At 42.6% G+C, this 51,740-nt stretch overlaps 1 protein-coding gene across 1 annotated transcript; it reads right to left on the reverse strand.

The window, feature by feature from the left end:
* Positions 1–3,531: 3,531 nt before the first annotated feature.
* myo3b (myosin IIIB) lies at positions 3,532–50,507 on the reverse strand (the record flags this gene model as incomplete). Its single annotated transcript, XM_079276888.1, has 34 exons — positions 50,325–50,507; positions 49,084–49,104; positions 48,258–48,392; positions 47,628–47,732; positions 47,266–47,365; positions 46,551–46,627; positions 45,760–45,905; positions 40,463–40,528; positions 37,856–38,011; positions 35,200–35,284; positions 34,995–35,111; positions 34,518–34,622; positions 34,183–34,266; positions 33,862–34,064; positions 33,687–33,785; positions 33,467–33,581; positions 33,248–33,374; positions 32,800–33,010; positions 31,860–32,007; positions 30,530–30,683; positions 30,235–30,323; positions 29,929–30,058; positions 23,582–23,661; positions 21,654–21,731; positions 20,564–20,769; positions 18,179–18,290; positions 17,847–18,009; positions 17,332–17,412; positions 15,826–15,922; positions 14,397–14,442; positions 13,313–13,436; positions 4,410–4,510; positions 3,988–4,034; positions 3,532–3,643 (listed from the first exon to the last, which is right to left on the reverse strand). Exons 1-34 carry the CDS (start codon positions 50,469–50,471, stop codon positions 3,532–3,534), a joined length of 3,867 nt encoding a protein of 1,288 aa, XP_079133014.1. The 5' UTR covers positions 50,472–50,507.
* Between the last annotated feature and the right edge of the window lie 1,233 nt (positions 50,508–51,740).

Below are 51,740 nucleotides of genomic sequence, written 5' to 3' on the forward strand. Positions count from 1 at the left end.
GAAAATAAAAGCTTTTCATCATTTGTTAAGGCTGCGGCTCGAGCGATTTTCATAAAGGTGGTTTAAAACTTTGGATAACAGTGTTTGGGGCTACCATGGACGTTGCTTTAATGAAAGTTGCGGCGCATGAGGCAAATAGCTAAAATGGCAAGAATAACACCAGCAGTAACGTTAGCCACATTAAAGGAGTCCTCTCTCTCGCACACCAGATGTTGTCAGATTTAATGAGGAAAAACAAGAGGGAGCTGGATTTACGCAGACATATTAAAGAAAACACAGGTGTCAGACCTCCAACATGACAGTGCGTCTGTCGCTCAGCATCCTGCCTGCAGACCAACAAGACGACCAGGAGTCCAAGCAAACACAGGAGCTTCAGTTCATTAGGTCAGAACAGCTTTCATGACGACAGTATTTCATAACATTTGCGACACATAATCAGCTAACCAAGGTAATCACGTACACACCTCCGCTCACCTCCTCTCATATGCTAAAGCAGGCAATCAGCCAGGGAGTTAATTTGGCAGAGAAACACAGGGGAAGAAACATCCACTCTGGAACCATTTGTCACCACAGTCCAACCTTGTTATTCAAACTAGTGAGCCTATTTGAAATTCCTCTCCGTGGCAAAACAGGGCCAAAATAATCAAGGGAGCACGATCACACTTAATTGATTCAGTGTACTTTTAAGATGCACTACAGGGTGCTGGGGTGACCTATTTCAGACTGCTCTTCAGAGGAACCAACTATCCCAGCAAGGGAGTAATGCACAACGAGGATTTTAATTATTGCAGGATCCGTGGCTACAACCGGAGGTGAAATGCTTCTGAAAGAGCCGTGACACCACATTATATCACTGCCAGTGGTCTGAGGTATTACTCTTACATTCTTTTTTTGAGTTATATATGACAATGATTCGAAAAGACTATGACTTTTTTGATTGATGCAGCTTAATTATGTGATTGTGAAAACAGCTGATTTCGTCTTTGTCTTTTTTGAGAGGCAGTTGTCCACAGATCTCACAACACGATTTTTAGATGATGCAATGATGGATTGTAACTAAGCATATTTACTCAAGTACTGTACTTAAGTACAATTTTTGGAAACTACTTGAGTATTTTCATTTTATACCACTTAATACTTCAGCTTTACTACAATTCAGAGGGAAATACTGTTCCTTTATACTCAACTGCATGTATTAAACTGCTGTAGTTACTGGTTTGTTTGCAGATGAATGTACAAAACCTATATGAGCTTATAAAATAAAATGCATTGCTGCAGATTAAACTACCCAACAGCATAAATGGTAAAATTAGCTTGATTAACTGCTACATACAAGTGCTGCTTACACATGAATTCATCAACAGTAAAACCCCAATAATGTATGAACATACATGTATTAATGTAACAATGACAGGAGACATTTTCTGCATAAAAATTGAATGGCTACTTAAATAAAGTATCCACCACCGTGTAGAGGTTGTGTAACATTTAAAACATACATTTTGGATGAACCATACTTCCAGTACAAGCAGAGACAGTCCTCAGTGTCTCAATCCGAGTCTGACCCTGACAGTACTGAGCAGTGGGAATTGATGAACACTTTGGGTCTCTTTAAACCCACCAGGATTCGCGTGAACCTGGACCTAAGTGAAGCCGCTTATCTGTGTCTCGCTATCTAGGCAGAGCTCTAATGTTTTCCCCGCTGAGTGTAAGGAGGATGAGATCCTCAGTCATACCACCCTACTCTTCCTATTAAGATCAAAATCTCCTCTCAGGCCCTCGGGTGTCAACAAAGGGAGATGCAGTAAATGATATGCAAATTGAAAGAGAAAAAAAAAGCTCTACAAATCAACTCGCCAGCCCTGTATTTCCGACACTTCACATCTTTAAAGAAAATTCCCGTATTTAGGGTGAAATTCAAAGTGAGGTCTAGCTCTGCCTCAGCGAGGCTATATGTGGTGATTCCAGCACTCAGACAGCACAAAGCCCCTCTGACTAACGCGGCTCGCTGTGGGGAGAACTCGTAGGGAGTTCGGAGTTTCAGAAGGATTTGTCTCTGGATCTGTTTTAGACAATAGACATAATGCTCAGAAATAGGTAGATTTTACCAAGACAGGTTTAACACCAGTGAATTTGAAAGAGAAGCACGTTGCCTCCAAGACGAGGTGCTCCTCAGAGTAAATGTGGAGCAATGCTGAAACGATAATAGATGGTGAACTGAAATAATTGACGATTCTTGTTATTGTTGTAATTTATTGAGATAAAACACACACATTGACAAACTATTTATCTTGAGAACTCTCAATATACTTCAGACTTGGCAAGTGTATTGATGGGGACTTAAGGACATGTAGTGTCGAAGTCGGCGCACTTCTTCACTTCCAACGAGCAACTGAAAGCTGCACTTCCGAACATGCACGTGCTCCATCAACGCTGCAAGCAGCGATTGCGGAAGCATTATTTTGTTTTCCTAGGATAGCGAAGGCATGACTCGAGCTACTCTGCCTCCGATTGGCTTACCCTGATATTCTTCTTCATGCCTAAACCTAACCAACCCAACCAACGAAGTCAACGAGTCTTAGCCAATCAGAGGCAGAGTACGGCAAGTCACGACTTCGCCATTCCTTGGGAAATTATTTTACATAACGGCAGCCAAGCAACCGGCCCGTTCCAAACAGCCACGCCCCAAACGGGCACTTTAATAGCATTATAGATTTTTGATTGATGGTCAAAAGAAACAATTTGAAGACATTTCTTTTGTCTCAGGTACTTGACATTATTTTCAACATTTAATAGAAAAGAATCAATCAATAAATAGTTGGCAGATACATGGATAATAAGAGTCGGCTAATTGTTTCTTGCAGCCCTGGCATAGAGCTTAAACATTTAACATTGAAGCTGCAAGTGGAAGCGCAGCATTTAAGTGTTTCATTGTGACTTTGCAAACTGCTTTTCATTACAAACCTCCCCGCCCCGCCACATGATGATGTATTCTTTGTGTTACGTGGATTGTCATTCCTTCATTTATTGATGCAACATCTGTACCATTTCACAGCAGTTTGTTAGCTGAATGATCATTTCTTATGAAGGGTATGTTTTTTTTAAGACACTGAAAAAAAGCCTCTGACAAACCATGATATTATTACACGTTTTTACCACATTGAGAGGCACAACAATCAAGCACGGGACTGGAAAAAAGTTTGGTGTCTTCTTCCCTTCTTTTTGCAAATTTTAACTTCTCTAATTAAATTCAGACACAAACAGGCTTAAACAGAAAATAGCACAATGCTGTTTCAATGATTTCACTTCACGAGTAAGTCGTTCCTGTAAATACTTTCTGACCATCTTGGATTAACAGCTGAGGGCATCGCCTGTACAGGTCGCTTACTCTGCCCTGCTGCTACTTGCTCCACATACCACAGCACATCTAACACTACGGATGTTCTTTGGAGTGTCTGTCTACATGTCTGGTGCGTCTGTCTTACCGGTTGACATGGTTGTAAGCCTCAGCTCTGACTGACGAGAGGCCCACTAGAAAGGGTGGGAGGGGGGGCGGTCGGTCGCGTACTCTTCCTCGGGGATTGACTCCACAGTTGACAGTAATTTGTAGTACTCATCTTCTCCATCCAGCAGTTTGACTTGACTGTGATGGGAAAGAAGACGAGAAAGTGGTGAGAAGTGACTGCCATACGAAACAGTATTTGCAGATAAAGCGTCGAGGCGCATGCGTCAACTTAAGTACACTGAGCTGAACCAGGATGTAATTTATAGTACAAGTCAGACCTTCAACAATTAAAATTAGCATGCTGACAAAGCCTTAATATGTAACCCCCCCCTCTAATGTCGTGGAGCAACCGCTCATAAAAAGCCTGTTATTTTTGGCTCTCCATTTACATTATAAGAAAACAACTCCATTTCTGGATTCTCCTATTCCACAAAGGGCCTGCTCTGTTTAGAGTTGCTGTAAGTAGGAAAGCAGTTATTTACCCAAGTTTTCTCGGCTTCCTCTTGCTCCCCTGGTAATCCAGAGTTCTCTGAGGAAAGGGCCAAGAGCACACAGTAAAAAGATGAGCAGAGTCATTAATTTTTAATTCAAAGTGATTTTGTGTTGAATGCGAGCAGATGCTGATAATATCAGAAGTCACAGCATAATTTTTTCTGATCAAAGGGCTCAAGTGAGTCTGATGAAGCATGCATCTTGCTCAGCTTTGATAAACCACATCAATTATTCACCGTGAAGGCAGACATCCTGACATGAAAGCAACAGATAAAGAGCATAAGCACATGTTCAAGACAAGAGGCAGAGAAGCGTGGGGGTGGGGCTCCAGGGTCTGGCACAGGTAGGTTTAATTGTATTATCATGTGGAACCAAAGTCAGACAAAGGCCTTTATCGGCACTTTGAACTCACATTTAGCTGGTTGTAGTACAGGCTGTCTTCAGGGCTGTTGAGCAGCTTGGGCTGCTGGCCCCGCCGGCGAGGAGTTCTCTGCTGCAGCTTCATCACTGGACCTGCAACAGAGGAAAAATGAGGGCAGTGATCCAACCAAGCAAAACAACAACAAGCACCGACACGATACTGATGGTGATGACAGCAGCAGTAAGCAGTTTCTGCCCTCCACTTTTTAAATCTGAACCCGCGTGTGACAAAGCAGCAGAAACATATTTTTTGATTTACGTTGGTTTAGGTTTATGATTATGCAATTTCATCGATAGGCTGACTCAATAAGAGCTTAACGTTACATAAATCCACAACATCTAATTATATGTATCCTCACAGGTGCACAGCAGACGAGAGTTCAATTAGCTACAGCTACAATGGAGGAGGCAGAGGGGAGACTGGGGTGTGTGGTATTCCAGAAGTTTCCCTTTTCTGTGACTAAAACCCACAAGAAGAGGAAAAACCTCATTCTTGAACGTGTTTACACTGAGCTCAGATCAGATCTTAGCATTCCGTCACAATGTGGAAATGCCTTAAACATGCATTTGTTCGAATGGCCAATGGGCGGCTCCTCTGGTGGCAAAAAAAAAGTCTGACTGTATAGAAGTCTGTGAGAAAACCGCCCTACTCCTCTTCTTCAACACAGAATGATGTTCATTCAGGAAATCATGGTCCCATTTAGAGTATAATAGTTCATAAAGCAGGGCATGCGTCAGAGCGTGGCTACCTTGTGATTGACAGGTCGCTACCACGACGTCTGTCCGATCTGGGAGTTGTCCGTGTTTTCAGTTCATGAAGGATAATTGTAACATTTTGGTCGTCTACAAATATCTTATTCAGCGTTCGGTTGTACTTAGCTCCCACTCAACGACTACTAATGTAGTGCTAGAATATAGACATGACAGCTGTGACCATCTCGAAAGTTGCTTTAATCCTTTGTTAACAGTCCCTGAAAAATGAACACTGTGACGACAGAGTGATTGAAAAGTGCTGATAATCGTATTTATTTACTGTATTTCAGTGAAGATGTACGAGTTAAAGTAATATTGTGTCGATTTTTGTCAGAGAGAATTACGTGTTTTAATCACACTTAATAACAGGTGGGACAATTTAATACATTTCGTTGAAGTAGAGGATTTCTTTTCAATGCATCGGACATTTGTCTCAGTGAGGAGTTAAACATTGATTTATCCTGTAATTGAAGAAGGACGTAGTTAGTGCTGTATCAGCCGGGTTCAGTTGTTTAGAGTGTCTGTTCAGTCTTTTAAAAGGTGCAGTTTTTCCTGTTGAAGACAGTTTTCTACATGAGCAAAAGTAGATGTTATTTCATAACTAATGAGAGAAATAAAACACAGCACGGTCTGGTAAAACACAGACATGTAAAATAATCCAATGTGCTGGTATGTGGTTTTTATTGTTTTTGGACAGAGCCAGGCTATTTCCTCCTGTTTCCTGTATTTATGCTAAGCTAGGGGCTGTAGGTGCATACTTAGTGTACACAAATGAGAGTGGTATCAATCTTCTTTTCTAACTCTTATCAAAAAAAGAAAATGAGAATAGTTACCAATATGTCAAACCATTAAGATGAAAAAATGATGTAATTTCACACGGGCCTTGTGGTGTCTAGCAACAAAGATAGGTTTGGTTTTAACCGTTGAGGTCTAAGGAGTTTGCTGCCGCACCAAAACAATTCAAGTGTTGCGATGAAGTGACGAGTCAACCATTAGCAGGTCAAAAAATCCGACACTGACTCAGCAGATCTACAAGAATCTAGACGTAGATGTTCACCCTCCTACTTCCTCCTGAAACCAATGACACAATTGCAAGCAGTCAGAGAAAGAAGTCATTTATGATTCCCATTCAATAAATGGCGTCTTCTTTACTCTCTGCTGCTTCCATTCCAGCAGATGACCAAATCTTTGGCAGCGTCGCGTTGTTTTCCCTGATTGTTCAAAACAGCGTAGTGAATAATTCATTATTCATTGCGCCACAGAAAGGATATTGACATACTGAAGATAACGAGCTACGTGATAACCTGATTATTCAAACATAACACAATTATGAGGGCTTATTACATTCTCCTACTACAGCACTCCCAGGGTTCTCAACATTTATAGGATACAAAAGTGTGTTTTAAAGCCGAGACACCTTTACAAGGAAGCATCTATATTTAATGTCAGATGACGTTTCATCTTCTTTGCCTACGTTTCGGGTGAGACAGGACATTTCTTCATCATCTCTTGCTACCTCGGTTTCTCTGCCTTGACTAAAGCTGCATTTGCTTTTTCCATCTTAACACTACTTTGTACTCACTTTGAACAGACCTCATCACATCGCAATCCTATACATCAAAGAGCAAGCTCCCCCGTCCACCCCCCATTTCTCCTCAGCTTTCTTGATGTTATTCAAACCGGTGCAGGTTTACGAAAGTCACACTTTGTAAATGCCCAGAAAGTTCCTGTCAGTTGTGAGATATTAGCTAACTTTTACCGTGCCTCAGAGGTGCTCACCGTCCACCGTGTGAATCCTTGTCACCCCTGAGTATTAGAGGATATTAGGATAAATATCATGCACTGAAGAAAATAGCTGTGTGTATTTCTTCCAAACAAGACTTTTTATTTGTCTGGATCAAAAGCATGTTTCATTTACAAATAGTACATTGAGATAAATTGTACAACGTTGCTGCTTAGCTTTGTGAGACCTAAAACACCTACTGTATCCACATGACATGTTGGGATGAAACAAAAATAAACCAACACACATAAAATGTGTGCACCTTACATTTAATGCAAGCAATGTCTGTATGTAGGACATTGTTCTCCTAATGATGCAGTAATGGCAAATGTTTTATTCCCCTGAAATTGCATCAAAGCACTCAATCACAAATAATGAACCCTAATGTCCTTGAACGAAGTTTCAACATTCAATAGGATTGTAAAATAGTTTGCTTAGTCTGTGTTGTCAACATCTTAAAAAATGGCAACTCCACAAAATAAAAAATGGATGTACATAATGGATGACTCTGCATTCAGTGCAAGCAAGCCAGTATCTCAGTCCCTGTTTACTGAAGACCCTCCGCTGTAGCTAAAAGACAAAGTCTGGATTCAGTTCTTCTTCATATATCGAAATTGCAATCTTCAATCCACAAGTGCCATAATATAAACCCGAAATAGCATCCAAACTAACTGTGTATAAGATTTCACCGGCTTTAATTAATGACGACTGTCGCCGGTAAATTTACGAAGCTAGCATTGATGCTAACATTAATTATGTGAGCTGGCCAAACTGAATTTTCTTTCGCAAATCTCGGGTTGGGACTTATCGCTCATGTTGCTGAACATTCACAGGAAAACCGTACAAAAAATAACTAAATTACTTTTCCTAAGATATCATACAATTATATGAGGATACGCCACCATGGGACTGATAGTTGAGGTTTTGGATGGTCTCAACAACTATTGGCTGGATTGTCATGGTCCCCTTGTTTGTCATGGTCCTGGATTGTTCATGGTCCCCTTAGGACAAATAATAATATCTTTGATGATCCCTTGATATTTCATCGAGCGTCATCATCAGGTAAAACATTTCATTTTGTCAATATTTGGTGCTTTGGTTTATGACCCAACACTTGTAAAGCTAATAACATTTCCATCAGCTGCACTTTGTGTTTAGCGCTTAATTAGTAAATGCTAGCATGCTAACGAGATAAACCAAGACGGCGAACATTGTGCGATGTTTAGCAATGACATGCTCATTGTTAGCGTGAGCATGCTTAGCATTCAGCTCAACACCATTCGTCTGCATTCATTTATTTATATTATTGTAAACACAAGACTAATTTGTGATTGAGGTTGGTTCAATCACATTTTGTTGAATAAATACAAATACTGTATTATTTTAAAAATGGTTGTAATTTTGTTTACTACTGTAATATTGGTTGAGAAAATCCCGATAAGATGTTTCCCTTAAATCTCTCAGCTGCTGGACCTGCCCTTGCAGATCTGGAGCCCGAAACACGACACATGGGGGTTGAGCATCACCCATTTATCCATTCTGTCCTGCAGCGATTAGAGCGCGTAGCAGATCAGAGGATGGGTCACAACTCCCATCTCTGTGCCTCTGTTGGGGAAATCACTGCCATTTGATCCAGGCCAGCCCCAGAGGAATGCTGCTCCTGCAGATATATTACAGGCAAGAAGGCTGCCAAACTGGCCTCCAGCAGCGGAGCGTGGCTTGGACACGGCCAGGCAGAGCTGGGAAGGGGTCAGTCAGTGGTTCACACTAGGGGTTTGCTAAATGATCGCGGGTAATGTCTGCTGTTTGGGGTGGGGAGGAATAATGGTCGGCTGGGAATACAGAGGCAGTTCATACAGTATCGATTCCTCCATATCAAAAGAAAGTTGAGCAGAGTTTGCGCTTCTCGGTGTGAGAAACTTACATATTGTTTGCTTTTTGAGATGAAGGGGGCTGGAATTCTTTTTGAGATAGGTATTTCTTTCATATTCAAAGAACAGCAGATGGCTCCTTTTATATCTCTAAATACCACTTTGAAATCCCTTGAAAATCAAAATGCTCCTCAGAAACAACATAAAAGAGCTGCTAAAAGGGATTTTTAGTGGAATAAATTAGAGATGTATCGATTTTACTTCCCAAATCACGTGCTGCAATCACCTGACTTCTACTAGACCACGGAGAACCACTTGGGCTTTGTTTGTTCAGCTGGAGGGAGCAGAGGCACCAAAAGGCATGGATTATAAGGAAAAATCATCAGCAGGGGCCTTTGATGTCTAAATGAGGCATGTGCAACCCAGACCCAGACCCCCCCTTCTCCCACACACACACACACACACACACACGCACGTACACACTCTCACTAACGCAGACATAATTCCTCAGTTGCATACAAAGACTCCAAACAGATATCTGAAGTTAAAAAGGATTTCTAGAACTTTTCAGGACTCCTGAGATTTATTGCCGCTCTCGTCATTTTGGACATCGAGCAACTCATGTGCTTTAAATTATGAGACAAACTGGTCAAGCACCACAGATAGTGTTGGAAAGGAGTAGTTCCTGCATCTGTTTTCACTAATGGAACAGAGGATGTTGTTACTTATAACCAATTTTTCACACTGAAATCAATCATTTCCCCTGACAGCAGATTTGGAACTTTGACTCCGAAAGAAATGTTTGCGTGAAAGAAAAAATCTCTGAACTTTGTGGAGGTCAATCCTTTGTCACAGACATAATACATGTTATTTATAACCGTGAACTAGCAGGAAGAGTAAAAAGTAAGTAGCAAAGAGGGAGACATGAATAGCCAGGCCAAAAATAGATTAAATATGCAAACCAGTGGCATTAAGTTGATTCTCTCCTGACCCTTGCGATCCCTTGTAATCGCATTTTGTATCGATATAAAACTGTATTTTGTCTACAAAAATAAAAGAAAACTGATAGAGTTTTGTGTTTGGAAAAAGGTTGTTTTAAACTACATCAAATGAGTCAATCCTTGTGCGAAATTACAGAGAACTTGGAGTATCATTTTCCACCTCGACTTTACGTCTGAAGAGATTATTCTGTTGGAATTGTGATGATGAGTAGTTTGGAAGTACATCCTGTTAACTACTCCCACTGACATTAAGAGGATTACGTAGGTAGCGTCAGACAGAGGCAACTCCTTCCGTTAAGTTGAGTCTTTCCTATCCCTTCCAAATCTCTGCTGCCGCTATGTCGAGCCTGTAATTTGCCTAAAACTGAAGGCATCCGGTTGAGACGCTGTGATATGTGGAGACAGACAGATCAATCAAAAGACCGAGAGACAGCGAGAGGGTGGGAGCGTATTTGTCTCGAGAACACGGAGAGGGTGGATCATTTGTCTAGCAGATGCATGTTGATATGGGGAGGCTGATGCTCCTTTGAAAGTGGTGGTGGTGGTGATTTGTGGAGCAGCACCTGGTGGCTGCAAACCTTGTGGGAGGAAATGTGGGAAGACGTTTAAGGGCTGAGGGAGGGAGCGAGAAAAGAGGAAAGTGAGACGTATTGGTGAGTGTGGGTTTGACCTCAGTGTGGGTAAAACAGCGTCCACATTTCCAATGAGCTCTCCCAGCTGCAGCTATAAAGCCCAGAGAGAGCTCAGGGCTACAAAAAAAATCAATTCTTATTGACTGTACCATGTTATGCACCGAGGGGAGATAACTATAGCCAATAAGTCAACATGAACTTCAACTATTCTCCGCACCCTTTTCATTTTTCTCTTTTCTCATCCCTTCAAACGACCAGGTTAACTATCTTCCAAGGCTCAGAGGTAATTGGTCTCTGTGTTGTGGCTCCACTTTATCACTGCCTCTCTCTTGACATGTATGTTTACCACAACTATAATCTTCAAAAAGCCTGTTAACATAAGTAGCTCAGCTTTCATAAACCATAAAGTCAGCTCTGACTGATCCTCAGCACCATCCTGTTTACCACGCTGACGAGCATAAGCAGCACTCTGATCATATCTGCTGTTTGCTAGCGAAGGCTTTCTTTTTGCACACGCCTCATGTGACTCATTTCCAAACATGTTGTATTGATATTCAGGTTCGGGAGACAGGTGACAGGAGGTGACATCGTCTTGAGTGTGCAGCTTACATGACTTCACTGTGTATGTTTAACTTTTTCTCTGACAAAACACGAGAAATCAAAGGTTGGTGCTGCAGACATCCGAGTGCGCCTGGGGTACAAAGTTCTTTAATGCTCTCTTTCCCCCATAAAATGCAACGCTGCGGGGATTTTGCTTTAGAGTGAGAGTAGGCGCCTTGCCTGACGTCAGCTATATAGAGAAAAAGACACATACCTAAATCATTTCACTCCCTAATCTGCTTTGTTTCCCACATGAAAGAACTGGGCTGAGCGCAACGCTAGGCTTTGTCAAATCACTTAGAAAAGACCCAACGTCCGTCAAACACATTGAGAGGTTCCAGGTCACGCCCTGGTGTTTTGGCATTAATGGGAGCAGAGTGTGTACGGGTGTGCGTGTGTCTGGAGGGGTGGGGTAATTCGATTTCCATGGTTAATTTTCTGTTTTTCTCCACTGGTGTCCTGAAACACTCCAGGTCGGGGCTCCAGCCCGAGAGAACCGGTGCGATCACCAGAGGCGACAGCAGGAGGAGACACAGGAAGGAGCCTGGTCTCCAAACATCTGGCAGGGCAAGGCTTCCACGACTCGCTCAACCTCGGGAGGAAAAAAAAAGGCTCTCAGATCTGCAGGGATCAAAGTGTGCCCTGGGTGCCTGAGCCACCGTGGCCTCCCTCAACATATTCAAATGGGGTTTCCTGAAAGAAGTCGGAGCCACAAGCAACATAAACGAGGCAGGAAAAGGGGCGACGATGAATGCCTGAAAATCTCTGTGCTCTCCACATAAAATAAGCTCATGGCGGAAGAGGATTTTCTTTTTCTCAGGGCATTTAAATAGAATATAACCCAACTGTCTGATATGAAATGTTATTCATGTGCTCAAGGCTAATTTACTCAGTACAGAGAGCCTTCAATTAACCTAATAACAAAAAAGGTCTGTGAGTGTTTGACTTCCTGCAAGAAATGATGCCAATGAGACTACAAAGTTTTTGGTTGCAGGTGGTTCCTGTGCGTCTAAAATTCTTCAAATTAAACAATCTGAGCAGCTCAAAAGTCATTCCCACACTGAGGCAACAGCCCAAAAAGAGAGGTTGCAAGTACACACTGCTTCATCTTAAAACGTTGGAGATCAGAGTGCTACATTTCATGGTTCAAAAGCTCCACCTTTAATATCATAAAGCAAAGAAATCATCTAAACACTGCACAGTTGAGCTGCTTTTAAGATGAGAGGGATCCTAGGTGCAAAGGAATGTGACTCTGCACATCAAATGAATCATCCTCTTCTTCGGTAGCTGGGTGTCAAACTACAAAGACGTCATAAAAACAAGAAAGTAATTTGTCTGTTAGTTCAAAACTCCCGTTTTAGAAAATGACTGGAAGCTCCGGTGACACAGGACAACACATACTTTTGAGCAAAGTTGCCTCACACTGGCATTTCACTGCAACATTTCCCTCCATAATTACTCTGACATTATAAATTCATCAAACGCTGCCTCCCTTCAGCAGCAGTGATGCCTGGGAGCGGGGGTCACCTGTATGCGGCATTACCGAATTAGCCGCTATCTAACCCAGACCTGCTGTGGCATGCTGACACTAATCCCAGGCCTGCTGGAGAGCCCCGTCTGTGTTACATTATCAGGTCTAATCCCCGTAATCTCTCAGCCGCGCTGCTAAACGCTATTTCACCTCCGTCTCTTACCTCATACCCCTCTAATAACATTAATGAAGGGCCGGGCTCCTATTACCCTGGCTACCCCAGTGGTGGGCTGGGTGACGGCCGTAATCGGAGGCCCCCTGCGCAGCCACCCACTCAGCCTTCCAGGCAGCGGGAATTAATGTAATTCATCGCCCGGGGCAAAAAGCAGACCAAACATATGTTCAACAAATCAGGGTTTGTGTATTTTCTTGTCACCGTTACTGTGCAGGTCTATTAGAGCCATTGATGAGATCCTTAGTGAAGGGCTCGCTGTGTGGGAGAATGAAAGCTTTGAAGTGCTCTTGCCACTTCGAAAGCCCCAACCCCCCACTTGCCATGAGGCATTTATGATGAGCTGACCTGCGTTATTAAAATACCGAAGAAATGATCACCCATAATGCTTCTCTCTTTTTGCTGTCAACAAAGAATGGCAGCAGAGGATTGGCTGGGATGAAAGGTTGAAAGGGGCCCCGTATTAAAAATGGCACTTTATCCATTAAGGCGGGATTTCTGCTGTCTCTTTGTGTAATTACCTGCGCCCGCCCGCTCTGCGCTCGGGCTTACCTTGTTTACACTGCATGTCTCGCAGTCTAGCTGTCTCCCTGCAAGGCTTCGTTACACTGTCTTCGGCTGTGCCTTTGTCTCTCTTGATGTCTTTCACTTGTCTGTCTCGGCTGTCGAGGCCAACCTTGAGAGGAGGAGGAGGAGGAGGAGGAGGAGGAGGAGGAGGAGGAGGAGGAGGAGGAGGAGGAGGAGGAGGCGTAAACACACCCAGAAGAGCAATGTCAATAAAAGCAGCAGATAAATAGACACAACTTAAAGCAAGCTCCGTAATATGTGCTTTTTTATTTTTTTTTTCAATTTAGGCATGTAGACACTACATTCATTTATTTACAATTTGCCACTCATATAACTGAAACCCATTAATGTGCTTTGCAATGTTAATCAAATGCTAATGCAATTGCATATCCCCCTTTGCTAGCCCTACCTCCGAGCAAACAGCACCACACTGACTTAATTGTGAGGGTAAAAAACAGCTCACACAGGCTTCCTCTCATGTTTAATTTTTATCTTTGAATAAAAGAGCTACAGGAAAGTATTAATCTGCTTAACATTTCTAAGTACATCCTCCAAAGGATTTTTCTTTTTTAATCTTACATATGCTCAGCAGAGTTACTGGCAAAAACTGTACATTTTCCTCATTTCATCCTTTCAACATCAAATGGTGAGCAGCAAAAATTGGATCAGACTTCAAAGACTGTGATGTGCTCCAAGTCACGGAGTGGCTCTTCTATTTCACATATTGAATCCGAGCAGGATATCAAAGTGCTACCAAAGAACCTCAGGTCTTTAATAAAAAAGGGGTCTAACATCTGTAGAAAGAGGAGCGCAAAGACAAATCACCTCGGGGAAGAGCGAGCATTTATTCTCAGCCGTGAATTTCCAGCCTTTTGATTCTCTCGTTCCCGTACCACCCTGTCTTCTCCGCTGAGATGAAGGTTGGAGCAAGAGAACTCTTTTGTCTCAAGGACTCAAAAAATTCCCAAAGAAGAATCTGGGTTAAAGCTGCTTTGTAGAGGAGCAGCATTTTACAGACACAGCTAAAGCCAGACATAAGACAAATGCTCATTGATATTCTGTTACTTACATTTCCTCTATGCATGCCATCCGTATGGTCCTTGTTGCACTTAGACCTGTGGAAGTAAGAAGCATTTTTTAACTGACATGAACGTAAACTGTCATAGAAAAACACATAATATCTGTTTTCTACATACATGGAGTAAGAGCTGCGGATGAATTGTATTCGTCTCCTTGTTTTAATGGCAAAAACAACTCTGGTTTTATGATTATGCAATTTGCAGAGAGCGAGACAGAGACATGTTTCTGTGTGTGATCACTCACTGTTGCATTATTTAAAAAAAACAAACACCAAATAAGACAAACACCAAATAAGACAACATCTGCAAACACAATGCCGCATGCCAGCTGCGTTCATGCTTCACGAGTAGAAAAACAAAATCTCATCCAGTTTGGACTTGGTGATGCAACTGGAGGCTCTGTTATCTGGATGCAAACGCAGAATTCATGCGTGGCAGAGAGCGGGGATATCAAACGCGAAAAGAACAGCATGTAGGTGAGAACATAGATCTTACAGGAGAAAAATGGGCCAGATCATGTCAAAATAAATCTATATGGAGAGATTCCAACACTGATTAAACAGAATTGTTAAGTGGAGGTTTGAAGTTTTTCTCACCAAGGAATATGATTGTAAACACAGAGAGAAAAATCACCAGATGAGGCTCCGCTTGGTTTGAGTATACAACAAGCATAACATTTTCAGATGTGTAAATCTAGTATTTTGAGTTTGAGTGTGCAGAGAGTTGCACAGCATTGACCAAAAGTCACCCAAGATTTGAACGAGGTTTGTTATACGCATGACTTGGTTTAAGATGAGCGCTGATAGGCAATGAAAATCGTATTTTCCGTTTTTTGGAGCTTCCTGCACAAGAAGAAAAATCTCATAATTTTCCTCTTAGATACATTTTTTAGCACGTGATCTCAAACGTAACGTCAAGGAATTCGTAACAACTGATTTGTGTGAGTTGTGGTGCAGAGGAAATCTGAGCACCGAGCTAAAAGCCGCCATCAACAGCACGTGTGCTGCTGTTCAGTCGGTGGCGGCCCTCCTGCTTTGCACATATTTTCTTCATGACTGGCCTGCCCATATGCTGAGTAAACACAAAGTCAGTACATCTGGAGACCAGTGCAGCACCCAAACCCCATTTGTGGTCAGACAAGTGTGCTATCTTGGTGGAAAGATATTTATTACGTTTATAAAACTGAAAGAGGTGGCGCTTAAGGGAGGAGTTTTCTCTTCTGCTTGAAACAACGGTACATTACGGCGCACGAGGAGCCCGTCCAGCAGACATAAGAGTACGAGTGACGGGTATGCGAGAGCCCTTTCTCAATAAGCCGTCTCTAATGGCCGTCATATTTCAATAAAGACACAACTAAAATCGAACCACAGGAAGTAAATATTTCAAAGAGAACAGACCCTGAAGGTTCAAGAAGCTCACCCCGTATGCTCCTCCTTGGTGGTCTTTCCTCCAGCCTCAGGGGGACTTTGGTGCCCTTGGGGTCCGTGGTACCGACGCACCCGATGGCCCCTGTAAACTGCACAGCATAAGAATTTCAGACATGGTCAGAAAACCATTTTCCTCCCGCTGTCATTCAGCTAAACAACATGCATATAGTCCACTGAGGCAGTTATCAAATGATATTGTTGCAATCAACACAATTCCCCACAAATTATCGAAGCACTAAAACAGCCTGCGAAATTAGTTTATCATCCATATAAGGAGTGCAGTGTAGCAGTGATTGTTGAGACACACTGGGTTCAGATGGTTGGTAAACGGAGCCTGCTGACTTACTCCGTCGACGGGCTTTGTGTTTTTCTTGTAAAATGATATGCGCAGGAAAATAAAGCTCAAGTACATTGTTGAGCCGTGGTTCTATTTTGCATGGTCTAATCTGATCGATGGTGAGCACGTCCCCCAGGCCCCGCTGAGATCTGAGAAGCCACCAGGCTCATACATTTGAAAGGCATCTGTTTATTTTCAGAATGCAAATGCAGCCCACCTCAAAGGCTGTAAGCTGCAGAGAACATACAATGTGAATGTGCTGGAGTGCTCCGCCGGGGGGCTGAGGCCCCACTTATGTCAGGTTCAGGTTCCCCCCCCCCCCCCCCTCCCTCCTGAACCCCAGCGGCCACACACAAACACACTTCTCTAAGGAGAAAGACAGCAGCGACGGAGAGGCTTTTCTAACACCAAAACCATGTTCACCCATTCTGCATCGTTATATACAACAGCTTTAATGGAGGACATGTATACAAGGTGTGCAGGCGACTGAGATGCTCCATGTGCCAGATGAGGGCAGCCCTTAGGAGGGCCGGGGGAAACAATGCCAAATCTCCTCCCCCTTGCCCTCCTCTCTCCTGCCCCTTTTGGCACCCTTCTTGTGCTCCAGTGAGAGGCTCCAAGGAGGGGGGGTTGGGTGGGGGACCCGGGAAGGTTAATGTGCCCACTTTGATCTTCGTCAAGGCACACTGAGTAAGAATTAATTTACATTTCAGATGAAAAGGTTGACAGTATAAAAAGGCATCTTGTTTCTGGTATGCGAGAGCTGCGTAATAGGCCAGGAATTTGAGAGAGGAAGTCGTAAGGAAACAGAAGGGATAAGCCCCTCTCTTGCCTTTACTGGGAAAGAGATGAAAGGAAAAAGGATCTCAGTATGCACTGTTCTTCTGAAACATGGGGACCAAATGCTGCACAAACTTTCAAAAGCTTTCCTGTATGCATTATTAATTCATTATTACTGTTTCGCAGGCCACTCATCAAGATCAAAAAGGTGTTTCACAAAGAAGTACGGTTTTCAGGCATTTATCCCGTTTCCTTTTGAAAATGCATTAAAAAAAAGAATAAAAAATAGGCGTGTATTTCCGCTGGACACACGAGGAATTCCAGAGGTCTGCACTTGAATATATGAAGAACTTCAGAAGACAAATATAAACATTTCTTTACCTGACTGAATGCGGATTGCGGCCTGTTGCCGCTCCTTTTTTATCTGCTTGAGGTTCTGCCGAGCAACATGGCCCCTCCAGGCTAGGGGAAGAGAAAGAGGCAGTGTGTGTGTGTGTGTGTGTGCGAGAGACTGCTGACCTGCCTCTGTGAAACAAAATAGACTGCACATACTACACAAGATCCCACTTCAAAACACTGCTAAACCAGGTGGCAGAGGGATGGATCCCTTTGAACTCTCTGAGGTCTTATTGTCTGCTCTGAAGCATTGCTCTTAACCTTTCTAGGTCAAGCTGTGGTTATCAAACTCATCTTCTTTTATGGAGACTCACCGGCACACAATAGACCAGAGGTCATTAAGAAACCAGCGGTAAGAGTCACATTCAATTTGCACCTGTTTCATCACAACAGGATAAAAGAATACATCAGGATTTTCACACACATTTGCATTTTGTTTTCTGATTTAAGTTTGAACAATTCTTTTCATCTGTTTACTTTTTTCATTAATACTAGTGTACCTGACTGGATGATGATGGCCCCGCGGTTTCTCTTCTGCTTCTCTTTTCGGTAACGTCTGGCAGCAAGCCAGCCTTTAGTGTATGCTTGCATCACCACCACCCGAGCGATCACCTCCCTCAGCAGCAGGTTCAGCTGCTCCACATGGTAGTACCTCAGAAAAACCTGACCGGACGTTTCAGTTAGAAACATCCCAGTATCTCCGTCTAGATCTCTGTGCTGCCATTTCTAGACGTGTTTTTTGTTACATTTTGTTACTGATTATAGGTCAAAATGTATGATACGAACACTGATTTCTTTATTGTTTTAATTGTTGGTGTAATAATCACATTACCTTTGTCTTCCCGAGCACACAGGCTTCCAGTTTGGCCTGCTCCAGTATTGCAACAACGTTTTCTTTGTTGGTCTTAGGCATCTGGTGAGCCCGAAACGCCAGGTAGTAATATCTACGAGAGCAGGCACAGGGAAAAACAATTAAATATTTGATCTCATGTATTTATAGCGCTTCAAGAGCAGAGTCGAGTTGGAGCCAATAAGATGTAAAGAAGATTTTGTGGTCAGAAAGTGAAAGCACAACAACAACAAAAATCACCAAAGATAATAATGCTATTTGAGGGTTCATTTGCTTGTTCTCCATCAAAGAAATTCTTGGTCGACGAACTATTTTGTCAACTAATCGATTAAATAAAGTTTCAGAATCACAGAAAACATCACTTTAAATCTTGTGTTTTATCAGAGATGTGTTCATTTAAGTTTCTGATAAATAATAATTAATAATAAACCTTCAGCATGAAAAAAATCATTAAAAAACGACAAATCAACTGACCGAATCGTCGACTAATCGACTAACAGGGGGCAGCCCTCGTGGTAATGTTATATTTCGTTGCCTTTTTGGTGGAAATTGATCCGTAAAACACAAAGACGCTGTGTTGAGAGAAATAGACCACACTGTTAAAAAGAACAGCTAGACATCAGTATCAATAATGGATTACTGCTTGCTGTTACTCTGCCTCTACCGTTGTATACTTTACGATAACTCCAAAAGTCAAAATACAAATATTTAGGTCACACAGTCGATCACATAACTGACTACAAACATGGAGCTCCTCTTCACTAAATTCCAACGTTTTAAAGTAATTTAAATGTTCAAGAAGAGAGACTAGAAATCTTCGCATCGTTTTTTTCCACACAGCTACTATAAGCATCATCGTAGCGGGAAAACTGCCTGCTCGGTCAGAGCAGGAAAATGAGTCCGACTGAGACGCGAGTCTTCAACAGAGGCCCTTTTGTTGGAGCTTTTTTTTTAATGGATCCTCGTCTCTCATTTCAGTGGCCACAGAAGATGCCCATCAGCCCGGGCCTATCGGTGTTCATCAGCTCAACTGCATGTTTGTCCCTCATATCGTCCGGATCCGTCCGCTGATCCTCTTGTTGTAGTTTACAAAATACCAGCATGGGACAAGAGTGACGCTAACTGTTTGCTCAGAGACATCGAGGCTCCAAAGCGACTGGTTCAGCTCTCGTGTTCTGGCGTTGGTCAAAAAGAAGAAGAACAAGAAGAAGAAAAACTTCTTTGAACTCCCCTCCCCGGCTCAGTCTACAGCCTTTCATTGTAATTCCTGTTGATACCTGTTATTTCTTTGATGGTAAATACAAAGCACTGCTTGGCAACATCAGACGAGCCTTTGATATGAGAGCACACATTTAAATCAGTTTTCAGTAAAGGTGCAGTTTAGCAGTTCAGGTCTGTCTGTGATTTTAGCCTGGCTGAGGTAGGCTCATATGGATTCAACAGCAACGGTTAAAATGTAGTCTGAAGTGGTAATACACCCTCTCATTCACACACTTAGTGCACGGGTGTATTCGGTTAGGTTTTTGACGATTTTCCAATCGTCAAACACTGTTTAATAATGGGACCAAAAGCAAGAAAAGAAACATGCGGTCATTCAAAGTTTTAGGTCACCAAAATGAAGCATAATGTTGAAAGCTTCCCTAAAGCAGTGAGACTAACCAGCCATCTCAAACTTGTTTTCCCTACAGGCCACAAGCCCGAGTTAATTACATTCATATCCAGTCTTCACATTGGGATTCTTTTTCAAAGGAAAATTTATCAAATAAGTTCCCTTGCATTTTGTAACAGTGTATTTTTTCCCTTAACAGGGCTGAGGTTCACACTGAGGTCTTCACTTTTTTAAATGTGGGGTTGGACATTTGAACAGGAGTGCGTATCTCTTTTTAACAGTTATTTTATCCTGTCCCACATCTTGAAAAACAAAAACAACACCCTTACGTGAAGTCCGCCCTAATGATGAAATCCTGTTTTAATTGTGTTCTCATGTAATACCAATGGGACACTAGACAGACTACAGTTGAGCTCTTCCAGTACACCGAGTTTAAGAACAAACTCTTCATGAATAGTAAAAGGAGAACCATTAAAATGCATCACCCCTTATAATCACCGTTCCTCCCTGTTTGAATTTCATCCATATTTCCCAGACTGGAGTATCCACCCATGTTAAAAGAGCAGTAGGATTTTGTCTTGCACTATCACTAATGACTGCCAATTAGTCAACCTCTTGCCCTGCTTAACTTGTACCCCGACCTAATTAACGAACCCGTGTTTCTGTGTGATGTGGAGCACGGCTCACTTGTTCTGCACTATCTCTGGGGCGTGCATGCTGCAGAGTGTAGGTGCTGCCTGTCTTGACGGCGCTCTTACCTGTTGACAAACTCTTCAAAGAGGATGCGGTGGGAGTAGCCTTGCCGACGGATGTTCACCGTCTCCAGGATGCCGGTGTAGCGCAGCTGCACCATCACCCGCTCCTTGCAGAAGCGCAGCGCCTGCCTGTCGTCGTTGGGTTTGATGCAGCGCACAAAGTGTGGCTGACCCATCACCATCTTAGACAGCAAGTCCATCAGGGAGTACTGCAGACATACAATGAGAAAAAGAACAGTGATCACAAGAATGAACATTATCACAGTCCGGTGTGAGTTCAGCTCTAAAGATTTGCTCCTCAAGAATCCACATTTTTCAGATATAGATGTGTTTGAAAACAGAATACAAGCTGAATAGTAATTTGCTGTAATAATCAGCCCCCAACAGGATCTGGCAGACATTTTCCGTCAATATTAATAAATAAATAGTCGTTCATTTGAACGAACAGCTAACAAGATAGGTTACAACTTGGAAATGTGTTATAAAGCTTGTTACAGGCTCTGCCAAACTCCAAAAAGTCACAACCTGTTTGTGAATTCTCATAGAGACGTGATTTAACCAACCTCAATGGAGTTAAGCGAGTATATTATACAACAATGTCATTTGGTCGTCATTAAAAGGAGTTCTGTGCTCTTTTCTATTGATGTCACGATAATGAAGAGGTTTAGTGGTTGATACCAATACCAGTGAAATTCCACAGTTCTCCGTACCGAAATCAATATCACGGTAAAAACAAAAGCGATAGCTTTGAGCTCGTGTTAGGAAGTTAAACAAGTCATAACTTCCTCTCTAATATGTATTTTAAATTGCTGTGAACACATCTCCTTCAAACAAATGTATCTATTCAGGTTTCTTGGTCAAAAATGACAAGATTATATTTTAACACATACATTATAATTTACCTTCGCCTCTTTTTTCATAATGAAACTCAATGCAATCTTTTCTCCTTTATTTCAAAAGTTAAAAAGTTATTTCTGAAAAATTGTGAAACTGGATGTTTGGGTGAACAAAGTAGAACAAAAGAGTTCAGGACGTCAACAAACTTTTGGTGGTTGTCAAGACAGTTCAGCAGCATAAAAGAGAAAACACCTACGCGGAAATAGGAGGCTACAGTCTGTCTCCTCATGTTGGTGGTTTCTTCTGGGTGACGCATCAGCTCCATGGTGTCCACCTGAACACAAACACTCACAATGAGCACGCCGCATCTGTACACAGGCCAGACTCAGGCCAACAGCGTCACTGCAAAAGCAGCAGATTCAAATGAGATTCCGTTTGTTTGCAACCTGACTTCCTCGGCGGGCCCTGTCGAGATGAAGGTATTATTACAGCAGGTCTCCTTCCTCCCAATGGGCCAGTTGGGAATACACAGCTGTACTAACTGTGCCGTCTGTATAAGATAGCCCCATAAACACTTAAAGCTAACAATCTAGAGAATAACTCTGCACTGCTGTGGGGCATGGGAACATTGCGGAGCATTCTGAGTAATGAGACCAGCCGTCACCAAAGCAGACAGTCATCCCGACGACGGATTAACGAGGACACAATATAAGCTTTTTAATGGCCTTCGCAGTTCATGGCTTCATCAAAATTAATGATGCAATAGATATTTTATGGTAAGTCTACGTCGCAAAGTGCATATCTTAATCCTTTATTCCACCGTCGTGAAGAGGAAGAAAGGTACGTCAAACGTAAACTGAGTTACACGGAGAGAGGAGTCGGATGCCGGACGCTTTGCTTTTTTGAAAGGAGATCACACGGAAGTACAAACGGTTTTCGTACTTCCACTCGGCTAACAACCGTCACACGGCTTTAATCTGGTCGCACTGGTAACTTCCTGTAAGTATCAGCTTCGGTCAACTTTCCCCCCCCCCAACTCTGATTGAGGGCATGACGGCGGCATACATATTACATCAATCACAGTGATTTGTTAAAAGAAGCCCCTTCTTGTTCAAGAATAACCAAGAAGGTACTTACAGGCAAAGTTCAACAAAGTTTCTCCACAGCTAGATTGGCCTGTGTTTGTGTCCCACGTTTAAGTGTTTCTATCGTCTAAAAAGACACATCACGGAGCATTTGTTTACATCGATAATGCAGAATTGAGTTACATTTTCCGAAGCTGCACACAATTCAAAGACAGCGAAAACATAGTTAAAAGTGTGAATTTGGATTTCAATGATGATCAGTGGATATTTAGAAACAGATTTTGATTTGGACTCATTTCCTGTTTCGACATAAGTCTGACCTTCAATTGGTGTTTGGGAGACTTTGAGTACGGCACATGTTGGAAATAAAGGAAGAGAGAAGTGGAAAGACAAGAAGCTGAAATTCAGGGGTGAATTCACAATATTTTTTTTTAAACAGAGAACAACCACAAATAATTCCACAAAGGACAAAGATATTTCTCTTCTCATATTTCAGACAATATGATTTACCAAATGCTTCCCACGAAATAAAGTTAAATCGGCACAATGAAACGGATGATGTGCGAGTCCAAGAGAGAGAAAGGTTGAAAGTCCCTGCTGTCAAGAAACCTTTTGGCTACAACGTTCTGGTGCTAAAACTCATTGTAGTGTGTGTGACACCATAAGAAGTACCTGGAAGAAACTCGGCATGTAGAGCATCAACATAAACACAATTAATAAACAACAGTAAGCCTTAGTGTTGCTACATGAAACTGTCCGGGCCTCTTATGGAAGTAAGTTCATGCAGTTATTCCAGTTGATTTTAGAAGACCGACAGTTCCCCCCCCCCCCCCCCCCTAAAAATACTTTAGTGCCCATTAACAACGAAACAACAATAGTTGATGAGTTTGAAAACTACTTTCATGCCGTAGACACCGAATGCCAGATGGCGATGCTGCATCACCACAAGCAAGACAGCAAACATAACAGGGTATTCAATTAATGTGGCTGTGCTTCACGGCGCAGGTTTTACTGGGTTTCTTATGGCGCAGTGCCTGTGAGCAACAAATAAAAAAACATGATGTTCTCAGATGGGATGATTTGTGCTACGGGAGCTCACCTTGGCGCGTCCTGAACCGAGCTGCGGTGGCAGAGATCTGGAGGCAGCGGTGATCCTGGCTCTGGACGTCGCCAGATTTCCTGTTCAAAAGCAAACCATGAAAAACAGTCAAGAGCAGTCGCGTCCGGTCTCATTTAAAGCTGAGCAACCGTGTGAAATACAGGGAATCAATGACAATTCAGAGTGAACTTTGGGATGATATTGTTTCTTTTTTTAAAGATATAAGGAAAACAAAGTGAACAGCCGCACTACTATGTTAAGAGTTGTGTTCATACTGCAGCACAATATAGGAGAGAGTTCAGAGGGAGCCTAAATCTCAGCTGAATCCCATGGACTCAGGAGTGCAGCTGCGTGCACAGCAGTCCAACAGCCCCACACACAGCAGAAAGGATATGAACATATGCAAGACAGTCTGAACATTTCAAAGTTTCTGCACAAGATGTCCAAATGTTTTCTCTGGCTATATCTTCAGAGGCTAAACTGTGATTAATAGCGGTGAAAGAAGCCTTTGAAGCAGGATTGGTGACATCAAAGTCCTAATCCATGGGTGGCAGGATTTTTATAATGAGTGGGAAGTATCTTAACACATTTCAAAGGGTTTACTCCATGAATAAACAATAGCTGCACAGATGTGCCACACACACCTTTAGAAAAATACGTCTGCAGACACAGGAGGCAGCATTACCCAAGCAGCCGTGTATGGCAAGGAGGGAAAGCTTTGTAAGTTTTTTAAGATAAAGCTGAAGTGACAGGCCAACAATTGTTCTAGATTTTCTACCGCACACAGACGAACTCCTAAAATGCAAATACGTCGTCAGCTCCTGCAGTATGATTTCAAGACTCGCGTCAGTTGTCGAGGACAGTGTCTGACAGGGAGCCAGACACTGAAACACTGGATCAGCGCCTGGCTCTCTCAGATGACTGCAATATCAAGTGTGTATTAGAAGCGTCAATCAAACACTGAGGAGATCAAAATCTATTTATGAAGGATTAATTAACAGCCAGACCACTTCTAACTTTAGACAAAGAACGTCCTACGTGTGCCAAAGGTTTTAAAGTGATCCAAAGCAATGTGGTGTCTCATGGGCCCAACACGTATGTGTGCACACACACACACACACACACACACACGTAAATGCACGCACACACACGTAAACGCACACACACACAGCTGTAGTCAAAACAAGCCAAAACATATGATCTGAGAGAACTTCAAAAGGACTCTAACAGTCTTTTAAGCTAGTGATGATACTGCTTTTAGCATTTGAGTTATCTGCTGAATTTTTATTTATTTATCTCCTCATTTATTCTGCCATTAATACATTTTGCATTTTGGTAAACAAACTAAATACAAGATATTCTGTCACATTAAAATATGCACTTTTATGTTTGTTAATAATGTGCTTGAAAGAGTATCCACAGGTTGAGAATCTCAACCTAAAAATAGAAGAAAGGAAAGTGTAAAATATGATAACATGGAAATATGAGCAGTTAATTGCTCATTATGAACACATGTTTGTGAGAGGGCCTTGTGTTCAGGATCACAGGGACAGATTTTACATCCTCAAACGCCCCTTCGGCACAATCAACAAAAACAAAAAAACACACACAAAAAAAAATATGATCTTTGAGAACGGGAGCTGTTAAACTGTGTCGGGTATATTACCAGCACACAGGCAGGCAGGGCCCCGCTCCAATTAGCCCAGAGTAAAGCTGGATGGATTAATTGGAGTGGGTCTTGTGCAAATGAAGTGCGCTCTCTCCTCTCCCCATTAGTGCTGCTGGGCCGGATCATCTGAGCACATTTGTCATGATGAATTAGCGGCTGCGAGTGGAACGAGCTCATGGAGTGTCACTGTGCTTTCACGCCTCTCACTTCCATGACACCATCAAGGGGAGATGAAGGGGCTGCGCCGCGATGAGAGAAACTATGACAGTTGTACCTAAGCCTTGCAAATGGACACTCGCTTCTTTCTTCATGTATTCCTTGGCGGGTTGTATTAATTCATTCTTCTGGCGGGTTTTCATACCCCCTCCTGACTAGATGATTAGAGCATGGGTTAATAGTCAGCATCCTCAAAGATTTCCGTCTCCTGAGACATGAAACCAAGGGAACACCTGTGATGTCCGGCCTGAAAGAAGACCTTCTAATTTAGAAACAGTGGGGAACTCGTCTAATGATGTGAATTATAATTATTCAAACGCAGAGACGAGCAAGAAAAGGGAAGACTCCTTTTTTGACAGTGGTTTCAGTTAAAAAAAGGCCAAATATGTTTTTAGTTCCAGCTTGAGGCAGTTTTTAATTTTGTCAGCACTCTTTAAATAGATATATGATGAAAATAAAATCATAGAGAAGAAGAGTTTTAGATAAAAGCTTAATAATTACAAGAGGAGCAGGTGAGGGGCATATTTCCCATCAGGTCATTCAGTCTTGAGACACAGGCGGTGGAGGAGCGTCCCACTGATCGTTTCTGCTTCACGCATGTTGCTCTTGGCATGGACTTCCAGGACAAACAGAGTGAGGCAGAGCAGTGTGTGGGGAGGGGGGGGGAAGAGTCTCCAGAAAGAGAAAAAGCCTTCCTTGGCATCTGTGCGTTCACTTTGAAAATTAAGCCCAGCAAGAATCCTGTAGGAAAAAAAAAAGCTCAAGCTGGCAGTTGTATTGGGGTGTTCTATTGACAAGAATAGTCAATGTGCTTGGGATTAAAAAGCAATCCCGCGTTCAATATGTCACCTCCCTACACGCTTTTATCAGTGCCAGTGTGCGTCTTGTACTTCAGAAGCTGTGGATCGAGCTGTCGACACGGGGGACAATCAAAGTTGTAAGAGAGAGCAGCCTTCCCGAGCTGAGTGAGCAGAGGCTCGCTAGCTATCGCCGCCGCTCTCCCGCTCTCTTTTTGAAAACATGTGATCTAGAAACTCAACTCAGCAACCAAGCAAATGAGATTAAAGCACCCATAACCCCCGCTGCCCTCCCCACCCTCCATAACCACCGCCGTTTATGCCTAGAGATGGCTCCGGGGGCTGTTGATTTAAATGCCATCCACTACTGTCAGAGCAGATCAATCATAAAAAGCATGGTGTAATTGGCTGTTAGTGACACAACACAGTGTTGCATTTATCAAAGGATGTTGTACCATGTGACTTAGGAAAACCGGTTCCTCGCTATTGAAGTGCAGGGCTGTCAAAAACCCCACTGCTGACTCAAAACATTCCCCAATTCCACGATTAGGGGAGAAATTGAACAAAAGTACGACTTGGTTGAGTGTCTCTTTTGGTAGCGGGAGTGTGTGGAAGTCGAGTGAAAGACTGTGGTGTCTGCCCACTGGGATGAAAAAGGCTTCTGCTGGGAGAGAACAAAGAGCCAAATGTGTCATATCGCTGGGAGAGGCCTGTCATTGCTTCACAGGAGGATCTCCGAACATGAAGGGAGACAGACGGAGATGCAGAGGACGGCAGAACTGCAACTGTGGCTTCATGTGAAGACGTAAAAAAGCAATGTAAAGTGTTCAATATCGATGATGGACTTGAACTTATAACCCCTGATATCTCACAGGAGCATATTGTGGAGCTTGTTTTGTTAACTCCCCCAGTGTTCCCATTGTACAATATGAGCAAGACATCTTGTCACTCCTGACCTGAGATTGTGGAAAACCATTGTTGTAAAATTCTGTCTTGGGCAAAATAATTGAACGGATCTTTTACGAAAAGTATAAATACCACAATATAAAGATACGTCACACGTTTAAGTATAAGTACTGCATCTCAAATATTTAGCATTAGCAGCAAAATGGCAGTGTTATGTCATCTTAATTTATTATTATTACCAATGCAAATGTATGGTTGCAGATCATGGCGAATCTGATTTCACCACTTAAATCAGTTAACTACAACTAAAATACAAACACCTCAAAAACGACAGTATTTGAGTGAATGTACCCCTGCATGCAAATAGTAAAGCCACATACATAATGAGATAGCGTGAGAATGAGAAGAGACAGATTCAAGTCATGGTTGTCTGCTCACAGATTAACTATTAAAAATAAAAATACATAAATTCATAACATCTCAATTCTGCCTCATCTTAAATTAGGAGAACTAATATTCCAGGTGTAAAATCTTTGATGCTCCGTGCAAATCAGACTGAGTACAATACATCAGCATCTACAGCTTGGAAGTTTAATCACATACGTTTTTCAAAAGCTCAGCATGGCCTGCATACGATTCAACATGGCAACAAATTGCACTAGTGAAGTGCAGGTCTTGCTCAAACAGTACCAGTCATTTTTCTTTCTACGTGTAGCATACATTACAAAGTGTTAAAACCCTGGCAAGTATAAAATATTACACTCCACTCTGCACATCCTCCATTTCCACCGTGCTCTGACAAAGGACTGGCAGTCTTGAGGCGCTGTGTGTGTGTGTGCAGATGTGCCAGGCCGCCCTGTGGCTACACACACACCCACCGACAGAGACCCATACTGTGACCTGCAGGCTGCCCAGGCACCGGTAGGCCCTACTGAGCCCAGCCAATTCAAACACTGTGATCCCCCTGATCTGGGAACGGCCCTGGCTCCGATGAATTTGTCCATGCAAATACATCCCATTTCCTCTGACAAAACACCACCACATGTCCAAGCCTCAAGGACCCACATTCTGCAGCGCTCAAGTGGCCTGGGAGCTTTTCACTTTCTGGGGCCCTCTTAGTTTCCTACTGTTCTCCAAACATGAACTGCATCGATACTCAGGCCATCACTATTCTCAATCTGCTGTGTGGAATGAATGAGAAGTGTACTGACATATTGCATAAACGTGGAATGTTTAAACTTGTTTGAAGAGAGAGATGATGTGGTTTAGAGGAATTGTTCCTGTATTACTGGAAGCTTTGATATGCGTGCAAGCAGAAACATCAACATTCTCTGCATGTTAGTGTGTAGTTTGACATCCCAGATCTACTCTTTTACTTCCATCCCAGTGTCAGGCTGCAGGTCTACGAGGGTGTCCCCTAGTGGTGACACTGTGAGGATGTGACCCAGCGTGTGAAGCCACCCTGGTGTAAAACAGATTTCCATCAGATCCCCCCAGATAATGGTAATTTCACAGATTAACAGTGAATCTATAATGTGAAGTAAAATGCAAATTAAATCCTCCGACTCCAAAGGAATAACTGCGAGCGTATTGCAGTCATACTGCCTTTACATGAACATGTAAAAGAATAGATTTACTGTGTGCTATAGAGCTTTTGGGGGGATAAAAAAGGCTCAAACTGCCCAACACAGTTTATTTCTGCAACAAATCATCACATTAACTTGATTCAGACTGAATGACAGGACAGAGAAAGTGCAGAGGAACAAAAAGGAAATAAAGAAGCTTTTAGATCTAACTCACACTATGTTAGCAGCAGTAAACATTATGGCACATCTTAGTATCTCTTCACTGCCTTTGTGCACTGAAATGAAGTGTGCACTAAATTTGTTTTTATAGGGTGTACTCCTCTGAAGCAGTTAATTGCAGAAAGGAAGTGGCTGAAGGCTCCCTTGTGCACAACCTGCAATTGAAGTTTACAGACACATCACACAGATTCCTACTGGAGTCTCAGCTAAGGTGCCTTTTGTAAATGGAAGCTTCTTTTAATGCCGCTGGGACTGAAAGCAGGCATTTACAGGTCCCTAAAAAGGAAGTGAATCACATAATGTGGCTTAGCTGAAATAAAGTAGGAAGTGGGAATCTGATAATTTAACACATCTATTCGCATTTCAGCTAAGTCAAGTGACCAGGAGGCCTCAGCCACGGCTAATGACGGGCACATTACTCTACCTTCATTTTAGCAACAGAAAAGAGGTGGGAAGAGTGGCTTTTGTATTCTTTAAATACTGTTTCTTCATCCCCTGGGTATTTAGAAACCTTATCATGAAAATATCCCACTGCACCCACAATCTGTAGATAGCATTCAGACGTGGGAAACCAAGAGGGACAGCTTATTGAAAATAAAAACAGAGCGCCGCGCAGAGAGCTGAGCCGCTCAAGAGATAATGGAGACCGCAGATTTATTTGAGCGCGGCACACAGAGGCTTGAAATGAAGGGGGACCAGGAGATGCCCGGGAGCCGCATCTTTAAGAAAACCCACTTACCTGAACATGTATGGAAGCAGTAGACACCAGCACAATTCACAGAGTACTACAGTCAGAACCCCGCATTGTTAACAATAGTTTGTCTCAAAGGAAAGTTTCCATCACCATTTCCATTGTGGTTAGCGGTAGAATAATGCCCCCCCCCCCCCCCCCCGTCAGTGGCTGAGATGTTCCACATTGTTGTATTTTTCACTGAGGCCTGTATTGTGGCATACCTGTTTTAGTTAAGGGGTTCGAGAACAGCTGCTGCAGAAGTTTGTTCTCTGATGTTCTCAGAACTACAACGATGTCTGCCGGAAGAGTGTCTCTGTTCTTCTCCAAGAAACCGTTCACGTTGTACATTACCTGTCGAGCAGGACACAAGACACAAGCTGTAACTCTAAATGTCACTCGCATTTTAAAGGAGCCAATCTGATTTGTCATTATGGTAATATCAATGAAATACTTATTGTTCATACTCATTTCATACCACACTTCTTATCATACCAATGAACAATGTATTGCACCGACTCATTTGATACCTTTCCGGCGTAATGCTGAATCCCAAAACAAAGCTCCACACGTTTCGGTATCCAGAAGTACTTGCAGCGCAAATTGTCCTCAAATTTATCTGTTGGCCATAAATGAGAAAGGCGCAAAAAGTTAAAGGTAAAAAAAGATGCTTCTATCAGCACAGGCAGGAACCTTTTTCAAGAACATAAGCTGCGTGGCAAGAGCTGGAGCTACATTCAAAGAAGCAGTGAGCTCTGTCCTCTTATATTCATGTTTTGTGGATTTTTGTTTGTCTGTTGTCTGAGCATGTTGAAGGGGTCTTACCCACTAAGGTCTGGTCAGTGGCCTGAGGGAAGCGGCTCTCCTCGTCCATTAAGGACAGCAGACCCATGGGCTTCTGCAGGAACATGTCCAGGATGGGCCTGTTGTCCTCGTAGTCCACCAGGCTGGCATCCACCCCCTCGCTCTGGTATTCCATCTAATTAGAACCAGTGAATGTAGAACAATCTCGTTGATGATTTCTCTAAATGACCCAATTAAACAATCTGGGCTAAATATGATTTGTGCATGTGTGTGTGTGTGTGTGTGTGTGGGGAAGAGTTTCTAGTCAACAAAACCAAACAGCTGCAGCCGCCTGTGTGCGTCTATTGCTGAAGTTCACAGCATAATAGAGTGTTCTACTGAATGCATAAAACCGAGCAGCTCTGAACTAACAAATAGAGCCACTTACTTATTTATAATTAATTTCACTTTGCAAATAACCCAGAGTCATATCGTATTATTGCATCTGCTTAATTTCGGATCAAAAAGTTGTTTTAAATATATATTTTACTAATAAAGTGGAACCAATGGATCTAAACCGTCTTCATGTTTAAGTCATTAAGTCAGAATAATCAGTTTCCGCGTACAGACACCAAATAAAAATCCCTTTTCCACAGAAAGCCCCCCTTTGCATTCAGAAGAGGAACTTTTCCACAAACTCAAAGACCTTATTTTCATTGATCACTGTTGTAATTAATGTGCAAATGTTAATTGTCGCTTCCAGTTCTGGTCCCGGAGAATGCTTAATGAAATATAAATGAATGAGCAGGAAGTATTATGGGATTTCATGAGCGGGATCCTGCCTCAATGAATGATCTTACTTGTATTGTACCTTGTGTTTTCTTCGGTACATGTGTTGCTGTATGAATTTAAATATAAAGCAGTTAGTATGAATAAAAGTGCCCTTCCACATCTTTCCATTTAGAAGGACTGTTGCAAAGTTACCGCGGACTGAAAGGCATTGTAGCAAAACTGGTTCTTGATTAATGTCTATTCATTTCCATCAAGGAAAATAAAGACTGATCGCACTTCAGGGTAAACAACTTCATTGAATCAATTAAGAGTGTAATTTGCTGGTGCGTAACGGTACAAGCAATCCTTTACACGTCACCGCCTGGCTAAAAGCTAAATGTTCATGTTAAGAGCATCTCTGCGCTGATGGATGTGATAAACACAAATAACATTAAAATGACTGATTTCCGTAAGTGTTTTAAAGGTAAACATTTATATCCAGTGTTTATTGTTGTGCGGATGCATTCATTTCAAGCACATTACATGACATTCATAAGCATGTTGAATTTGCACAGACATACTAACATCATGTCACGCTCACCTGTTCAAGGGCAAATATGTGCTGGTTGAAGTAAAACTGAATCTGCTCATTTGCGATGTTGATGCACAGTTGCTCAAACGAATTATTCTTGAAGTTCTCAAATCCAAAAATGTCCAGGATTCCCACATTCATGCCGCTCTCTGCGGCGCTTCAAAGGAGGAAAAGAGGACAAACAAACGTATTCTTCTATGTTACAGAACAAGCAAATCCCCAGCAGGCGCATTCAAACTTTAACGATGATCCGAGTTCAACCCAATAAACAGAGTCTGGTCTGGACGGCCTCCAGTAGTCTGATGAGAAATCATAAACGTCAGCTCTCAAAAAGTCAAAGCTTCTTATAATGGTTTTATTTGTCTCTTTTGATTTAACCTCCTGTCGTTTTCAATATTGGCACAAACAATACTTACTTTTACGGCACAGCATGAAGACTAAACACCCTGCATTCCATATGCAGTGCTTCAAGCTGCTGCTTTTCATGATCAGTCATTACCCGCCGTACGCAGAGGTCACCTTTAGTCTGTGCTCGGGGGTTGTTAATGGCAATAAGGAAACGGCAAAGATGACTGGAATGCGCTGGCGTTTGTACATCTGTGAGAGGCGACTCCTTGACAGTAGACGCTCATATTTATGAAGGAATTCTTTTGGATCAATGAACAGCCTCTTTGCAGTCTCTCTGAAGTCTTTTTAATCATCTGAACATTATTTTCTCTGCACGCAACTCTGTTTTAAAAATGTATTAAAACTGTTTTTCGCACTCCTTTTGCTTGGTCTTGTGCCTGCCTATTGATATTCTCCTCTGCATGTTTGCATCTACCTCTACAGAAGTCCGTAAAGGTCATCGGAGCTTCGCAGAAACTCTGCGCGATCGCTCAAGATAATCGAAGAGGAGAGAGTTACAGAAGAACGTCCACGCGGATCTTTATCGCCGGCAGACGCTCACCAGATCTTCATGTCAGGCTGCAGCAGGGTGTTGATGCGGTTGACTATCCAGCTGAAGAGGCGTCCGTACAAGGCCTTGGACATGGCGTCCCGGACGTCGGCGGCCTTGTCCACGGTGTTGGTGCGGATGATGGTCTCGCCCCTGGTGACCACACACTGAGAGGTCAGCGCCTCCTGGAGTTCCTCGGGGCCGATGCAGAGGAGAGAAGCGGCTGAGAGGAAAGACAAGAGAGGAAATCAGTTTGATAATCAAGAGCTCGTCAGCCTTTATCGTGAGCATACAAATAGGTCACAGCCATCTCTTATTGCGGATGTCTGAGCTACTTTACGTTTCTTTATGTCAATTGAAAGGGATTCTAGTCTTTTGGATGTGTCACTGTTATAACTGCTTACAGAGAACTGACCGCTGGTTTCGCTCCACACATTGCATAATGTATTGTATCTCTCACCGTTCTCTAAGGACTCTGAATTAGGCACTTCGCTCTTATCAGTCTGGTGTTGGGATGTGATGGAAGCAAATTCAATATTGCCGGTGTTCAAAACGGCTGAGAGAATTCTGTAAACAGAGTTGACCTCCTAAAACGAAAAGAGAAGAACAAATAGACATATTATAGTATGTAATTGATTCGCGACCAAGTACTGTATGTTTTGATCCAGTATTAAAGTACCTCTTCAGTAAAGCCGATATTTCGGAAGCACTCCTGAATTGCGTCAAACTGCTCCGTGTACAGTTTGCTGGAGACAATGTCTTGCATAACTTTACAGTGCTGGCTGTCAATATACCTGCAGATGCACAAGTAACGATCAATATTGATGCTTCGACACGATGGGAAGGGAGAGATGGCAGGATTATTACGAACGTGTCAAAGTCAATCCTGCTGTGCGAACCTGGGAGGCGTCCTGTCTGGCAGCCTGTAAGTCTTCAGCTTGTCTTGGTGGTAAAGCCCAGCATATATGTAATAAAATATGTGGAAGTTTTTCTCCCCCCTGAAAGGAAACAAACCGAGCAGTTAGAAGTGTGACAAAGGGATCTCCAGTCAGACCAAGCCTGAGCAGCACATACATAGCCTGCTTGATGACCCTCGACTTCTCCAGCAGATACTCGGATATCTTGGCCCCGATAACCGCCCCGGTGGGTGTGAACTTCATCTCCAGGTATTTGCCGAAGCGGCTGGAGTTGTCATTTATAGCTGTGCAGGCGTTTCCGAAGGCCTCTACAAGGGGGTTCACCTGCAAGATCTTCTCACGCAGCGTCCGGTTGTTTGCCTGAGAGCAGCAACACGTTTCTTTGAACTCTAATTGTCATATTTTTGATATTCGTGCAGTATTCAGCACAAGTATTTATACGTTCAACAAAGAGAGGATGGCCACGCTGCTAGTATACCTTTCCCAAGAAGGTAAGATGTTGGACGATCAAATGAGCGCTCTCTGTTTTCCCGGCACCGCTCTCCCCACTGATTATGATACACTAAAACAAAAGGAAACAAAAAACGAAGAAAGGAATATTTATATTATATTGCATACAATTCTCCCTGTTTTTAATGATTTAAACAGGCAAACGTCTTGAAGAGAATTAAATCTCTTCTTCAAGAAAGACTACATCCCTCCCAAACATTTAAAAACATTGTTTAACATAACTTTCTTCACAGATGTGAATCTTTATTCTATCAATTTTACAATCCGAGTCTTCACTGATCAAATTATTTTTCTGCAGAGTACCTGGTCTTTGCAGAAGGTCACCATGCCTCGGTAGGCTGCATCTGCAGTAGCAAAGATGTGTGGAGGGTTGTCAGCCCTCTTCACACCATGGTACAGCTTAGAGAACTAAGAGAAGGCACATAAATACAAAAGGCATTTGCATTAAACAGCCATAGTCTACAGCCATGCTCACAGCTCTGTGGCTGTTACTTGGACACGGCAGTGTTTTTAGCTGAACGCTAACGTCAGCATGCTCGCAATGACAATGTCAAAGATACTGGAAGTACAAAGATGCAACATTTTAAGCAACACCAATGGTTTGAAATGTTATGCACTTCCTGTCTGCTCAGGCGTGGTCATGATGTGTGTCCCTAAACATAAAGTATAATATATCCACTCGGGCCGGACCAATGGCATGACTCATGCGAAATCATTCATTGCTTCCATTGAGATGAGGAAACCTTTGGGAACATTTTGTGTCACTGGTCCGTAACCAACCTGGGGAGAGTAGATGCTAAGATTCTGGAAAGGGTTGAGAGCAATGAGGATGTCACCAACATAAGTGTACAGCTGCAGCTCATCATATCTCTTCTGGAGATGGCTGATTATTGTCTCCTGTAGAACAGAAAAACACACGTAACATCAAGAACATTGTGCCTTGGACCGGTCAATACAAGATGAGATCAACATAATTCAATCCTACCTCATCTAAGAACTCCAAGTTCACCAGATCATCATCGGGACAGCTCTCTATTATGAGGGTTTTACGAGTATTGATCCGCTCGTGCCTGTATGAAGCCAAGGACATGATAATGCCTCAGAAAGCTGTAAAGTGACCACCAAAGGAGAAACAGTAGGTTGACTGGCTGAATGTAAGACTCAGTCACTTCCACGGTTTGTTTGAAGCCCTTAAAGCTCTCCCGGGGGACACATCTCCCATTATCACAAGCTGTGATTGCACTTCATCTGTGTTTTGACCTATCACTCTCAAATGAGCCCCAGTGGGCAGAGGTCAGCACAGAGCCAGCTGCCTCCATGGAGCTGTGGAAAACATCAGGGGACACCAGAGAGTGTGTGAAAGAGAGCAAAAGAGAGCTGCGTCTGTGAGTGCCTCCTGCTTTATGTGTCGATATGTGTGTGTACATGTGCATAATATACTCCAGTGTGTAGTGGATCAGTCCTTTCTATCAAACTTAAAGGATATGGTCGATGATATCCGAGGAAAACATCCAAACCAACACTGATTTGATCCTATTAACACGTGCGGTCTGTGTAGCCATTGCCTGGTGTATCTTATTCCTTCATAGAGCTCTATTGTTGTCAAAACCACACCAACGAGCCTCACAGCTGCACTTAGTGTCGTTACGTTCAACATTGCCGTATACATCTGCTGTCAAAGCCCAACAGGGCTGGGTTGCACCAGCTATTTGTGAATCCATCAGTATGTTTGTCTTTAAAGATAGTAATTATTAGCTAGTTTCAAACAAGTGATTTATTAAATCTTATTGCGCCAATAAAGGATCTGGTCATTTGTGCAGTTGTTGCTAGAAGACATTTGTATCGCCAATCAAATCTATCAATTAGCTTATGTAAACAGGAAGTCACTGAAGCATCGCAAACTGAAACATCCCTGACAAATACGGCTGTTTAAGGGGGTCATGTGACATATTAACATGAATTGAAAATCTTTTATAAATGTGGGTCTGACATTTTTTATACAAACATAGATGCAGAATTTTGTTTAAAAGTTACTAGTATTTATGCAGTTAAGGATTTTGTGTCAAGTGTCACATCTGCAAGCTAACGTTAGCATTGACTCAATAACTACAGCTATGCAACAGTTATACATGGCAGTGAGCTGGGAGTGAATATTTAGGGACAACTACCCTCTACATAGGAAGTAGTTGTTCGGTGCAACCTGTTTTAAGTTGGCGACATTCCTCGACGAGAAACAGTCTACAGAAAATGCACGATTTACTCATTTTTGAGTAACGTTTGTTAAAACATTACACAGATGTTTTGTTACTTTGTAGAAAAAACAACAATAATTCAATACAGTATTCACCCAAAATAAATGTCTTCACTAACACCAGCCTCGCGCTTGAATAAAAGCTAAAGAAAAAACATTTGAAACACTTCTCAATCCTTAACATTGCAAAACAATAAAATATCTATTTTAAACCAGATGCATCCATATTCTATTATAATAAATAATCAATCACAGCATGAATAAAAATATTCAGGCTTCAGGTTCGGAATTGTTTCCTCCTCTGCCTTTGAATTCATTTGGTATTCTGAATAAATTCGACGGCGCAGAAATAAAAGTCTCATGCTCGACATGTGGTCCCTCTGAAGTGAAGACTCGTCATCGTGTCCCTTTGGAGAGGGACCTGAGACCTCTAGCCTCTACCTCTCTCCTGCTTTGAAGTAAATCACGCTGTTCCACCTACGGCAGCTACTTTTAAGTTCTCTATGTCTTTATTCTTATCTGGAGTCATTGTGTGCTGATCTGTGGCATGAGAGACGAAACTAGGCGAGCCCAGTTCTCGCCCTACAAGCTCCTAATCCCATTATCCACTTTCACTGTGGACAGGAATTCGGGATCAGGCTCAGGCACCGACTCTGCACACTCTCGGGAGTAAACAGAGCTGGCACAACATCAAGACTCTCAGTCAAGGGTAGGTTCAGCGAACTCCTTTATGATGAAGATTAAGCAGCGCCAAAGTCAGTATTTCTCCAGGAGACTTCTGCTCTGTCATTTGCTGCCATGACCGTGTCTGGGTGAACTATCCATCATCGCACATTTCAGGACAAAAGCTCATGAACTCACGCTCTGACTCTTCATATCTACAGTATCTATTTATAGCTGCCATTTTATTCTGTCGAGAAAATATCTCGAGTTGTGTCTTTCAAAACCAAGCAAAACGGAAGGCAGCAGAGTTGAAATGTCACTTATTTTCCGAAGTAAATCAATCTTGAAATGAATATTTACTCCATGATTGGTTTAATCACATGGAAGTGCTTTGTACTAAGGACTTCCCATCAGACGGTTGCGACATCGACTGGCCTAAATGGCGTTTATTAATCAGCACAATCACTCCCTCTGAATTAGTCACACTCCCCTAACTTCTCTTTAATCACACACTGTAATGCCCATTACTGGGGCTCATCCTCATTTCTGAGTGTAAGAAGATGAGACCCTGCCCCCTACTGGACAGAAAGCATCCCTCCACTCAGTCAGTGCCCATCTGCTGCAACAAAATCTCTGAGGGCAGCACACAAATGAATTCGCGACCAGCTTTGTCACAGCAGCGTATCATTTATTCTGCAATTTTAGAGTGTAAAATCAAGGGACTTACTTGGTCTTGGTTTTGCAGCCCAGGTCTTGCTGCTCCTGGATGAGAGCAGCTAACTGCTGCCGTCGTGCCACATCCTTGCCGTGCGCCTGCTTGATGAAGGGATGCTCCAGGAGGTGGGTCACAGATGGACGAGCTTCAAAATCCTTTATCAGACACCTTACAATCACAAAAATAGAGGAGGCTTTGAGCATGTTCAGACAGACAAAGCCGCCAACGTTATCCATCTTTTTATATGCAATCTTAAAATCAGAGTGAATTAAACTGCTGAGGATAAACTGTGCGATCACCTGAACATTGTAGAAAGCTGGTTTGTTGAGACCAGTTCAGACAGACACTCACAGCCAGCAGAGAGCTCCTTGTGTTCTTATGTGTGGGGTCACTAATCTGTCATTCTCTGTCTGAGTACCACATGGTCCCGATCACCATGGCCCCCTGAGTCCAAACAAGCCTCGCTATGGCACGGCAGTAAGTCCTATCTGTGATGTGCAGTGTTTGCCAATAGGTGATGTCACTTTGTGATACTGGCCCATGGCCACACTTCTGCATCAGTTAGCTGCTGATACAAATGGTTGCAAAAACATTGACCACACACACAGGGGAACACTGGCTTTCATTTTTGACAGTTTGATATATTGTGAGACAGAAACTATGAAAGTAAATTACTTTAAATCCCCACCTGAACGCAACGATGCATCCATCAACAATCCACATTTGTGCTGTTCAATTACTTGTTCAGCTAAAGACTCAGTGTGTGTGTGTGTGTGTGTGTGTGTGTGTGTGTGTGTGTGTGTGTGTGTGTGTGTGTGTGTGTGTGTGTGTGTGTGTGTGTGTGTGTGTGTGTGTGTGTGTGTGTAAGCACTTCAGCACCAACTATTGCAGGCAGAGGCGAGATAGGAGAAAAACAGCAATCTAATTCCTTCTACCTAATCTACACTGGAATTCTGTTTCTTTTATCAGTTTGTTCAGCTCTGAAAGTTAATTCCATGAATTCATTAGCGTCAGGACATTAAGCAGAGGTTGCTGCTATTAGCAGGGCTGTGCTGCCGGGATGCTGAACGGCAGGCCACTCTGTCACAGAAGTCAGCTCTCTGGCTGCCCAAGCGAGAGACAGACGCCGGTGATGGATTTATTATCCCCGAACCCCCCACCTCAGTCTCCACACACACACACACACACACACACACACACACACACACACACAGGGGTGACTGGGCTGAAAAGGCTTCACAAACAGCCTGCAATGGTTGATAACATTGTCCAGCCCCCCCACATTGAACTCTGCTGGGCTTTGTGCGGGGAGATTATTTCTGATATGATATCACACAATCCATTACCACAGATTACAGAGTTGCAATCCAGAAATTAAAACCAATGCAATTATATTCTTGTAAAAACGACTACGAGACGATACAAAGAACTAACATCACTACAATGTGCGCTGACTGGTTTAAGGGGGTAATATGCCTCGATTGTGTCCTGACCAGTCAATACTCAAGACACACGTAAAAGAAGCCAACAGGCCTTCAAGGCAGACGGTCTGTTTGTTTTTTTCAATTACTTCTTCACAGTTAATGCATTTCATTGAAAAGCTCGAACATAAATGTTAGCTGGAAACCGTGCCCACACAAATTGAATTTTATTTTCTCATTATGGGTCAGCCTCACACACCTCTGCTCTGCGCGGTGGATATTAAGGTTGTATATTCTGAACAACCATTTACCAGCAAAGCGCTGACGTTATTAGCTTTGCACTGAGGAGGAAATGATAACTTATCTGGGCCTCAGATAGAATTGATAACTCAGGTGAATTAGTTTGTTCCTCTGCGGCAGATTTACACAAATGAAAGTCAATGAACAGAAGGACAAGAGGGTTGATATAATCTGGCTGTAAAATATAAATTCAAACTCCCTCGATGTTAAGATGCACAATCCCGCCTGCTGACAATGTACTAAAGCTAATGTTCAGTTGTTCCTGATAAAAAAAGGTCTTTCTCCATGTATACGTTTTAGCATTTCATTTTGGACAATTTTTAAATTGGCTTATGATATTTTCAAGAGTAGCATCTCAGTAAAATGAACGTGTGTCATCTTAAGTATTGTTAGCAGAATCAACAGCAGGTGTTCAACAATACTTTCAGTCACAGATTTGAATGTCTTGCAAACAGATTTTACAATAAATTGATGTATTTACAGGCTGCATTTCCATGTACATTTGATGTTAACTTTTCTTATTTTTACATTTAATATACTTTTACATGTGATTCAGAACTGTGCAGAACTCTCCTCCTACCCAAGTCCTAAAGCATCCCACGCTACGCCTCTGCACCAAACACATCGACATCATTATTTATCCACCAAACCACACAAAGCCCTAGTTAACTCAATTTGAGGGAATCTTACCAAAAAAAGTATATTTATGTTGAATAAATAAATATCTGCCGATATATCTCATTATTCTTAAAGAAATCTTAAACAGCCTCATATTCTTCAGAATAGGGTTGGGCTCTGTCTGAACATACGTGCTGCGGTGTGCTTTCACTGCCATTGTGTGCTTTATTTTAAATAACTGAGTACAAAGGTTGACAGGTTAAAGTAAGAGGACACTTACTGGCCGATGAAATGGCAAAAGCTCCTGCACCACTGCTCTGGGTTTCGTAATGTAGGGGAGGGATTTCTGAAACAAAATCACACGTGCAAAAGTCAACTTAACATTTGAAAAACCGAACTACACATTTAAACGTCATCGCGATCATCTCTAAATCATCTCTATTTAAGTCTTTGAGTTAGCCTCCTGAGTTAGCTGACAAATGATCGCTGGCAGGCGGAGTGTGACCGCCAGACTCCTGTGAGAGTTTTTTGGTCCGAGGACGAGCTGGTCGGGCTCCAGGTCTGTGGCAGCCGCAGAAAAAGTGACAAATGATAACAGCTCCTCTACTGTCTGGCAGCAAGCATCTGCCATTGGGAGCCACAAGTTATGGGAGCTAGTTATACCTCTGTCAGCAGCATTTACGGAGGCCATCTATAATGAGGCTAACACTTTTCAAGTGTGCAAGATGACAGGAGGCAAATCTGCAAGAGGAGCCAAGGCTGGACCGGCCTGAGTACAGTCATCTTCACAGGGAGCTGCAAGTCTGACAGCTGGAGGCCGAGCCTTTTGTCACCGTCAGGCAAACCGGTGACAGACCTGGTCGAGACATTCATTAACTGGACTAATTAGTTCACGCGTGTTGTTTCACAAAGCTGACAGACAGGTAGAATATGAAAAGGAAGCATGGATTTTGTTCATCACATACAAACCAGAGGTAGATGCAGCTACACGTTAAATGACAACATACTTAACGTCTTTTTTTCTCTCTTTTTTTTGGAAGAGAGGGAGAGGATGTTGGGGTATAAAATCTGTCATTTTCCGCAGCACTAAGTTAGTCGAGTCTTTGATAAGGATTCAGACAGGCAATCCTTTCCAAAGTGCAGATCAAAGCCAGTAACTGGCTGCTTCAATGCAACCTCTCATATGAGCCCGCAGACACGTTCTCGCCTTGATGTTGTACCATACTGCTTATACATTAGAAAGTCAATATAGCAGCATGCTGCTGATAACACTGTCAAGTGTGCTCATTGTGCTTAGCAAATGCAGGCATTTATTTCTTTCTGTATTTGTGAGAGGGCTGGCTCATATTGTAAACACAAATGGCTTATTCAAATCTAGGTCCAGGCAGTCGTACTGTCAGACGTTCCTCACAGTGGATTGAGGCAAAATCACAGAGGTGTCAACGGCACTTGACGGCTGTAACTAAGCCATGGACGACAAAAAAATCAGGCCAATGTAATATTTGAATATTTCATATGCAGAATTTATAATTCCCCCATTTCCCATATGTACTGTGACGCTGTATTCAATATTGCCAGTGCTCACTTGCTTCAAAATCTGTCTCTGCGGCTCACATTAAAACACACATGAAACAAACCCAGTAAAGGTTTTGAATCAGTGTCATTATGGAGATAAAAAAAAACAATCTGTTTACTTTTCCAGATCTCCACAGTCTCCAAAGTCCACTACACCAGACAACATGGAGGTGATTACATTACCAAAACAAGGCAGCAATGTTGACGTCTACACTGCAATCTTGCATAAACGTCTTAGTGGTGGACAGTGATGTACTTCAAATCTTACAAATAATCAAAACAGCACCCAAGATTCATAATAACTGGTGAAGATTTATGTATTTCCTTGGTTGTTGGCCTTCATAAGGACTGGACAGAGACTACTAGGGTCTAAAATAAAGACTTATTCAGCGAATGGACCACCTGCTTAAAATGTCATCTCATCCATCACTACAGCCAGAGCCCCAGCACTTCTTTGCGCATATATGCATGAACACGCAGGGCTACTGCTACATTTATCACGTCTTTGGTGGCCACATCGACAAAATGCTGCAGTCCTGGAAGCCACACAGAGCAGTAAAATAACATCATCAAAGACCAACAGAGATGTTAAAGCCTTAAGTCATGTAGGAAAATCATCCAACCAGCCAATGGTCTCTCTTCGGGGTCAAGACTGCACCGGGGTCTGATAATGGGAACACTGTGACAGTATGGTTATGTCGCTCGATTCAAACCGGATACACACTTTTAAACACAGAATGGAAATGTGGTAAATCAAAGCCATGTGAGTTCTTTAAAAAGAAAAGGCTGGTTTTCACAATCACAGCGAGCAATGTGTTGAGAACAACCCTGGCAGGCTTCACACGGTTTCCACATCAGCATTATTTCTGACATTTGTGTGTGACGGACTGAAAAGCCGACAAGTTATTAATCGTAATCATCTCGAAGTGTTTCACAGTTGTTGATGGAATTTCTTTCTGCCGAGGGGTCTCCGAGAAAGGACCCAAAAATACAAAGGTTAGAATTGTCATTGTGAGCATGTTAGCATGCTAACATATTTACCTTAACCCACAAGCTGCTGGCATGGCTGTTGACTCATAGTATTGTCCGATATTGTTGATGAATAATAGTTTTGCCAGGAGAGGATTCAAAGATACATGTCATGTAAAATGCAAACAAATCTGCAATGATCATATGTCTACTTAGTTCGGTAATGCATGGATTCAACATATCCTTCAACACACAGGCAAGACGTATCTTTAGTTCACCCCAGACTTGATTTTTCACCTCTTTGATAAGATTTCTGTGTGTCAGAAACCCAAGAAACTGCCCTGATATTCATCACCCGTGGCTGTTCAGCTGCACAGATTCTAACTCATAGCTTTCTCCATGAAGAGCTGTCTCTCGCCAGCACGCTGGTGTGGATTTCTCTCCCTGAGCCTCATCATTTGATTGCCCTTTGTTGCCTCCGACAGGCCATCATTTACTACTGTCTTCTATCTCGTTGGTGCTGCTCTCCGCTCAGACATATATATGTCCCGTTAAATATGTGGCTAATATCTACAGGGATCTGGCCGAATAAACACAACCTTGGACGGCGTTGCCGATTGCCTTTAACCTTTACAACGCGTGTTCCACACACTTTGATTTGACTTTACATGGACACTCGGCATGCACAGCAAAGAGAGAACCTGCTCAAGCAATTAACCTTCCTGTGTATTAAATATCACAGACCACATTAGCCTGGAGTAACTGTCTGTACTTAATTTAGCAGTTGATGATTTTACAACTTTACCCTCTGACATGCTCCGTTACCTTCATTCATGGCCACCATGGACATCACATATCTGTCATATGCACTGTAACACACTCAATTAGTCTTCATCGTGACAAAGGGCAAATTCACAAAAGCCTTGGATTCAACTTAAATTAAAAGAACTGAAACTACAACAAATAGAAGCATGATCTACCTGAGATTCAAACACATGCACGGATGTCAAAGCTCCTCAAGTATCAGATATTTCTGAAGCACAAACAGACGACGCACCAAGGTGACCCCAATTCATGGAGCTCATCAGCGTCCCATCTGACAGATATCATAGCTCCTCTTATCATTTATAGCCGGCTGGGACATCAGCATTTCCACCTGTGCAGGTTTCCCCGAGCAAAGCCAAGACGGTGACATAATGGCAATCTGCTGCTGGCCCCTGTCGTCAAAGTGGTGATTGCACTGACTGTTGTTTTCGGTCCTCACCAGGAAATATTGAGCTCGACAACAATACCTGTCCAGCAAAAGCTTGTTTGTTTTTTCAGAAAAAGAACGAAAACAAACGATGAACAAACAGCATCATAAAGAAGTAGTACCATGACTTATGAATGTATAACATGAATCACAACTTGGGTGAATTTGTCTTGTGCATGAAATATCCTCTTAATATGACATCTTCTATATTTCTTTGACTATCGTTTACTATCTAGATGTGTTCCAGAGAGGAGGAATGATAAGGTGGATGATACATAGATTACATGACAGTGAACCCTTTAAAGTCCAGAAACACATTACTGTGTGCAACTGTAAAATATGAGAATGATGAAAATGCTTATTGCATGTTTGAAGTGCTTGTATGGTTTCATAAAGCATGTACTATCCAAGGACAATACATTCGGTGAGGGTTTATGAAGTATTAAATAGAGAAGGAAAATCGGAACGTTGCAATGATCAAAACCTGTGAAGATGAATCTCTCGGATTTCATCATGAATCACTCTCGCCACCTCTAAAAGCCCAAAGGTGAAACACATCTCCCTCTTTAGAAAGTGATTCACACAGGAGTCATAATTTACGTCACGTTTCCTCGTCATTTTTGTCTGCCGAGCAGCAATGATGGCAAATATATATTTGAGATGAATGACATGTGAACAGAATCATTTCATGGTTCAACACATTCGCTGTGATTTACAGCACGACCACCGAGCCTTTAAGGTCCCGATACCAAACGGGCAAAATATATTTTTTTGATTGGAACAGAGACGGAGGAATGTCAGTTAAAGATACACGTCCAATTCTATCAACGTCCTAGTTATCCCCCGAGCCACCGAGTCGAAGAGATCTGCAGCAATGAAATCGGATTGGACATTGACATGGGAAATGCATATGCCCCCTCTTATTATGGCTGCTGTTCGATATGGAAACGTGTTTGCTACTTGACAGAAACCACTTATCCTGTTCCAGGTAGCTCTTTTAAATGTGTCCTTAACATACAACCCCTCAGCTACATCTACTCCACCGAAAAAGGTGACGTGTTATCAGGTGAATACGTGAGAAAAGCCTGACTCTGAATTAGCAGCATTCATTTGTACGAGTCGCCCTTCCTCTTGCAATTATCTTAAATTCTGGATGAATTTGGTGCTGATGAAATGCTACAGCAGCTCCATAATTCCTACCACACAAACCATCCATGTTCCTCTTCTGGCTTTGGCAGGGAGGAGATAACATTGTGACGGGGAGGAGGTGACAGCCTCATCTCAATGTGAATGGAGCTAATCACCAATGCAAATTGCAATCAGAAGGGCATATCTCTACCTAACTGAGAGATAATTGCGCGATTGTGCTGATAACAAAAGGTCAACCGCGTGTAGCCACTAAGCTCTCAAATGATCATCAGACACACACCGTCTCCAGCAGTGAATATTTTCACAGATTGAATCACTGCATTAATTTTAAGGCCAAACACGACGACAGTTTGTTGATGATGAAGATTTTGAACACTGATTATTCAGCAGATGCTTCCTTTCAGATGAGACAATGGCAACAAGGAACATGGATCAAACCACAAATGCGCAGTTCAACCAAGAAAGTCGCGTTTTTTCGTTTCTTTTCATCGCCTCTACTGTCAAATTCAGTTTGCCATTGTCCTCCTGTCATAATGGAAAGCCGTCTTTGAGTTGTCCTTGTGTGGGCGGCAGCCCCCCCCCCCCCCCCCCACACACAGTTGTGTGGTAGGAGCGCCCTCTAGTGGACTCACCGTGGGATCTTGAAGAGGGCTTTAACTGGGTGCATCTCAGCCAGCGGGGGATCTCCATCTGCCAGCTCGATGGCTGTGATGCCGAGCGACCACACATCACAGCGGGCATCGTAGGAGTAGTCATACTGCTGTTCACAGGCTATGACCTGGCAACACAACACGACCGTGACCATCTGAACAACTCCTTTAAACTGTTAAGTACTCAACAAAAAGCAGTTCCCCCTCAAATCAAATTCTTGAAATAAAGCACCATCAATATCACCTTAGAGGTATTGAGTACCGGTAATAACTTAAAGAAAATAATGTTCAAACGGATCATAAAGCTGAATATAACTTCCTTATTATGGCACTCTCTTACTGCCGAAAACCTGGCAGAGTTACAAATATCTATATTTATGGACTATTTAAATACTAAAAGGTAGGTCAGCTCAGTTGCCCGTGCTATGAGCCTCTCTTTTTCCACAGTCAATAATTATAACTGACACTACATTTTACAGCTGACTTTATTCTAATTGCCCCTGAGGTCCCTCCCTATAGCAGCCCAATCACTGCACCTCATTTCTGCCAAAGAGTAAGCCGAGGGGCCACAGACTCCCAGCTATTAACCTTGAGGCAACCTCAAGTGCTGCACCCGTGGAGGGGAATACACAATGACACGGGGGAGAGTCACACAGAAATAACTGAGCCTCTCTCCCTCTCGCTTTGTGGCACATATTAGAGATTCTGCACATTTAAAAATGGTCAATTCGGCATTAAAACATGTGTGCGTTCACTGAAGCGTGGACTCTGACCTCAGGGGCCATCCAAAACGGAGTCCCGACTGATGTGTTCCTTCGCAATCGTGCACTGGTCAGTTGAGCTGAAACACCTAAAAAAAAAAAAAATCTAAATAACATCACTTTTTTATAACAATCAAGATTAGTATGTTTATTAGTGTGACTTCACTCGGAATAAAATACAATGAATGGCTAAATGTTTGAATTAATCAATACATCCTGGCATATCATTTCGTGTGGCAGCCTGCCAAGCAGTAAGTATAATGGGCTATAATCATTTCAAATGATGTAGGACAGATTTTTATCAGCATGAGTCCACTTCATCTCCATGACACAGAGGACATAAACATGCCTCGGGGCGACTCAAAGGCATTTACCATAACAGCTTCCTTTTAATATGCAAAAGATCAAATGATGCAATTTAAATGAGCAATAATAGCCTCAGGTTAAGGCTACGGTGCATGAAATAAAAATATGTTGTGGTGAGCGAGGGACGAAAGTGTGGCGAACACAACAGGATTCATCCTGTGCTTGTGTTTGACTTCACAAACAACGTTGCGGGGATGTGCTGCTGACCATTCCCATGGATCACAAGAAAATACTGAAATTTATCTGACAATGCACTTTAGCGCACAGACGAAGCTGGGAGACATTTGTCAGACCATGATGCATTTGTCTCTTTCCAGCGGAACCCTGAATTGGCTAAATTGCCTCTTTCAAAGACCATTACCAAAGTCAACCAGTTTGACTCCTCCCTCAGTCGTCAGCAGAATGTTGTTGCCTTTGACGTCGCGATGGATAATTCGGTTGCTGTGCAAATGCTGGAGACCCTTTTAAGTTAGAGGGCAGAAAACACAAGGTGCTCAGCGTGAATCACCATCCCATTATCCGTCATTTGTCATTAGTATGAATGAGAATATCATGCATCGAAAGGTTATGCAGTAGAAAAGTAATGTAAAAGAAGTTCCACAGATGTTCAGAGTGCGAGGCATTCATTCACCGACTGCCACACTTAAATCCTCAGCACGCTCTCTGCATGTTTGCATGCCACCTCCTCAGTACCATTAGCAGTTTTGCAGCGGGCCATCTTACCGAGAGGGCGCTGTATAAGATGTACGAGATAACAGGCTCCTGCAGACGCTGGTCTCGCATGAGCAGGCCTTTGATGAGTTCTGTGACACAGCCGCCGTTGCACAGCTGGGAGGGAGACAGAGAAACGCCGGTTACTCGTCCATCACTCAACCACTGTAGATTAGGATTCATGGGGAGAGCTCACCCACACACACACCCACACACACACACACACACACAAGTCAGAGGAAGCAACGCAGCATCACACGGCAGCATGATAGCATCAACATTCATGTCGGTGGGTTGTTGTGACAAACTGAGGCTCATTTTATAACAACTAAAGTATTAAAGTGTTTCAATTAAACAACCGAGTTTTATAATGTTTTTGGGATCACAGTCACAGAAATGCAGTAAAGCGTACCCTGTTGAGTTGGTGAAGCAGTTTCTTCCTCATATAACATTTGCAAAGCTGATTTTTTTTCAAATATTTTTATCATTTACATCCACGTACATTGGCTAGCAGTCTCCTTCCCGGCCATTTAGCACACAGCTTGATTTCTTCTTGAAATCGATTTTTTTTGTAATTAGTTTTGCAAATATTGCGGACAACATGGCCGGGGATGTGATCTTAAATGGTTAAGATGAGCTCACCTCAAGGACCAGCCAGAGTTGTCCGCCTGATAAGTTGTCCGACTTGTAGAACATGCCGAAAAACTTCACCACATTAGGATGGTTGGACAGGGACCTCAAGATGTTGTATTCTGCTTCAATTTCCTCGTCCACATCCTTTAAGACAGCAAAAGAAAACGGGCAGAGTTGGAACATAGAATTTGCAGAGTTGTAGCAATGCAAATATGAAACATGTTGAAATGTCTTGAAAATAGCATTTATGTCTCTATATTTCAGGTTGGGTAACAGCAGAAGAAAAAGGTGGACTATAATTAGACTACTAGAGACGGGGTTAGAAAGTCACCAACAAAGGAACGGGCCGGGTGTTAAACTATTTCTGTCAGTGCTTTTCTATCAAAGTAAATCTCAGAGGAAGGGAAGAGCACCAGTCAGAGAGGCAGAATTTCTCCTCCTGGATGTCTGATTGATAGTGCCAGCAGTCTAATCAGGGAGAGGGATGAGAGAGGAGGCAGCTTCATCTTCATGGCCATCAGGGGAGCCTCATTGTGGACAGCACTGGCAGGATGGGGATTGTTCCATTGACACAATCACAGGCGCTAAGACCAAGTCTCACTAGTACAATAGGGTGGCAATACAGAGGCTACAGCGGTCTTATCACACAGACAAATGAAAGGATATACAGAGAGGATACGGACAATGCAGCAGCTGTACACTTCCTGGTGAGGGTGTGTTAAACTTAACATGACAGGAAATAAATGAAAAGGGGAGACGTTGATATATATCACTGGAGCAAGTACAAGTACTACTGCATCAAGATGGAGAGGAGGAGAAAGTACTGGCAACTTACTCTGTTTGTATGGCTCGCATGCTGAGACAAGTCACATAGTTATAAAGAAAGACACAATGGTTTTAGTCTTTGCTTTTTTTTTCTTCTTCTGTCACAATATTATGAGTTCTTGCAGTCATTAAAAACTGTCAACGTGATGGTTTTTGGGGTACTCAAACTAACACTTAGGACGGGGAGGCAGAGTCAGATTAGTGTGTGAATTATCTCGTTGAGCCAGCAAAACAATACACACGCAGTCTTACAACTGTCCATCAAGTTATCCATTGACATGAATTATCAGTTTCATTGTCATATGTTATTTCACTTTAATATAAGACTTGTTTATTCAGCACAGGTCAGCTGAGCATACATGCCGAGTCATGAAGACAACATGAGGCAATATACAAGGTAAATGCTCAGTTGTATCAGTTACAGGTAAGTAAATGAGAACAGTCACAGACGTTACAGAGTTATTAAGTGTGTTTGAGGTTACTTTGCACTCATCAAAAAATCGTCCTTCCCAAAATCTTGTGTCGTTATTGCCTTAACATTGAGAGATAACCATGCTGCTAACTTTACACGTGCAGTCATGTCACATGCAGCTGGAAACGTATTATGCAGCTAAATGAGGTAGATACAACATGTATCTACACAGTATGACAATAATGCACCTTGAATTGAACCAGTGGTTCCCAACCCCTTGGGCCAGGACCCCATACAAGATAAACACAATTGTTCACAAGATAATTAACAAGATAGCAAAGCAGAAAACAAGACTGAGACTGATTTGGTCTGGACCAAAGTAGTGGACGGGCTGATCTAAAGATGGATAAAAAAACGATTGCTACGAAAAGTTGTATTCATTTTTCCCCCAGACATTCCAGTTCCAAATCCAGTTTGGTTGGTCTCAAAATATCATTTTCAATTGTTTTGGTCTTAACTCATAACCCGTGATGATGGGCTGCAACTAGTCAATTGAAAGGGCTACAAGTCAAGAAGGTTGGAAACCGCTGCATTAAATTAGTTTCTGGATACTCTGGTGGATTTTAGATGAATACACTATATAGAATGAAGCCCTAGCTGGTTCTGCAGCATCCAGAGTCCGCTTTAGGGTTCATTGAAACAGCTTTTGATGTCTGCAATGTGACGGTTATTATGTTGTCAAAGTGTAACTCAACTGCAGGAAATGGAAAATAGACAACATGCAGTAGGCACAGTGGGTTTTGAATTGTGCAAAAGGTTCCACAGTAACAGGGACTTACATTGACCGGGTCCAGGACTTTCACTGCTGCCTGACTCCCATCCTTCTTGTTGGTCACTCTGTAGACTTTCCCATATGTTCCTTTACCAATGGTCTCCACTATATCCCAGTTACTTGATGGATCGCCCAGGTTCTCCATGCCAATCATGCTGTACTTATAAGGATACAGTCCATACAGTGACCTCCTAGAGGATAAACACAACCCCAGAATAAAAAAAATAAAAACGTGACAAAATACAGAATATTTAACATATCATTGAAATGACTCTGTAGTGACATGGAAACGTATAGCAATAGAAACTAAGCAGGACAGAAAAACTATTCCAGTTAACATCACAGAAGAGCATGTAATTCAAATAAAATGCACAGAACTGTGTAGAGCTGTGTGTGTGTAGAACAGAGCAGTACATTTACTCCCGAGGGCCTACTCATTCAGCTCAGTGAAACGACGATATTCGCCAAGGGAGCCACTTAACAGGTTTAAAGCAGGAGAAAACCAAGCAAAACAAAGCAGATAGCTGTAGGGGAGAGCACTGTATACTCTACTCACATGGCAAGTGTTATTTTCTTCTGACTCATCGGGGCGGAGCAAAATTACAACTAAAGAGTCTCTTGTGGTCATATTGTAACAGCACCAATAGCAACAGCAATTGCTTCCTCGAGAGGACGAGCAACAAGTGTCATTTCACAGACACACTGAATTAGCCCTCTCCACCTCGTCACGAGACCTCGTCACGCGACCTCGTCACTGCGCACTAAGAAGAGCAATCTCCCCGAGATCGATTGGATTGGACAGAGATTAACTTGACAAGTGTCGTCCTGAACGAGCGGTGAACGGCACTGTTTTGTGAAATGATCATGATGTAAAGCGTTTTATAAAAGGTGATTTATATTCTATAAAGGTTATAAGGGCTGATGATCAACAGCGATGCAAAAGAGCAACGTGAATCATCCTTTAAGTCTGAGACCAATGCAACAGGAAAAGACCAACAAAACAGCTTAACCGCAATGACATGATGGATTAACTGATGTTGCCATGTTGGAGAACATGCAGCCTATTTTTTTTCAAAATGACACGTATTCCACATTAGTATGATGGAGAGGACCGTTCGTGGACGATCTCACAACTGCGCCACTTACGCGTGATGCATCACAGTGCGACCCTGAGGGAGGGAAGTCCAGATCAGACGATTGATGTGGAGAGAAAAAAAAACCGTGAATGATGTTTAACCCTCAGGAGCTGTGGCAACTCACACGTGAGGACTGATTTATGAACTGTTGTGCACGCAGGTTGAGCAACGGCATCCGGGTAGATATGAGATGGATATGCGGCTATTCTGCGGGGACGTTCAAACACGCAGCACTGATATCCATCACTGTTGTCCTTCAGGGAGACGCATGCGATAGCAGCACGAGC

This window comes from Melanostigma gelatinosum (genome assembly GCF_949748355.1).
Source record: "Melanostigma gelatinosum genome assembly, chromosome: 10".
NCBI lineage: Eukaryota > Metazoa > Chordata > Actinopteri > Perciformes > Zoarcidae > Melanostigma > Melanostigma gelatinosum.